This window comes from Physella acuta, unplaced genomic scaffold (assembly GCF_028476545.2).
Source record: "Physella acuta isolate Inbredline_101_S28 unplaced genomic scaffold, ASM2847654v3 ptg000590l, whole genome shotgun sequence".
In the NCBI taxonomy this organism is placed as follows: Eukaryota; Metazoa; Mollusca; class Gastropoda; family Physidae; genus Physella; species Physella acuta.
The window spans coordinates 551,279-623,367 of NW_026732109.1; the positions used below are offsets into that span (position 1 = coordinate 551,279).

A 72,089-nucleotide genomic window follows, 5' to 3' on the forward strand; every position below is an offset into this window, starting at 1 on the left:
AAATGCTTAGTACAATATGGCAAATTTATACGGCAAACATTTCTTACAATTATTATATAGGCCTATAAACAATATTAAACATAGTAAACAAAACCATATGACAGTCAATAAAAAAAAATGTTCAGATAAACTAAAATTATCCAATACACTTTTTAAATTTTGCTGTGAGATATTTTGTCTGAGATATTTTGTCTGAGATCATTTGTCCATGATATCTTTTGTCCTGATATATTTTGTCCTGGTATCTTTTGTCCGTGAGATCATTTGTCCTTGAGATCATTTGTCCTGAGATCATTTGTCCTGAGATCATTTGTCCGTGAGATATTTTGTCTGAGATATTTTGTCTGAGATCATTTGTCCTGAGATCATTTGTCCTGTCACCATATATATATATATATATATATATATATATATATATATATATATGTGTATATGTGTATATATATATATATATGTATCTATATAATATATATATATATATATATATATATATATATATATATATATATATATATATATATATATATATATATATATATATATATATATATATATATATATATATATATATATATATATATATATATATATATATATATACATGTACGTATGTATAGGATGTGACAAAAAATTCAACTAGCGCTTCAAATATTCCAGACATCAGCCTTTCAAATTTTGAATCAGTAAAATCTACTAATGTGGTCCTTTACTTTATTAAACGTGTTGATCTTGCAAGCGTCAGTTAGTTATGTGTACAGCGGTGAGTATTTTAAAAATAAATTAAAAAGTAGTTAGGTGCAAATGATCTCAGGACAATAAGATCTCAGACAAAATATCTCAGGACAAATGATTATTTTTGGTTTCGCCTTAAAGTTTGTTTTTTGGTATAAGTGACGTCTCTATAAGTCCCTCTATTTTTTCTGTAAAACTATTTTTGGTTTGGCCTTATATCAAGTGACATCAATAGGTCCGTTGAAAGTTTTCAGTTTTTTTGTGAAAATAAAGTATTTGTTCTCGATTTTTATAATGAAAGTTGTGTTTCAAAAAATAAATTTATAAGTAAAATAATTATCATTGTTAAATTCATTTTTGGTATAATATGTGGGGGGGAAAAGAACATTTTCTCTACCGTTCTACCGTTCACTACCTTTTAGTAGAAATGTGTTGTCTGCTAGAAATCTACCCATACAAATACTAGAAGGACAAATTGAGCGGGCATAATTAGCTGTTTTCTAAGGTTTTGTTTTTACCCTGCATGCTTTTTTTTTAATTAATGAAATTAGTTTAGTAGGACGTAATGTATAATTTTTCTATATTTTTTGGAACGTATTTGAGTAAAATCACAACAATAATAAATACAACAATTATATTCTGCTGATATTCGCAGCGATTAGTTTAACCCTTTCCCCGGCAACATATTGGGTACCCTGTCCCCGGCAACTGGGTGGATCACACCCAAAGACTTTCTTATAGTAAATTCTTTTCTTTGTTCATTGTGGGGTGGGTAACAATACTGACACAGTTAAGGTATTCAGGGCACAGAGGCCATGGGGAACACAAGACATGTTGTTGTCAATGGGAGAGCTGTAATATGATACTACAGGTTGATGGGATTCTCAAGCAAGAGTTAACCTGTGGGTGGACACATGTAGTGATTTATACTCTTTGCTGGAGCTCTGACTTGCAGTTACAGACAGAACTGTAGTTTAGAGTTACAATAGGTTAATGAAATGCAGGGGTAAGATTGCCTGTGGGAGGACATATATGGTGATTTTTACTCTTTTTGGGAGCTCTGGAATGTAGATAAAGTGGAGCATTTTAGAGTAACTTGACATTAACCTCATTAGGAGTACGAATGAGGACAAAAAGGCAAAATAACTTTGTAATGCTGCTTGAAAGTTGATACTGGGTAATGAATTGATCAAACTGGGAGTGGGGTGGGTGTTCTACAGGTTGTGACCCTGAGAGTAAGGTTTATAAATAGCCATAAACATTATTGAGAACACAACAGAAACAAGTCTTGAATGCTTTTGTCTAAACTCAAGGCGAATGATAAAGGAATATATTTGCCAGTTTTGGTATAGCAGGTGAGAATTACCAACAAGTTTTGAGTCTGAACTATCAGTATCAGAGGTAGAAGATGAAGAATTGCAGCCTTCAGTATCAGAGGTAGACGATAATCCTGGTTCAGTTTCAACCAGCTCTGATGACAAGGTCTACCCAATATACTGCATTTCAACTATCAATAATGTCTCAACAGTTGGCACACATAATGAAGTGAAACTGATGGTGCAAGTGAAGAAAAAGAAATATTTTCAGGAAAGACAAAGTAACAGTACACTAGACCACTGCCTGAAGTGCTAATCCCAGGAAAAATATAAACAGCCTTACTCAAAATATTTCTTCTGTACATGAATACAAAAAATAATACAACCAATATTTGACTGCATTAGCGGGGATGGAGAGAAAGCAAGAGGAGACACTGGCACTCTGCAGAATAACAATTTAGTTGTATGTCAATTCAGTTCTGCTTATGGAAGTTTTTGAAGGCAGAATTTTCAATGAAGAGATTCAGAAACCCTCTGTCATATTCACTTTCACAACAATTACAATAACAGTCCATCAGGCTCATGGTATATTTGCTTCCATTATGGTAGATATTCCATACAAATTTAGCAGGGTGTTATGTTTCTGGAGAGATCATTACTAATTGGGCAACTGGTTGATTTTAGAGGTGGGAGTAGATTTATCCAATACATACCAAGCAATTCCGATAAGTATGGAATTAAAATATTTAGGGTATGTGACTCATGTAACACCACTAAAAGGGTCCCATATTTTGTCAAAGAAAACTAAAGTTCCCTGCCGGCAAAAGGAAATGTCCAGTTATTTTAATTTTATATAACAACTGTGCTCTCTGATGTGCAAATTATTAAAACGTGTTAATGTTCTATTATTTTATTACTAAAGTTGATTACTTCAATCCTGTTTGATATTTTTGTTACTGAAATACCTTCAGATTGTTAAGTTATAGTTAAACTTTGAAAATTTAACACAATGACTTAACCCACAATGAGTAAAAACAAATATTTAGAAGCCAGTTTATAAGTTATAAATATTTTTTCCATTCAAAATTGTGTACGGGTGTGTAAAACCCAGTTGCCAGGGACCGTATAAAAAAAATTCCAAACCCTCATAAAAAAATTTTTTACGCATATTTTTTAAATTTACAACCTCCAATGTGTTCATCCCAACCACCTTATAGATGGGAATGAGGCCCAGAAAAAATTTATAAAACGAGACTCGAGATATGAGCAAAAATATAGCGACTTCGGGTCGATTACACCCAGTCGCCGGGGAAAGGGTAAAAAAAAACAAAAAGTATTGATGTATGTTTGCGTGAGACAAATATTTGTGTTACTCATCTCCAACAGATGACCGCAGATGTCCAGACAACACGCAAATTGACGTGACGTTTTTCATTGACTACGTCAATTATGCTGGCAACGGGAACTGGAACAAGGCGCTCCAGTTTGTGGTTGACGTCATCAAGCAGTACAAGATCGGACCCAATGACGCCAGATTTGCTGCCGTCGGTTACGTTAAGGGCGCTGTCACGTTGTATGACCTCAGGAGTTTGACAGACTACTCTTCATTTGACAAGGTAATATCAGTTACACGCTTTAAGGTTTCTATACACATGTCAAAGAGAGTTTTTGAGTTATTATTTTATTAATTTCATACAAATATTGAAGCTTAATAATGTGCGTATACATGGCTTAAAATAAAGCAAATAAGTTGGTAAAAAGGATTAATATCTCGTTTCTCACGAGACGAGAATATGACGCTTGAACCAAAAATAAGTTTTAAAAAATTCAAAAGAATTATTTTACTACTGAATCGAATGTATCAACTAAATAGATACGTTAGCTGAATAGTGAGGTTTTCTAGGAGGGTTTTCTTTGTCTAGGAAATATTGAAATGGCAAAAAAAGATGAAACAGACTTATTTAGTGTTGTGACTACAAGACTTATTGGTTCAGTGCTAAAACGTAAACTTGCTAGTTTAAGTTTCTCGATTTAATTTAATTAAATTATCCAATTTGTTTATGCGAATATCCGTATTGGAAACAAGCGGTCATTGCGTTTGTTAATATGAGAGTGAGAAACGGTTGAGTGTACTTTATATTTGTTACTTGTCTAGACATATAGTTTAAGTTTTTCAATGAGCAATATTTATTTAAATTGATCCTTTTTTAAGGCTCTGAAAGGACCAGGAAGCCAAAGTGCCACAGTCATGTCTGATCAAGTCTACAACACCATTTTGGGATGGAACATGTTCTCTAACAAGGAGACAGCAAGAAAATCTGCTAAGAGTGCTGCTATTTATATCACTGATGGTTCATCGGCTTATCTCAACAAATGTAAATTTTAACATGTATATATTTACTGTAAGCCTTTGTTCGGAGTCACTACATTTTACTTTTAGTTGTTTCAGTCATGAGACTAATAGTTGTTTTTCCTCTTTTTTTTTTGAATTCACTCATCAATTTAAAATAATATTTTAAAAAGTTTATAATTTTATCTCGTTTTGCTCACAATTCTAATCGTCGATATCATTAATGGATAAGTGATCACGTAAACACGTTGTAATTTTAATATACAAAGTGCACTTTACACTGTAAATATTTCAAAATGATTTCTTAGTATTTATTCCTAAAAGTTTGATAGGTAAAATAAGTTAAATTTTTTTCGATTCTTGTATTCCTTTTTTTTAAACTGATTATGGTTACAGATAATCACCTGTAAATATCGCTGTATATTTGATTGAACGTAATCGTAAAGTGACCGAGTAACGCTAATATGTATTCCCAAACCAGCGACTAACCCGTTGAAGAGCCTTAACGTAAAGATTGTCACCATTGGTATTGGCAGTAGCGTATCTGTGCCAGGCCTCAAAGCTCAGTCCTCGTCAGCTGATGACGCCCTATTGACCTCAAGTTTTGACAACCTATCCGATCTGAAAAACAAAATAATTGAAAGGACTTGTGGAGGTAGTTGTGATACAATAATCTAATGTTTACACCTAATACTTTTTTAATACAAACTTGATCAATTATTTATAACTAGCATATGCATATATATATATATATATACAAATATATACATATATATATATATATATATATATATATATATATATATATATATATATATATATATATATATATATATATATATATATATATATGTATATATATATAACCTATGCTAACAGTGGTTCTCTCACAACCGACATTACGACCAGCATCAGTGACAACAACACCACCTCCCACTACAACAACAACTAGACCAACTTCAGCAACAACAAGGCCAACTTCAGCAACAACGCGACCCGCCTCAGTAACAACCACATCAACAACAACTACCCAGAAAATCATAGACCTGATGAAGAATGAAGTAACTTACGAACCACTAGATGGACTTACAGGTACGCTATGTTAATCCCTATCAGTTCACACCTTGGTATTAAGTCAGCCTGTAGCCCAGCGTGGAAGCTGCACTAGACGCATGTAGATAGGTTAAGAGACCAAGAAAGATAGATTGAGAGAGAGTGTTATTTAGCTTGATTTATTCCTTATACACTTTCAGTTACCTTGAAAAATGCGTTCGAATAGAAATATGTATCTACCGGTAAACAACTCAATGAATCCATTATCGGAGAAAAATATACATAGGCACACACACACACACATATAGGCTATATATATATATATGTATATATATATATATATATATATATATATATATAATATATATATATATATATATAAACACGTATAAAAAATAATAATTGGTATAATAGAATAGAACAAGTATTCGCAAATTAACAGTCTTTTGTGGTCATCTCAACACTTCAATTCATTTAGTTTTTTTTTCTATACGGTGTATTTTTTCTATTTTTCATTGGATTGTAAATGAATTTTATAGCCTTCATGTGTGTGCCTTACTGTTTATTCGCAGCACCTACCGGCACGCCTGAGAAAGCCACCAATTGCCCGTCCACATCTCTCCTGGACATTGTCCTAGTGCTAGACTCCTCCTACACCATCAACCGCATCGATTGGAACAACATCCTGCAGTTCGCCATCAACCTGACGTCCCACTTCACCGTGGGACCCAACGCCGTCAGGTTTGGTGCCGTGGCATTCAGCAGTAGTGTTTCCAAACTGTTCAAACTAAATGACGTCAACACCAACGCTGAGATTGTTACGGTAAATATTACCTGACATTTTAGCAATTCTGAAGTAATTTATCCACCGTGTTGCATAGGAGAAAAAAAAAGAAGAAAAAAACCACACGTTTAATCTGAATTTCTTGTATTAATTAAAAGTGTAACTTGAATTACTTGCGGTAGTTTACTGTGAAGCTAAAGCTATTGCATTTAACAAATTGCAAACATAAAACGTATTTAGTTGTCGAAACGTGTCTACGAGTTTTAACAATCCCCAAATAAAAAAATATAAAATGTATTTACACCTAGTTAACATCAACCCAAATATTAATACAATAGAATCCGTCGCGGTAGTATTTAATGGAAACATTGCTAAATACTATGGCGTGGCTTAGGCGACAGAGCACTAGGCTGCTAACCCTAAAGTCTCGAGATTGAATCAGGAAATAAGTCATAGATTGTCCATTTGTCCACCGAGCTGTAATGGTTACCAAACTCTCATTAGAGAAAGTTAGGCGGCTTGGCAAAATGCTGACCACATCTCCAAAGTCAGGAAACATGAACTCTACTTCATGTGCCCAATGGACCGCTAGATCTAAAGAAGACTGTTTACTTCTCGGATACGGAATCTAGGGGAAGTATTGTGATCGTGCAAAAAATTGAAATTGAGATTTTCACAAATCTCGACGTTTTGGACATCCCTGAGTCGAACAACATAGTTTTGCGATTGTACATGTGCCTGTGTGTATGTGTGTGTGTGCGTGTATGTGTGTATGTATGTGTGTGTCTCTAAACACGATATAGCTCGTACAGCTAGGTTGATGAAAGTGCATATATAAGTATTATATCAAAATTGTGTTTCTGCATCAACTTTTGAGCGATTTCCGATAACCGGAATTGAAACGTATTCTACTTTCAATTTTTCTAAAGCCTGTAACTTGAGTACTGTTTCAGATAGATACATGAAATTTCACAGATAAATAAAAGATCTAATTATCTGCCTTCTGTCAGATTTTTAATAATTTCCATTTAAATGAAGTAGTAATTTAGAAATGTGGTATTTAAAATTCTGCTGTTTTACATTGCACTTTATCAGTTCATGCTAATTATATATTTTTTTTCCAACATCAAGACAAACTAATAAAAAGTATTTTTATTTACTCCGATGTAATTTTTTAAGGGAAGTATATTTTTGTAATCGATCATGGAAAGTATTAGGTACTACAGGAACAAAAGGAGTAATGTGTACACTTTTTTCAAACACAATTTAATTGAAGTGGTATTTTTTTTTTTTTATAATTTTGTTCATTCCACATTAATTAAGATAAACACTTCAAGAATATTACACTTTAATGATCAAGTTGGGGTTTTTACCAAATGCTTGTAATCCAAGGTTACGCTTCATACATACCAAACCTCAGAGCCTATTTGAGTTTTATATATTACATTTGATAAAGTTTTGGGGAGATCACTTACAGCTTTAGTTTTATGGCTAAACAAATGTTCTTAAAGAACATGAGAGAACACAACAAGCCACTTAAATCAATTTTATCCTGTACCCACCAGATGCTCACGGGTATACCAGTGATGAACGAAGCAACAATGACTAACTACGCCTTTGATTACATTTACAAGAGCAAATATTTCAGTGTACAACTGGGTGGTCGGGACCAAGCTAAGGATGTCATCCTTCTCATCACTGACGGATACGCCACTGACAGACAAGCTAGTAAATCTATGACAATATTTTTTGTGTTATACATTTTTCGTGTTTAAAAACTGTATTTTGGATTGATAGTTGAAGCAGAATTTACTTTATTCTCCCACTCTGTGCCTAATCTCGTTTACTTAAACAGAAATGATGTGTTTAAAGGAAAGAAAATAATTAGGAAACTAAACTTAAATAAAAAGATGATTTTCTTTAAAAAGTGTCATAATACAACGAAACTTTTTGTGAGATGAAATAATTATAATGCTAAAAGTGTACTAAAATATACATTTCCTCGTATATTATTAACATAACTGTCTAACTGCTTCACGTTCCATAGAGCAACTGTTTCGATAGTTTTGGCACTAATTCATGCACAATACTTTCCTAGCCAAGGATTCTGCCCAGCTGCTAAAGGCCCAGGGTGTGACCATCGCGACTGTGGGGGTAGGGCCTGACATTCTGCTGGACTCGCTCAACGAGATCGCAACCAGCAAAAATGACGTCTTCTTGGTGTGGGACTTCCCCAAGCTGGACTACATCCGCAAGAAGGTCGTGGACAGAGTCTGTAGTTGTAAGTTGTACATATCTTTGGTGGTACAGGTAGTTGTAAGTTGTACATAGCTTAGAGTGGTGGGGCAGGTAGTTGTAAGTTGTACATAGCTTAAGGGTTGGGGCAGGTAGTTGTAAGTTGTACATAGCTTAAGGGTTGGGGCAGGTAGTTGTAAGTTGTACATAGCTTAAGGGTTGGGGCAGGTAGTTGTAAGTTGTACATAGCTTAGAGTGGTGGGACAGGTAGTTGTAAGTTGTTCATATCTTAGTACAGAGTCTGTAGTTGTAAGTTGTACGTAGCTTAGAGTGGCACAGGTAGTTGTAAGTTGTACATAGCTTAGAGTGGTGGGGCAGGTAGTTGTAAGTTGTTCATAGCTTAAGGGTTGGGGCAGGTAGTTGTAAGTTGTACATAGCTTAAGGGTTGGGGCAGGTAGTTGTAAGTTGTACATAGCTTAGAGTGGTGGGACAGGTAGTTGTAAGTTGTTCATATCTTAGTACAGAGTCTGTAGTTGTAAGTTGTACATAGCTTAGAGTGGCACAGGTAGTTGTAAGTTGTACATAGCTTAGAGTGGTGGGACAGGTAGTTGTAAGTTGTACATAGCTTAGTATAGAGTCTGTAGTTGTAAGTTGTTCATAACTTAGAGTGGCGGGCCAGGTAGTTGTAAGTTGTTCATATCTTAGAGTTGCGGGGCAGGTAGTTGTAAGTTGTACATAGCTTAGAGTGGTGGGACAGGTAGTTGTAAGTTGTACATAGCTTAGTACAGAGTCTGTAGTTGTAAGTTGTACATATCTTAGAGTGGCGGGGCAGGTAGTTGTAAGTTGTTCATATCTTAGAGTGGCGGGGCAGGTAGTTGTAAGTTGTACATAACTTAGAGTGGTGGGGCAGGTAGTTGTAAGTTGTACATAGCTTAGAGTGGTGGGACAGGTAGTTGTAAGTTGTACATAGCTTAGTACAGAGTCTGTAGTTGTAAGTTGTACATAGCTTAGAGTGATGGGGCAGGTAGTTGTAAGTTGTACATAGCATAGAGTTGTGGGGCAGCTAGTTGTAAGCTGTACATAGCTTACAGTGGTGGGACAGGTAGTTGTAAGTTGTACATAGCACAGAGTTGTGGGGCAGGTAGTTGTAAGCTGTACATAGCATAGAGTTGTGGGGCAGGTAGTTGTAAGTTGTACATAGCATAGAGTTGTGGGGCAGGTAGTTGCAATTTGTACATAGCTTAGAGTTGTTGGGCAGGTAGTTGTAAGTTGTTCATAACGTTGGTGGTACAGGTAGATGTTATTTTTACATAACTTAGAGTGGTGGGGCAGGTAGTTCTAAGTTGTTCATAACTTTGGTGGTACAGGTTGTTGTTAGTTTTACATAACTTAGAGTGGTGGGGCAGGTAGTTGTAAGTTGTACATAACTTGATACAGAGTTTGTCGTTATAACTGTTACACAACTAGGAAAAGGATGTGTAGTTGAAATTTGTTTATTTGGCTAAGGTAGATATAAAAATTATTTCTATCATTTTATTTTATTTCAGATGCAACTATTAGTAAGTTTTTGTTTAATTTACACATATTTAAATTGTGAAGAAAAAGAGACATTACAGTTAACTGTACTAGAGATAATACGTTAATTCTAAACAGTAGTTTACTTTACTTTCTAATGTATGCATATGATTCGCTTTCCAGGTACAAGTGGCTGAGAATGAAACCAATTCATGCAAGAAATTGTAAATGTCAACATATGGAAATTCGACAATTATGTTAATTGTGCTTAGTGTCTAATAAAGTTTACTAGAGAAAAAAAAAACGTGTTTGGTTCTGTCGAATTAGTAGGTAAACATCATTTCTGGAAATTGTTTATTGAAATTTATGTCGTTGCTGTTTCATAATTTTCCAAAAAAATTATATTATTTATTATAAAACTAAGAAGAAAATTTGTTTCTGTCAGCCAAATGACCTTGTTTTGTTACACGAATAAGTTTTCTGTGATAGCTGCCCATTATGCCCAGTCGCCTCTGTTTACCTAACATGAAGTAGGTACCCACCAGGGCTGAGTTGACTCAGAGACGTGCTATTGATTTGAACCCTGATTCAAACTCGAGACATTAGTATTAGCATATTAAAGCTCTACGCCACTTAAGAGTCTGTTAATATTTAAAAATATCATACATTTTTCCTAGCGTATATCATTTAAATATAGTATTTACACATTGATAAAACATTTTTTATATCATTTACAATTACTTCATTCTACTTAATATTAAAACTATCATACATTTTTCTTAGCGTATATCATTTAAATATATTATTTACACATTGATAACACATTTTCTTTATCATTTACAATTACTTCCTTCTACTTTTTTAAACCAACATCACAAGATGAACATAAGCTCAATCGTTATTCTTACTGACCACGTTCACTCAGAATATTATACAATATACACACATGTCATTCAGTTTGACTTTACACTATTTACAGTTTGCATTATACTAGGTTCTCAAACCCGCAAATTACATTACCTCAGCTACACAGTACTGTAAATATGGTCAATCTTAATTCTAAGTACCAATAACCATCTGATCAACTTAAGATATCAAATTATGTTAAGACTAAACATTTGATGTTACAATAAAAATATTATTCTAGCCAAACAAATTATTTCACATAATTGAACGATAACATTTTTTTTTTATAAAGACTGTATTTATATTAAGTGCAGAAAACACTAATAATACAAAACATTACTTAATGTATATACCAGCCTGAATTAAAATAACATGATATAATAAGCGACAGTCTAGGTATTTCAACGGTAAAGATGTGTGAGATATATACAAAAAGACCTACGATTTTATTACGGCTAGAAATATTCAAATAAGTAACAATTACTAATAACATCTGAGCTTAATAGTAGTAAAATAGTGAGACAATTTAAGTAAAAAGATATGCACATGCATTTTTAATATCTTTAATTAAACTAAAAAATCTCGTTTAACATTTTGATTATTTTATTATAACAAACATTCTATTTTTCGTCTCAAATTTTATATTGTTTGAAAACATATTTTCAAGTTAAACACTGACTGTATTAGTGTTAGTACAAGAATGATGAATGATTATATGGGCGGTTTATATGTTACTTAATGAAATTTGAGAACTCTACAAAAGGTAATTTTTCCAAGATCGCCGCCGTCGCCATGGCAACCATATTTTCAGAAGAGTCCATGGTGCATTCAAATATGTTTCATAAAGTACCCTAACTTATACATACACAAATAAATAAGAAAGGCTTATAAATTAAAACGTTTTTTTCCGTTTTTTCCGGAGCCTACCCACTTTAAATAAAATCCGGTTTCCTGGTAAGGGAATATAGTTCAGTGGTACCGAGATAGATAAATACAAATGGTAGCTGCAGTGATGTTAATACAATTAGTAATAAAACAGATAGTGTTAAGTTACTTCAGAAAGTTTACTATATTACAGGTACAAAGAGCGTTTCGACCCAAGGTCTTCATCAGCACACAACTTGTGAGATAACTAACACCATATGTTTTATTACTGTTTTCACCGTCGAGCGAAATACAAAGTTATGTTACTGCTTTTTTTTGTTGTCTAGTCTTTAACGTCAATGTTGTGTTCTGACGAAGACCTTGGGTCGGAACGTCCATTTTACCAGTAATTGTCTTTAAATTGTGAGGACTGGAATCCACAGGGAAAAAGGAGGGTGGGCCGGCCAAGGAAGACATGGAGAAGAACGGTTGAAGAAGAGGCGAAAACAGCTGGGCTCACATGGGCACAGATTAGGGGAGCAGCCCAAAACCGAGTCCGCTGGAGATTTGCAGCCTTTTGCTTCCCAGGGGCCACAATGGAATGATGATGATGATGATGTGAGGTAACAAGCAATGTTTCTTACAGACTTTTTTCTCCTGGGCACCTGAATTTTTTTTTTTGGGGGGGGGGGGGGGGAGGTTGCGGACACTGTTAAACATTTATTTTCTATATACATTCCATTTCGTTCGGAGGGTGGGGCGGGGGAGGGGGGGGGGGGGGTTGGGTGGTAGACTTTCTTCGGGTGGGGGAGGGGCGAAGTGATGCCCGAAATAATTCTGGTAACTCTTTATTAATTGTTTATCTCAAGTCGCTCTGTAAGTTATGTTTATTTATCATTAAAACAATTGTTGTGACTTTCTTTGATCTATATTCCATGGCCAATCCGGTTTACTCAATGATAGGTACAGGCGTATTTTTTTTTTTAATTTTTAATAAGAAAGATGTATTTGAACATGACTAATGCTCGTTGAAAACACAATAAACAATAATGCAACGAGATAAATTGTTTTTTAATAGTTTTTAAACTCGAAAATCAGCCGACTTGAGATTCAGGAAGAAGGCCCAGTATGCTAAGCTCTTTCGGCCACTTTAATCCATTTACTCGCCACACTCTTAAACTAAAACTGCATGCCTAAACTTTACGGGAATTTAGTTTCACCGAATATAATTGAAACTAAATTTTAGTGTGTAATGTTTTAATATTTTGGCTATGTATGATGTTCTTTGAATTTTTCACTGTTTGCGATGTTTCCAACTTTTCAACGAAGGCCTTAAAATAAACTTGTCCAATGGTGTGCGTTGTTTTCCTACCTTTCAGAATGTTTTTAGCTAGCTCGATAACTCGTATGACGAGGCACTTATCTAGTTTGTTGAAGTACCCCTGTATATATAATTGTGCTTGAGAGCGACACAAAATGAATTTCTGCATATTTTTCCAATTATTTTTGCAATTATTTTTCAAGAGTTGCATCATATTTCTTTGTTCATGGATGTCCTTAGCTTATCATATTATGTAAAAATACTAGACTTCAATTCGTATTTTCAGCTGGGTCAAAGGAAATGTTAACGTGGACATTTCAAACAAATTTCTGCATATTATTTATTTTTCTAGCCCACGCAACATCTGCTATCTAGATAAACATTTTGCGATGATAGTTTAACGGGCTCAGAGTTTAACAACATATTGCAATGATAGTTTAACGGGCTCAGAGTTTAACAACATATTGCAATGATAGTTTAACGGGCTCAGAGTTTAACAACATAATGCAATGATAGTTTAACGTGGCGTGGTATATTGCTATGTAATTTTAACGGGCTCAGAGTTTAACAACATATTGCAATGATAGTTTAACGTGGCGTGGTATATTGCTATGTAATTTTAACGGGCTCAGAGTTTAACAACATATTGCAATGATAGTTTAACGTGGCGTGGTATATTGCTATGTAATTTTAACGGGCTCAGAGTTTAACAACATATTGCAATGATAGTTTAACGTGGCGTGGTATATTGCTATGTAATTTTAACGGGCTCAGAGTTTAACAACATATTGCAATGATAGTTTAACGTGGCGTGGTATATTGCTATGTAAGTTGAACGGGCTCAGAGTTTAACAACATATTGCAATGATAGTTTAACGTGACGTGGTATATTGCTGTGTAAGTTTAACAGGCTCAGAGTTTAACAACATATTGCAATGATAGTTTAACGTGACGTGGTATATTGCTGTGTAAGTTTAACAGGCTCAGAGTTTAACAACATATTGCAATGATAGTTTAACGTGGCGTGGTATATTGCTGTGTAAGTTTAACAGGCTCAGAGTTTAACAACATATTGCAATGATAGTTTAACGTGGCGTGGTATATTGCTATGTAATTTTAACGGGCTCAGAGTTTAACAACATATTGCAATGATAGTTTAACGTGGCGTGGTATATTGCTGTGTAAGTTTAACAGGCTCAGAGTTTAACAACATATTGCAATGATAGTTTAACGTGGCGTGGTATATTGCTATGTAATTTTAACGGGCTCAGAGTTTAACAACATATTGCAATGATAGTTTAACGTGGCGTGGTATATTGCTGTGTAAGTTTAACAGGCTCAGAGTTTAACAACATATTGCAATGATAGTTTAACGTGGCGTGGTATATTGCTGTGTAAGTTTAACAGGCTCAGAGTTTAACAACATATTGCAATGATAGTTTAACGTGGCGTGGTATATTGCTATGTAATTTTAACGGGCTCAGAGTTTAACAACATATTGCAATGATAGTTTAACGTGGCGTGGTATATTGCTGTGTAAGTTTAACAGGCTCAGAGTTTAACAACATATTGCAATGATAGTTTAACGTGACGTGGTATATTGCTATGTAATTTTAACGGGCTCAGAGTTTAACAACATATTGCAATGATAGTTTAACGTGGCGTGGTATATTGCTATGTAATTTTAACGGGCTCAGAGTTTAACAACATATTGCAATGATAGTTTAACGTGGCGTGGTATATTGCTATGTAATTTTAACGGGCTCAGAGTTTAACAACATATTGCAATGATAGTTTAACGTGGCGTGGTATATTGCTATGTAATTTTAACGGGCTCAGAGTTTAACAACATATTGCAATGATAGTTTAACGTGGCGTGGTATATTGCTATGTAATTTTAACGGGCTCAGAGTTTAACAACATATTGCAATGATAGTTTAACGTAGCGTGGTATATTGCTATGTAATTTTAACGGGCTCAGAGTTTAACAACATATTGCAATGATAGTTTAACGTGGCGTGGTATATTGCTATGTAAGTTGAACGGGCTCAGAGTTTAACAACATATTGCAATGATAGTTTAACGTGACGTGGTATATTGCTATGTAATTTTAACGGGCTCAGAGTTTAACAACATATTGCAATGATAGTTTAACGTGGCGTGGTATGTTGCTATGTAATTTGAACGGGCTCAGAGTTTAACAACATATTGCAATGATAGTTTAACGTGGCGTGGTATGTTGCTATGTAATTTTAACGGGCTCAGAGTTTAACAACATATTGCAATGATAGTTTAACGTGGCGTGGTATGTTGCTATGTAATTTTAACGGGCTCAGAGTTTAACAACATATTGCAATGATAGTTTAACCTGGCGTGGTAGATTGCTATGTAATTTTAACGGGCTCAGAGTTTAACAACATATTGCAATAATAGTTTAACGTGACGTGGTATATTGCTATGTAAGTTGAACGGGCTCAGAGTTTAACAACATATTGCAATAATAGTTTAACGTGACGTGGTATATTGCTATGTAAGTTGAACGGGCTCAGAGTTTAACAACATATTGCAATGATAGTTTAACGTGACGTGGTATATTGCTATGTAAGTTGAACGGGCTCAGAGTTTAACAACATATTGCAATAATAGTTTAACGTGACGTGGTATATTGCTATGAAAGTTGAACGGGCTCAGAGTTTAACAACATATTGCAATAATAGTTTAACGTGACGTGGTATATTGCTATGTAAGTTGAACGGGCTCAGAGTTTAACAACATATTGCAATGATAGTTTAACGTGACGTGGTATATTGCTATGTAAGTTGAACGGGCTCAGAGTTTAACAACATATTGCAATAATAGTTTAACGTGACGTGGTATATTGCTATGTAAGTTGAACGGGCTCAGAGTTTAACAACATATTGCAATAATAGTTTAACGTGACGTGGTATATTGCTATGTAAGTTGAACGGGCTCAGAGTTTAACAACATATTGCAATGATAGTTTAACGTGGCGTGGTATATTGTTATGTAAGTTGAACGGGCTGATAGTTTAACTGCAAACCCGAAAGCCCACGCAGCTTTGAATGGTAATTGTCTCACGTTAGGAGAAAAAACTCTAAAGTCAAATACAGCCTCCTTGTAGTTCGTTCTTCAAGGGACAAAGGCTATCGAAACAAATTCAAAAAGAAAAGCTGGCTGAAAACTGAGTTAAAGACCTATAAGACGCATAATTTTTTTTCATGTAATAATTGTGTTTGAGGAACAGTCCGGCCAACATCACAATTAAGAACAAATAAGTAAGCAGTCGTATTCAAAACTAATAATCGCTATCACAATTTTACAAAAGCCTGTTATCTAGCACTTAATGGAGTTTAACCTTCCACTAAAGACCACCTTGAGTTCAGTCCAAGTTCATCATACTCTAGCTGAATTGACAATATGACATAGCGACTATGTTATCCCTAGCTTCAGTGTTAATATCATAGTAGCTACAATGTTAACATTGTGTAGTTGCAATGTTAACATTACTTTAGCGGAAGTGTCAACAAAAGTGTAGTAACTATTGTAACATAACATGAATGGTATTCTAAATACTCCCATGTTAACAATGTTAACAACTAAACTACCGCAATGTTAACATTACTTTAGCAGTAAGGTTACGTTTGAACATAACACGCAACATGCAGATTACTTCGGATGTATAATATATTATTCTGCTGTCGCGTTCAACAGCACACAAGTGCAGCAAGGCGGCAAATGATCAATGTTTATAAATAATTTATAAAGGAAAACATTTTTTTTTGTATTGAACTGCAACACATTGTAAAAGATAACTGAACACTAACAGACACATCATCATTTACACCTGTCTTTTCTTTGCGGTTCTCTTTACAAATATCATGTCAACATCACACCATTTACAACTCACATTTACAGTCAACAAACCAAGTATTTACACTAACATCGTCATCAAAATTACCATAAATTTACATAGAATTTCTCCATTTGAGGTAAGTGGAAATTATATGTATATGCAACACAAAACGGTTCATTTACATATTCAAAATATTGTCTATTTGTGTATGCTTCAGACAAGTCCTATGAGGGCGCAACTGATGTTGGTATAACAATGCGCTAGGGATGATATTGGTGTAACAATGGGATGATGATGGTATTGGTGTAGCAATGCGATGATGATGGTATTGGTGTAACAATGCGATGATGATGGTATTGGTGTAGCAATGCGATGATAATGGTATTGGTGTAGCAATGCGATGATGATGGGATTGGTCTAACAATGTGATGGTAGAGCTGATGGTGCTGGTGTAACAATATTTTTGGTGCTGGGGTAGGTATTGGTCTAATAATGCGATGTTTGTGCTGATAATGTTGTTCTGACAATATTGAAGTTGATGGTATAAATCTAGAAATGTGATGGTGATATAATTATGTCATCTAGAAGTTACTGGTGTTTAGTACTTTGCCTACCAGCCTTTAGTTTGCCCGACTAGTGCCTGGATCATCACCTACTGTGGTGAGGTGAACTGTGAAGATGTGAAAGTAAGCTCTAAAAATAGCTTGTACTGTCCATATTGTGTTGTGAGATTGTGGGATGGTGTAAAACTGAACGAGTTGAGAAAGAGAAGCGACTGAGCTGATGTTCATGTTAGCTAACAACTAAATATACGGAAGTAAAACATCTCAGTGACCGTACTTGTATGAGACATGGCACGCGAAAAAGTGAGGGAGGACAGGCTAAATTGTTAAAAAGTGGTCTGATTTTTCAGATTTTTTATGAGGGCATCGAGACCCCGAGTATCAATGGTTGTTGTTAAGTACACACAAGCAACGATCTCCCAACCCCTTCTTTAAATTTAGTATATGATAAAATGTATTTTTACTGATTCAATGATTTATTCCGGTCTAAAAATGTGTTATCTGAATCGGCTGCTTAACGAGATAGGACTTTCTATTTTTATACTGCCAATATAATGTTTATAAGAGAAGTAAACGATTTATTCAGTGTACTAGTGTTTTAAATATGAATGAACTAAAACTTATAATTTTGAATTGCTATTGTTTATTAATTCCAATCAGTCATACCTATTAATTCATATCAATATTTTTACTCCGATTTTCACTTGTAACTGCCTTTGTTTTTCGTCTCGATCGCCACAATTTTAAATTGGATCAAACATGTTTTTATTTGGATCAATCTCGTTATAATTTGGAACAACTATGTTTAATGTGCTACCACCATGTTTTATGTGTCATGTTTTATGTGCCACCACCATGTTTTATGTGCCACCACCGTGTTTTATGTGCAATGTTTTATGTGCGATCATCATGTTTTATGTGCCACCACCGTGTTTTATGTGCCACCACCATGTTTTATGTGCCACCATCATGTTTCATGTGCCACCACAATGTTTTATGTGCGATCATCATGTTTTATGTGTCACCACCATGTTTTATGTGCCACCACCATGTTTTATGTGCCACTACCATGTTTTATGTGCCACCACCGTGTTTTATGTGCCATGTTTTATGTGCGATCGTCATGTTTTATGTGCCACCACCGTGTTTTATGTGCCACCACCATGTTTTATGTGCCACCACCATGTTTTATGTGCCACCACCGTGTTTTATGTGCCATGTTTTATGTGCGATCGTCATGTTTTATGTGCCACCACCGTGTTTTATGTGCCACCACCATGTTTTATGTGCCACCATCATGTTTTATGTGCCACCACCGTGTTTTATGTGCCATGTTTTGTGTGCGATCATCATTTTTTATGTGCCACCACCGTGTTTTATGCGCCACCACCATGTTTTATGCGCCACCACCTTGTTTTATGTGACACCATCATGTTTTATGTGCCATGTTTTATGTGCCACCACCATGTTTTATGTGCCACCACCGTGTTTTATGTGCTACCACTGTTTTAAGTTATATCCATAAATGTGTTTAATTTCGCATCCACAACGCTATAATACTTATGTACCATCTTTTAACGCGAATCCACCATGTTATAACTTGGATCCACCAACACCTATACTACCTATTGACCAAGGTTCTAGAGTCTAGGATCTGGATGTAACATGCAGTCGACCCACCTGTGTACATCATCTCCTCAATCAACAAAATACATTTCCAAATGCATACAATATTTTACAGCTTATCTTTATTCATTCATCTTTGTAATTAGATATCTGATCTCGTTGATACATTATGCCTTTCTTCAAGGCTATCTGTAGCAAATTAACTATTTAGCATCCATACTTTCAAAGTGATTAGTTATGCAAATTATGTTAATAAAGAGATGAAAGGCACTTGATTAGAATGTATTACCCTTGTCATGTGCCGACATAGACATGGCATTACATTCATGTTTGTATTGTAAATGTTGATGTTAATATTCCAGAAATGTTCATGTATTTAATGAATAATCAGTTGCGTTAATTGGTCATAACATGCAACTATATAAACCAGTTGAGAAGAATTGAGGAAATATTAAGCTGTGTTGTAGGAAATATCTTCAAATCAGGTCATAAATAAAGGTAAATGTAAGACAATTAATTAATTAGCTCTAATGGTTGGTATGATCAACTAACTTTTTTTCCTTTAACTTTAACGAATTTTAATTTTTTTAGTCAAGTTCTCGTTTAAATTTACAGTCTAGACACAAGTAATTCTTTTATTTGCATGCATTTAACAATTGTAGAACAACTCTATAAATGTAAAGAAAATAAAGGTCTAAGATGTATACCTAATACCTGATGGTTTATTTATATATAATTATATTTATATAAAGATGTATATAGAGACAGCGGGTCGTAGCATTGTTGTATCAAGATATTACAATATAACGTTTTAGTCATGGAGTCACCCTTCCTTGTCAATATACACATAAATGGGTTTTTAGCTCAACATTAATTAAACTGGATAAAGCATTGTTTTTCCTGTATACATATCCTTGGTTAGACATTTAAATGGTGTCGTCTCTCTCGCAATCCGCCTTCCTCCTCTTTTGACGCCTCTGATAGTTGCTTTATGTTATAGAGTATCTGTCTTCCCTTAGGATGCGCCTAATCACGTCAATGAGTCTATACGGCTTGACGATACTACTGGCATACAGTGTTACCATCGCCTGGACTGGTCAGTTTAAATTTATTTATAACTACTCAGCTGTCTTTACTGTAACGTTAAATTGGTTTTAGCTTTATGAGATTTATTAACAATGGGTTTTGACAAGGTTTCGAAAAAACTATCATCTCTATTAAATGTGTATTTATACACAAACTAGTTTTAGGAAGCTGATCATAATTATTAATGAAATATGTTCCATGGTGCCTCAGCTGATCCCCCACCTGCAGCAATCAAATGTCCAGAGAACACCCAGCTTGATGTTATCTTTGTCCTGGACTCCTCTGTCAGCATGGGCAAGTCCAACTGGACACGAGAGCTGCAGTTTGCTGTGGATGTGGTCAAGCAGTTCAAGCTCGGGCCCAACGATGCCAGGTTTGGGGCCGTCTCCTTTAGCTACACACCCTTTAAGCTGTTTGATCTCAAGACCTACTCAGATTACTCCTCAATCCAAAAGGTCAAAACATCAACTTAGTGTTTATGTTTTAGTATTTTATATTTAGTTTTCTTTGTATTTATCGTTTGTATAACTTCGTTGCCTATATAACACAGTTTTTTTTTAAATTTCCTGAAACTGTCAACTACAGTTTAATTTTTGATTCATAGATTGAGACGTTCGTACACTAAATTACATAATATAGAATAATTTAATAATACACTAAATTTAATGTCTGATTTCAAACTTTGAAGGCGTTGAAAGGAGCAAAGTATTTGAACGCCCACACATTCACTAACAAAGCCCTCCAGTCTGTGATGGACTGGAAGATGTTCGACGAGGCGAACGGTGGACGGGCATCAGCACAGGACGTTGTTGTTTTAATCACTGACGGAGGCTCCAACTGGCCAGAGAAAAGTAGGTGAAGCAGAAGAGAACAGTTTCTTAGTGTCCGTTGCTCATGCTACTTTTCTTTATATATTAAGTATTAAATACCATCTATGAGTTGTAATCTAGATCACATTTAAAACACTATTTGAAAACTAAATGTATCTGAATACAATAATTGGGCATACGAACTCGTTTGAGAGTGATAAAGGGAAAATTAGTAGAATGGTTATTAATATTGCCTATTTATCTCGGTGTTTATTAATTTTAATCAAACGATATTTTTGATGTTTTAAGTTAAGTAAAGGTAAGAACATTGAGTATGTGATCATGTTGCCTTAAATTGCAGTATAACAATAAAATCTTTAATTCACCGAATTGCGGTAAATTTAATCACGTTACAAAGATGTTATGCAACCCAAATTGCCCTTATTCGTAATCCGCCTACTTTATTTGATTTTAAGTTGCAACAACAAATAATCATAGAGCAAGCACCAACTATTTATAAATATCACGATACAAGCTTAACTACGTTCTAGGTTTGGAGCTATGCCGGTCATTGTGGCTGTTTATGTAAAGATGAATGTGTTTTTAATGGGGATACTTAATCCGGGTGTTTATGTCATTGGGTATTATCAAGGTTTTTTTTTACCGCAAGCCCTAAATTTTGCACGTAAAGGACAAGGCTAGAAATAAAGAAATTAAAACAAACATACTTATATTATTAAAAAATGAATACAAACAGCCAAAGCAACAGCTGATTTGCTAAAGAGTCAGAATGTCAGGATTATAGCTGTGGGTATTGGCAGCGAGGTCGTCAAACAGGAGCTCTTGGACGTCGCCTCATCTCCCGGAGAAGTTATCCTGGCTGACAGTTTTGATGCTTTGGCGTACATCAAGAATCAACTGGTCAGCCGAACGTGTGAAGGTAACATTTTCTTTAACACAAAGTCACTTGCTAATTTAGGTGTTTTTTTAGTTTCCAATGTGTAAAGTTATCGTAGTTGAAAACGTAAGAACCATGTTATAAATAACTGCTGTATATTAAAACATTAGCAAAAGATTTAATTAGCTTTTTAACAAACTCTTTACTCACTTTACTCACTTTTAAATGTTATCATCAACTATAAACAATTTTTTGAGGCTTCAATTTGTTTTAGAACTTTTTTTTTATGAATTACATGATTTGTAGGCTCATCTTGTTAGTAGCCTACTAGATAAAAAATTGCCTCAATAAGTTATGTCATTTTATTTTTAACATTAAGAAAAAGTCATGTTTTCTAAAGCATTTTTTTAAAGTACTGGTTTGTTTTTCCCTGGACAGCATCAAATGATGAGCCTTGTGATCCAGTCGATAACACAGTAACAGTTCCAAGTGGGTATATCAGACATAGTATAGCTAATAGTGCATTAACAGACGCCGTTGTTTAAGAAAAGTTTTATTTTATCTCGATGGTAAGTGCATAACGTCAGGGTACTGACCGAAATGATTTCCCCAAAGAACCCACAGGTCCCCCTGAAGAACCCCTCAAGTGCCCAAGTAACACGCTCGCTGACATCATCTTCGTCATGGACTCTTCAAAAAGTCTAGGGCTGGAGAACTGGAAGAAACTGCTGCACTTTGTAGAGAACATCACCAGGCTGTTCACCATTGGCCCCACTGACGTGCGATTTGGTGCCGTGTCCTACAGCTATAGCACCAGATGGCTGTTTGACTTAAACACGTACAGTGACCAGGAGTCTCTGGCCAAAGTAAGTGGTTTCTATCACGCAGATGGTATGTGTAATATATGCGCAGTCAGGTACTAGGGTGGTGAGTTTGCAGGGCAAGCATATGGAAAAACAAATTAAAAAGTTAACCAGTTAGCCATTAACCAATAAAACCTACACATTTTACATATATTTAGATTTCTTATTATAATTACGAACGAATTATTATGAAAATAATGCCAAAACGCAATAAGGAACATATATATATATATAAATAAAGACACAATCACTGTGAGCAGAGTCTCCAAAAAGCTGTGTATCTAAACGCCCACACCGCCACTGCAGAAGCTTTGGACTACGTGAGGAACAACGGGATGTTCAGCGAGGCTAAAGGGGGGAGAAAGGACGCCAAAGACTTTGTGATTCTCATCACAGACGGCATCTCAAGGAGCCCAAATAAAAGTTAGTTATGCTATACACGTTTTAATCACACTAGGGGACTGTAGTGTGATTCACACATAGTGCACATCGTTTAGCTGCACACCTTTTTGTGTGCCTCGGGTTGGGTTTTACGCAGAGTAGGTTTGGGGTGAATTTTAAAATATTTTTAGTTGACTGAGGGCACGCTATACTCCGGAATAGATCAATAGTAAAGTACACTTTAAGTCTGATCGTCCATGTGGGAGGTGAAGTAGAGTTCGCCTGTTTGTGTATTCTCTGCATATATAGGGATAAGTCGGTCAGCATTTGCCCAACACCTTTATTTTCCCTAACGTGGGTCAGGTATCTGATAAAGCTGGGTGGACTCATGATGTTCCGACCTCGAGACTTTCAGGTCAACATTCGCACGCTCTACCATTCGACCATGCTACCCCACTGATCTTGAACAGATAAACATGTCAGTTTATAAAACTGGTGTAGGGGTCGGCGTGCTCTGGTCGGTTAAGCTTATGGTTGCTGAACCGAAAATACCAGAGTTCAAACCCTCGGGCAGAGGAGGGTCGATAGCTTGGAAAGCAGATCATATAGGAGCAAGACTCAAAATTTAATACCATTTTGTCTTGTACTTTCTTATTGGTTGGACAAAGGCTATGGAAGAAACTGCAAAAAGAAAATCAAACTGAAATCGGAGTCTACGGCCTATATGGCGCATAACAAGTTGACACGTAATATTGTTGGAGTGAATCCCTTCCAACATGATAAATAATATAGAAAAAGTTGAAGAAAGCTACTGTCTCACGCACGTCTAAAAGTTAATCTAAATTTCATAGGTCGATCTCTCTAGTTGGTCCCTACTTGATTGTGTTTTTAATGAGGGTCTCTACATCTCACCAAACTATTCACCACAATACCTTCGGCAACCAGAATTACACTTAGTAATATTCCTCTAAATTTGAATTTACCATCATCTTATTACATTCAGTGTCGTCTTCTCTACCCTCCCCATCCCTCCCCCTTCAGCTGTGGCAGCGGCTAACGAACTAAAGAAACTTGGCGTAGAGCTCATCGCCGTGGGTATTGTGGGCAAGGAGAACGAGATCTCGTACCAGGAGCTCCGAGACGTGGCCAGCAGTTATGACGGGATTATCCTGGCGTTTGATTTTGACACGCTCGGCTACATAGAGCAGAAGATTGTTGAAAACACCTGCAGTATGTAAACCTAGCGCATACACACACATATATGTATATATATATATATATATATATATATATATATATATATATATATATATATATATATATATATATATAGGGCCTATATATTTATAGATATAGGTATAGATATAAGTATACATGCATATATTTACATTAGCGTTTAACCATGTGTGTGTGTGTGTGTGTGTGCAATGACACTCTACAAACCAAATAGAAATGCCCTGCTAACATTTTTTTTTTACAAAAAACAGGTACAACGTACAAATAAACCAAAGAAAATAACCACTTTCGGAGAGACTTGTTAGATTAATTTCTTTGATTTCATTACTAATTAAAGAGCAATAATAAACGTCACAAAAACAATTTCTGTTGACAACTGATTTCTGTAATTTATTTGAATTTAAAAGCATCTACGCTATTTGTTTACTCAATGGATTTAATCATACAGTTTTAGTAGAGCTTGCAAGTCGTTCATCATCAGATAAAGGAAAGGCTGAAAAAATGTATTGACGTTATAGAAAGATTTGTTAAATATGTATCACCAATACTTCAGTCACAATGTAGTTCCTGCATACTTTGGTATTTCAATCCTTGGCAGATGTTCAGCCTGCAATAGTAATGACATATTTATTTTAATGATTTTTCTTCTTCTTCTGCGTTCTTAAATTAGTTTATGGTGGAGGATTTAAGGGGGTAGGCTTCTGTAAAAAAACAAAAACCTTTTTAATACTCGTTAGGAAACAATTGTTTCTCTTTGGTTTTTTAAGTGCATCTGCGTGTGTTTCCACTAAAAAAAATTGGTAACTATGACAACGGCGGCCATCTTGAAAAACTAACCCCTTCGTTGATTTTCCACCATTTATAAAATATTATATATACCTCAAGGCTCAAGAACATTTAATAGTGAGCAATATGCATTTCTAGTCTAGATGCGTCTGGTTACCGACCAAAACATAACATGTTCTTACTTGATTCATTGGGATCTACTGTAAAGGCAAATCCAGTAGGGGTTTCCGTTGTGCCTTCTATTTCAGCTTGCGTTGTTGTCTCGTCATCTTAATGTTCAAATAATAATTGAAAATGTCATTCGAAGCTAAAATGTTTATTAATTTTCAAACAACAATTGAAAATGTCATTCGAAACTAAAATGTTTATTAATTTTCAAACAATAATTGAAAATGTCATTCGGAGCTAAAATGTTCCTCTTATTTTTAAACAGTGTTTAAAATGATTGCAAAGTTTTCGATTGAGAGGTGTAAAATCAATGTAAACAAATACGAAATAGCTGCAGTCAATGTAGTTATAAAGACACTTAAAGTATATTTGTCAGCACATTTGCTTCTGGCATACACGTATGTTCGTCATACACAGCTTTTAAGCTACTATATAGAAAACAAGCGAAATATATTAGGAGGTTTTTATCAATTTGTTACTAATTCTATATTCTTAGACGTGTGCCCTTGTTATCTGAAACTGAGTTATTTAAGTGTAAACAATGCCTGCGCTTGGATATTTATCAGGGCACTGGTTTGCCTACACTACCGTCCTGCACGCCCTTGGCGTGCTTTAGGAAAGACTTGAGTATAAGTTAATCACTCTCCGTAATAGTGAGAAAGAACATACATCATCGACCGCCTATGTGTCCGGGATGTAGTGAGGCGCTCTTGGGAACCTCCAATTTACGCTACCGCAGGGACGCCGCGTACGGTCCATGATTCAGTTTAATCATCGAATGCCGTGTGCCATCGTGTCAATTTTGTAAGGTGCTCCTTAAAACTAACGTATGACCCATAGTTCTCACAGGGTAGAGCAGGCAGCCAAATCACACCCCGCCGGTATGCCGGCTGACGCGCCTGATTTTGTTTAGTGAACTACTCTAATACCCCATCTTATGCATAGTCTATCGCACTGTTTGAAACGAACGTAGTTGCAATAATGCTTACGGGATAGCCCGAGGCGACACATCGCAACCTGACGGGGTGCCGGCGGACGCGTCAGTTTCAATTTAGTTAACGACACTAATTTCACATTTTATCCTTAGTTTATTGCAATGTTTAAAACTAACGTTGGCGCCCTTGTGCTCACTGGAATACTCGAGGTGCCACATTGCATCAAGTCGGGTCGACGGCGGACGCTCCTGTTTATGTTTAGTAAATGCCTCTAATACCCATTGCATGCAGTATATCTCACTGTTTAAGACGAACGCAGGCGCCATAGTGCTCACGGGATAGCTCGGAGCGCCAAATTGCACCCTGCCGATATTGAAATATATTTTTGACACTAAATCCCCCCTAGTGGTATTTTCAACTTCCAAAGTTTCATGGCGTTTGGATTAAAAGTGGAATAATGCACAAAAGACGAACACTCACACACACACTCTTTAACACACTTATGTATATGTATGTAACACACACATACATACACACATATATATATATATATATATATATATATATATATATATATATATATATATATATATATATATATATAAATTAGCTAATATGACAACTTTTTACCACATGGAATTTCAGTTGTAGCAGTCTCCAAAACAAATCCAGTAGGTTTTTCCGTTGTGCCTTCTATTTCACTTTGCGTTGTTGTCTCGTTATCTTAATGTTCAGTTAATAATTGAAAATGTCATTTGGAGCTAAAATGTTCCACCTATTTTGATAGTGTTTAAACTGATTGCTAAGTTTTCGATTGAGAGTTATTAAGTTAATGTAAAAGAAATACAAAATAGCTGCAAGCAATGTAGTCATAAAGACGCACTTAAAGTATATTTTCAGCACATTTTCTTCTGAATATAATTCTATTCGTCATACACAGCATTAAATGTACTATATAAAAAAATTAAGCTGAAATAAAAACGTATTTACCGCATGGAATTTCAGTTGTAGTCTCCAAGCTTAATGTGAAGACTATTCCAGCAGGGTTTTCACTCGGTGGTTTTGTCGGGTTAGCTTAGGGTTCAAACATTAGTAGAGATTGTTATTTGATATATAGATATGCAACGTATTTTATAATTTATAATTTCCTCAAAATTGAACTGAAAAACATTATTTAATGTGATTTAAAAAGTCATTATTAAAATTGTAGAACTTTCAAAGAGTTATTCACAGACGTGAACACCAACATATAAAAAGATATTTTAAAAAGCTGCCTTTAAGTAGATTTAAAAAACATTGTATTTTTATTTCAAGTGCATAGTAAGCACATTTACTTGTAACCCATTTACATATAGTCTCCATACAACATCTAGGCTCTATTCAACATCTAGGCTACATACAACATCTAGACTACATACAACATCTAGGCTACATTCAACATCTAGATTACTTACAAATTTAACATCTAGGCTACATACAACTTCTTGGCTCTTTTTAGCATCTAGGCTACATACACCATGTAGGCTCTATTCAACATCTAGACTACAAACAATATCTAGGCTACATACAACATCTAGGCTCTGTCCAACATCTAGACTACATACAATATCTAGGCTACATTCAACATCCAGACTACATACAACATCTAGATTCTATTCAACATCTAGATTCTATTCAACATCTAGGCTACATTAGAAAACATTTTCTTACTGGGTGGGGTTGGGGTTGTGCTTGGATTGATGCCTGCTGTGAAAATAACTTCAGTAGGGATTGCCTGTGTGCCTTGTACACCAGCCTGAGTCGTTTCGTTGTCTATGGGTTCAACATGTTATAGAAAAAAAGGTATTTTAAATTTCAGCTCGTAAGTTGTTTTTAGTACAAAATTATATCTAAAATATTTGCGGGAAAAAAATGAATGTTTAGCTTAAACTGATACAAAGAAATTATTAAAATTTTATTGCCGGTTTTCAAGACAACAAAATATTTAATTCTAAATATAGAAGATGGAACTGCGTGGGTTTGTGATAGAGTGATCCTCTGTAAGCCAGAAAGTCTCCAGTTTGGGTCACATGTCCTTGTCTGTAGATAATATCCGAGTCTCTACCGAGCTCTGCTGGGTACTTGACTCACGATAAGTTATGACGTCTGGCCGTAGAACTGACCATCTGCTAGGTACTTGACTCACGATAAGTTATGACGTCTGGCCGTAGAGCTGACCATCTGCTAGGTACTTGACTCACGATAAGTTATGACGTCTGGCCGTAGAACTGACCATCTGCTGGGTACTTGACTCACGATAAGTTATGACGTCTGGCCGTAGAACTGACCATCTGCTAGGTACTTGACTCACGATAAGTTATGACCTCTGGCCGTAGAACTGACCATCTGCTGGGTACTTGACTCACGATAAGTTATGACGTCTGGCCGTAGAACTGACCATCTGCTAGGTACTTGACTCACGATAAGTTATGACGTCTGGCCGTAGAACTGACCATCTGCTGGGTACTTGACTCACGATAAGTTATGACGTCTGGCCGTAGAACTGACCATCTGCTAGGTACTTGACTCACGATAAGTTATGACGTCTGGCCGTAGAACTGACCATCTGCTAGGTACTTGACTCACGATAAGTTATGACGTCTGGCCGTAGAACTGACCATCTGCTGGGTACTTGACTCACGATAAGTTATGACGTCTGGCCGTAGAACTGACCATCTGCTAGGTACTTGACTCACGATAAGTTATGACGTCTGGCCGTAGAACTGACCATCTGCTGGGTACTTGACTCACGATATTTAATTACGTTTGACCGTAGAACTGACCAAACTATCCACACATGCAGATAAACCAACATGTATCTGCCTTTTGGACTGTTAGGCCTCATAAGGCAACTCATACACTTAACATGTATAAAAGGATATAAAAATGTACCTTCAAGTTAGCTGAAACTTTTATATTTAATATAGATTTTAATTACATTCACTTTTGACATACGATTCTATTAATTATACACAACAACTAGACTAGTTCAAAAAACATTTATTACCGCATGGAGCCTCCGTTGTCTCTGTATTCAAGCCTACTGTGAAGACCACTCCAGTACGTTTTTCTGTCGTTACTTCTAGGGTAGCTTGGGTTGTTTCGTTATCTTAAGATTAAAATATTAATTATAATTTATATTAGCCACGTATGTTCATTCAATGTAAAGGAATTATTTTAATAGCACGACTTTTAAAAATTAAACATGAAAGTTATAATCTAAATCCAAAACAATACAAGAAAACTGCCTTAAAATTAGACGAAAGAAGTTTTAATTCAAGTTTATTTTAGCTATAATTTAAAAAATTAAGCTGAAATATAAACTTATTTACCACATGGAATTTCAGTTGTAGTCTCCAAGCCTACTGTGAAGACTATTCCAGCAGGGTTTTCATTCGGTGGTTTTGTCGCGTTAGCTTAGGGTTCAAACATTAGTAGAGATTGTTATTTGATATTACTACTTGTAACTTGTTTTATTTTAAAAATCATATCATTTGTTTAAGGAAGCCCACAAGTTTATTAGAATACACTTCCAATGTTTGAATAGATTAGCATTATCAACGTTTCTCGTTCGTGCCGAAAAAAACAAGGGGCAGATGAGGTAGAATTCATCTAATTCAGTGAGCTTGGCATAAGAAGGGGTTTTATGTTCAGGAGTATGTCAAGCTGAATTTATTTGTCAGTGAGTCAGGTGGATTTAGAAACCTGCTACAGACTCAAGTCCAGGATTCAAACTTAAGAAATTTTAGTTAGCGGTCGTAAGCTTCAACAAACGAGATGAGTTAAATCTAAAATGTGTGGTAAACAATATTTGCAATTAAAAAAGTTTGTTAAAAAAGAACAATTTTAAAATTATAAATTATTACAACCACTTTTACATGTAAGTAAAACACATTTTTAGTAGCAATGCATAAGATTTAGAATACCGTTAAAAGAAAACATTATCTTACTGAGTAAACTAGGAGTTGTTTCGGTAACGGGGATATTTGTTGGATTTTCTGTTGTGCCTTCTATTTCAATGGAAGTTGTGTTTTCATTATCTTGGGAATAAAATATCAATTATTTTTTTTTTGGAATTGCTACTTGCAAGTTTTTTATGGTTAAACAGTTAAAAAATATGCCTACAAGTTGTTTTGTTTTTTGTTTGTTTCTTTTTTTTTTCAAAAATCATTTACTGTTTTGACCGATATAAAAAAAAACACTATAGAAATATTTTTTCCAGTTTTTTTTTTTACATTTTATACGGTTGCGGTTTTCATGGCATCCATATGATAAGAAGAGCCCTAATGCATGCAAAAATATTTTCCCTTGGGTACCCTAACTTAGATACACACAAATAAATTAAAAAATGCTTAATGATTAAAAACATTTTTCTCAGTTGTTTTCGGATCCTAATATTATTAATCGATTGTGAAATAAAAGTTTTAGACAGAATAAAGATTATTGTTATTAATTGATCAATAAAATGGTGCTGAATTACGGAAGAAATGTGTAAAGCCATACATTTTGTAATAAAAAGTATTTTAACAGCTTAATTAATTTAGTAAAAAAAAATGCTTTATACAAAATTAATTTTTAAAGTCTTACCAAACGGTGTTTTTGTGGATGTTCCATCAACTTGTGGCTGTGGAGTTGGATTAAAATCTCCATTTTCATAAGTTTCGGGAGTTGAGTTGGGAAGATTATCATTGTTTTCAATAGGTTGGGGGGTTGTGTTGGGGAAGTAGTCCCAATTATCATTAGGTTGTGGGGTTGTGTTGGGAATATTATCATTGTTTTCAATAGGTTGTGGGGTTGCATTGGGAAGATTGTCATTGTTTTCAATAGGTTGGGGGGTTGTGTTGGGGAAGTAGTCTCCATTATCATACTGTTGTGGGGTTGAGTTGGGAATATTATCATTGTTTTCAATAGGTTGTGGGGTTGCATTGGGAAGATTGTCATTGTTTTCAATAGGTTGGGGGGTTGTGTTGGGGAAGTAGTCTCCATTATCATACTGTTGTGGGGTTGAGTTGGGAATATTATCATTGTTTTCAATAGGTTGTGGGGTTGCATTGGGAAGATTGTCATTGTTTTCAATAGGTTGTGGAGTTGCATTAGGAAGATTATCATTGTTTTCAATAGGTTGTGGAGTTGCATTGGGAAGATTATCATTGTTTTCAATAGGTTGTGGATTTGCATTGGGAAGATTGTCATTGTTTTCAATAGGTTGTGGAGTTGCATTGGGAAGATTATCATTGTTTTCAATAGGTTGTGGAGTTGCATTGGGATTTTCATTGTTTTCAATAGGTTGTGGAGTTGCATTGGGATTTTCATTGTTTTCAATAGGTTGTGGAGTTGTATTGGGAAGATTGTCATTGTTTTCAATAGGTTGTGGAGTTGCATTAGGAAGATTATCATTGTTTTCAATAGGTTGTGGAGTTGCATTGGGAATATTATCATTGTTTTCAATAGGTTGTGGGGTTGCATTGGGAAGATTATCATTGTTTTCAATAGGTTGTGGAGTTGCATTGGGAAGATTATCATTGTCTTCAATAAGTTGTGGAGGTGAGTTGGGAATGTTATCATTGTTTTCAATAGGTTGTGGAGGTAAGTTGGGAATATTATCATTGTTTTCAATAGGTTGTGGAGGTAGGTAGGGGATGTAGTTTTTATTTGGAATAGGTTTAGGGGCTGCGTTGGTTGGGTACTTTACTCTGTGTTTGGGGACAGAGTAAGGGAGATACTGTCCGTTCTGTTTATGCTTGTAAATTGTGTTGTCATCCAGTTCTGTACCGCCGTACTTGTATGAGATCCTGGCAGGGTTGTAGCCTACGTTGTGGAATTGTACGGGGGATAACTTGGGATAAAAGACTTTATGTTTAAAGTTGTTCACAGTAGTTTTCCTTGAAGCCATGTGTGGGATGAGCTCAACCACTGAATCCCTTTGTGGCAACACATCAGCTGTTTGAGAAATAAAGAAAAATCTATTATTATTATTCTCATACAAGTTCCTAATCCGATTTTTAAAAGTGAGGTAAAATTAGATGTTTTTTTTTAAATTAGATGATTGGATTCGAATTTAGCATTATGAACTTATGAGTAAAAGAATTAACTTTTCATGCTATTTTAAAAGTTATCGGTCTCTTATAATATTAATGAAAATAGGAAATGTTTTTGCTTAATTTTAAATTTCCCAATTTAAATTAAAGTAGCGTCTGTAGGTTTTGTAACAGTGAACAAATTGTAATGCCATTTTTTCCCCATTTTGTCAGGCAGTAAATACTGAAGTTTCACAGCGAGGAAGAAACGAGCTACTTGAGTAAATAGTTAAAATGGGCGACGAAGATAAATATTTTAAAACGTGCATATTGGATGTCATCGTATGTTGTTTGATACAACTGTTACAAAATGCTTTGTTAAATAAACACGTAATACACAATTTATTATATAATTATATTAATATTTACGAATACATAAAAAAATATTGGTGTGTGGTTGTGCTGTGTGTGTGTATGGTTTAAGTATGTAAGAATTGGAGAGCGGCAGATTCATTATTTTTAAAAAGTAAAAACAAGGACTATGGACAAGGCATTACTGGGACTCTACAGATGCCGTATCAACTAGTCCAGAAAGCAATTTACTGCCATTTAAATTGCCTTTTGTTTGTTTTACCGCGCGCTGGAGAATGGACAGTACGATACTAGCTACTCCATATCAGTCCCAGCTTTCAAGAGGGAAAATGTTTTTTTAATTTATTTTTAAAATTTATTTTTGGGAAACATGTTCCTTAAAACTTGATAATTTTTTCAAAACCTCGTATTTTAAGTAAATGATCTAATTTTGAACAAAAATTATAATTTTCAGCAGTTCAAATAATTAAGTTTATTTTATTTTCGATTGCTCATTGTTGGGTTTACTTTTGTGTAATAATAGATGGAAGGCTGAACCCTTCAATTCAGATTCTACTGTCTCTACCATAGCTACGCCCTGAATCTAAATACTTCCTTGCTTATAGACGATGCCCTTGTGTGTTCACCTCTACGCTACATACTCCCCCTTCACACATATCAACAATGTGTACAAAAAAACGTATTGCTCGTATCTCACCTGAGTCCGTCCACTGATAATGTTTGCGGCCTGATGAAATTCTGTCGTCAGTGTCATCAAATCTCCAGAAAATTCTCGGCTGTTGACTTCTGGGATTTTGCCTCTGCTTGTAAATATTTTTATATAATTTGATGATACCAGGAGAGTAACGTACATTTTCTCGTACATCATAGTCCCCAATGAAACGGTTATTAGATCTAAATTTTCTTCCACCCTTATTACCAAAAAGAAGTTTGAAAAAATCGAAACCAGAATTTTCGCTCGACTTTAGCTTTGTTTCTAAGTTTATGAGCCCTCGTAGGTACCGATCAGCGTCAAAGTCTTCATTATAACCACTGTTATAGCTTGATCTTTGGTTTTCACTTAGCCTTAAAGCTAGTCGTTCAAGGAGCTTAATTATTTCTTTTTTTCTTTCTTCACATGTTGGTCTTCTTGCATTGTAGAGAACGTCTCCGCCAACCAGCACTTCCTCTGGCTCACTGCTCAGGACATACGCGGTGCCGTCCGCCCGCTCCAGGTTATACTCTTCGACTAACCCTATGGCTTCCCCACTATCGGTCTCATCAAAGTTTAGACCGGATACAGGTTCTGTCAAGGAGTAGCCTTCTGGGAAATTTCTGGCTTCTACATCATACCTTTGATTTTGACCTGTTGATTTTATATTATTATGTGTATTCGACACTGAGTAGTTGTCATAATGGGAATAGAATCACTGCTTTTGTAATGCTACAACTCTATTATTTATTGAATAAAATACATTGCTTGTCTGAAGTAATGAAAATTTTAAAAAATATTCAAACGTTTTAAATTTTAAAATATTTAAAGGGGGTAGGCTCCAGATAAAAACAAATACTCATTTAAAACGTTTTATTGATTTAATTGTATATTTTTAAGTTAAGGTACTTAAAGGATTTTTTTTTTCAAAATTCTGTATGGCGAAATTCTATTGAAATTAATGCTAGATTTAATGGTATTTCCCCATATTAAAAAATAAAAAATTGAAAACAATATTTCTAGCGTTTGGTCTGTTACAAAAACTATCCAGCTGATTCTATTAGTGTTAGTACAAGAAGTATCACTGATTATATAGCCGATATATATGTTACTTTATGAAATTTTAGATCTTCATTAAAGGTAGTTTTTCAAAGATGGCCGCCGTTGCCATGGCAACCATATTTTCGGAAGAGTCCCTGGTACATGCAAATATTTTCGATTAAGTACCCTAACTTATACATACACAAATAAATAAAAAAGGTTTATTAATTAAAAAATGTGTTGTTGTTTTTTTCGGAGACTACCTTAAAAACATTTATTGAAGCTCTAAATGTAGTTTTAAAAGATAACTAAGTAATACGAAAAAAAATAAACTAACATATTCTCTAAAGTCTAGAAGCTCCATGTTATACATATTTTAAATTACAAATCTAAAGTATTATAATTAGTTTTTGTTTTTGCAAATGAAATTATTTATCAAATCTAATATATCTAATCAGTATAACTACAAAGAATCATCAATTACAAATCACAATTCTAAAAAGTAAGCCTCAATCAAACGACGGCTTTGACTTACCTAAAAAGTAGCCGAGAATACTCTCAGCACATAACACAACCAAAAACACCAAATACACCGATCTCATCCTGAGCTGTCCGAGAAATGTTGGGGAAATTATTTATCGGGTACATATTACATGTATGCGAATATAGAATCAAACTTCAACAAAAGAGTTAGTAGTTTTAAAAACATTTCAACATGTAAAAATTATAATTCCTCTTTGAACCCTTTATAAAATGTGATTAATGCTTATTTAATGTATTAACGAATTCTTAAATATTATATACTATATGTTGTAATGTGGTAGAAAAATTATGTTGCTTACCCAATGCAAAATTTCCAAATGAAATATTGGTGTATAGTTAGCAAACACATATTTAAAACGTCAACACTCTTTTTATTGCAAATAATGTTCAAATTAACTTTAGCCATCTGTTGTTGCATTTTTGTTTTGTTTTATTAACATGTTCATTATACCATAACTATTGTTTCTGAATTCTCTTTGTCTAATGTTATGGACAAACACTCCATTAATATACACGTTTTGTCACGTACGAATTATTTGGCCACGTGGACGATTTCATAAAATGTAAAAATATTTCTTTTCATGGCGGGTTTTCTACGCTGGGGAAACAACTACTGGAATATATCGGTGTGTCCATATCGTAAAGAAAACACCTCGTTTGATTTTAGGAAAATCTAAAAGTATAAAACTTAATTTTCTTTTTAAGGTTTAGAGTAATTAAGTTTTAGTTTTACCAAGTATAAAATATTATTAATTATATAATTCAAGAGAACAAAATTAAAGATAAAATCGAAAATAAAATGTAACTCATCTTCATTACATTTCAGGGCAAAAAGAATATATCCCGTGTATTTTTTTTTTTGTATTCGGTAAATTCTGAATTGACAACCCACATGTTGTCCCCAGAAATATCGTATATTGTAAATCAATAAACTTAAAATAATCAAGTAATTAGTAATAGGAAAAGGTAAAGATTTTTTTTGTATAAATCATAAAGTTAAAATATCTATTGGATTTGGTTTCTTGTATATACTTAAATATTTCTATATTTACATGTCTCAAGGGGTCGGCGTATTCGAGTCGGTAAAGCTCGTGGTTTCAAGACCAAAAAGTATCTAGTTCAAACCCATGGGCTGAACAAAGGCTATGGAATAAAAAAACCAAAAGAAAAATCACTTGATAGTGTTGGAGGCATCCCCCTCCCAACAATACAATTAAGAACTAAAAAGACGAAGACATTTTCAATGCACTGATCGTAGAATGATAAGCAGCATAATGAATAATTATCTTTAGATGTTTATTCACACCAAGACTACGTGTCATTCTTTAATTTGCTTAGTTCATCACTAAACATTTCTGTTGCAAACATGACTCATGCTGAAAAGTTGTTTGGCACATTTCCAAATTGCGAAATAAAATTAACGACTAATTAATATAAACAGAATTTTAAGAGATTTCACTCACCCACACAGCACACTTCATAACAAATGTTACTCAATTAAAGTGAATATTTCGTTTTAAAATGTAAAAATGAATAATATCTTTCTTAATGATATGGTGGTAGTTAATAGGCATGCAGTTTCATATAATGATGTGTTATCTATGTTTATGTGTTTGTCTGCATGTATGTATTTCGTTCAGTACGCAAATCAATAGATATTAATTTTATATTTTCAGTTTTAAAAACATGATATTGACTAGTTAAATCTTTGTGCAATTGTTAAAAAAGACTTTTGGGCAACTGCACATAATATTTAATTAAATATTTCATATAATTTTTTGAGTATCGGGTATAAATAAAAAATTAAATAGAAAGCACTAATATACAAATGCATAAGTAATATATACCTAAACATTGTATACATTTATTAGTATTTAAATTTGATTAGGTTATTTATTTGATACTGTATTTAGTGATATCTGTCTCGAGTTTGCATCAGACATCCAGTAAAGCCTACATACTTTGTTTGAATGATTTTGTCCTAGGCTAGAACAAAGTGTTTAACGTCCTTGGCTATTTTAATTCAGCACTCAAATGTACTGATTTTTATTTGAGAAAAAATATATCATGGTGAAAATTGTTTGGATATTGAGTACAATTGCGATGTAATTAGTTCGGATAGTGGGTACACTGGCATGTAAAAAGTTAAGATACTGAGTACACTAAGTTGTAAATAGTTTGAATACTGATGTATTTGAATTGAAATCTACATTTTAATAATCAAATCCGTATTTTTTCATCGTTTTCTTTCCTGCTAACAACTCCATGATTTCATTTGATCAATGAGGTCGGTTAAGCTCATAATTGTTGAACCGAAAAGGCCCGATTTCGAACCCCCGGGCACATGAAGCTCGGTAGCTGGAGACAGCTACTCATCTAGGAGAGACAACTCCTAATTCAAAGAGCTGCTTCCTTATAGAATATAGTTTGTTCTTAGTTGGACAAAGGCTATGGAAGCAGGCTGAAATCGGAGTAAACGCCTGTATGGCGCATAAGAAGTTAACACGTTATACTTCATTGTGTTGGAGGGGTATCACTTTCACCACTAGAATTAAGAACGTTATGGTTTGTAAAACTTGTGTCTGTGTAGATCGACCCATCAAGATTTGCAGCAGATTTGTAAAATAACACAAATGTATATCGGAACTGCGTTTCATTAGTTTTAAAAAAAAAGTTTTGTAAAGTACCACGCGATAAAATAAAGCAATAATTTAACGAAACACAAGTAGTCAATAATACAATAAACTCTAAATCAAATAATTTTTAACTTTTTTAATTGGCATATTTTGCTCTCAATACTTGAAGCACTGAGCAATCGACAATATACTGTTTGGTCATGGTCGACTGGACACACCTTTAACCTGCAAATTAATGAACAATCAATAAATTATTCTTTAGTCCAGTCAGGAGTTAGTTCATTATAGACAACCATTAAATTAAACGGGGGAGGGGGAGATTGTTTTAAATTGTGTGAATACTAATCAAAAACTTGATCATTTGGTAGATTTCAAGACGTCATCCTATAAGGAAATCCAAAACTTTTTTTAACGAAAAACAATATTCTTGATAAATAAACATATTATTTAGATACTTATGTAGAGCAAGATGTCAGAAGCTCCTATCCACATAAATTTTTATAAAACGTAATTGAAATATAGTACAAGATTACCTTCAGTTGCATCTGAAATTTAAAAAAAAAGAATTCGTTTAATAAATACTACATTAAACAAAGTAAAATTACATCTGGAAAACAGAACACAGTAGCTTTAGTTGTATTAATATCACTACATTCGTTTACTAAATATGTGTATGTTAAATGTATTAAATATTCATATCTACCCATTTTATAAACAGCCATAAAGTCGCCGTGAAAATTTACTACTACCATTATATAAGAAATATAGCCTTTAAAATCCGCGATTAAATTGCGGTACTGCCCCCTAAGGAAGGAATATAGGCATTTAAAGTTTGTTCTTAGTTGGGGAAACGCTATGAAATGAAATCGCAAATACCCCCCCCCCCCCCCACCACCACCCCACGAAATTAAGGATATTATTATAACAATGCCATGAAACGTTCAACGGGTTCTATGTAAGGCATATCAATAAAGACAAAATGACACTGAATGATTCAGTGTAAGCTTACAATTACACAGCCACTGGACGAGGTATTTCTTCATACTGTCCAGTGTGTTGTAGTCGTCTACAAGCAACACAGCGCTGGCCTCGCTAGCCAGAACCTTCAGCTCATCTCTGTTGATCTTGGCACCAATACCGATGGGGATTATAGTCACGTCTTGAGATTTCAGCAGAGAAGCCGAAATTCGTGCTAGATAAATTAGAGAATAAAAGTGTTTAGATTTCAGCATATATGCCAAACTACGTGCTAGAGAGATAAATTAGAGAATACTAGTCTTTCGATTTCAGCAGTGTGAATCTAATTATTGAAATACTACATGTGTTCACCAGATACATTTCTGTGCGTGTGAATCTGATTATTGAAATACTATGTGTGTTCAACAGATACTATCTGTGCGTATGACCTAGATTAGCGAGACACTAGTGTGTTCAACAGATACTTATCTGTGCGTGTTACCTAGATTAGCGAGACACTAGTGTGTTCAACAGATACCTATCTGTGCATGTGACCTAGATTAGCGAGACACAAGTGTGTTCAACAGATACCTTTCTGAGCGTCTCTAGCGTGCCCGTCAGAGATGAGTACCAAAATGTCTTTAGCGTCTTCTCGGCCTCCAGCTTTAGTGTCGAACATCCCTCTAGTTCTCACTAGATCCAGGGCCTTTGCTGTGAAAGTATGAGGGTTCAGGAACTTGGCCTTCATCAGCGCCTACAAGTTGAGTAAGATTCAGTGATCTATTTTAACTTTATCTATATACAAGTATATATATATATGTATATATATATATATATATATATATATATATATATATATATATATATATATATATATATATTCGTTCATTATTATTTACTTTTTTTTATACTTAGAAAAAAATACGAAAGATAAAGTTCATTTATTTTTGCGTGGTGGTGGGCGTCTTGTAGAATTCAAACAGTTAATTAATATTATAGGATGTAAGTTCAAATGAATACCTTGCGTAAATCCTTACTGTTGCTGAAGTCCTTGAGGTCGAACAGTTTTACAGAGCTGTAGCTGTAGGAGACAAAGCCGAACCTGAAGGCGTCAGGGCCGAAGGGAAACAACTCAGCCACGTCCCCGATAAATCTCAGTAGTCCGTCCCAGCTGGTGCTGCCTATTGTCTGCGATGAGTCCAGGACAAATATGACGTCAGCTGTAGAGTGGGCTGAGCAGTTCTTGGGTGGCGTTGGTGCTGGGGATATTCACATATTAAACTATCGATCGGTCTCAGTTTTACAAAAAAAAAACAGATTTGTTTTGTTTTTTGTAGAGAGTGAACAATTTAAAAAAAAAAAGGAAATTGCTAGTTTTTTTTAAATATTAAAAGAAAACGTGTCTATCAATGTGGACATTTTAAAGGGAGTTTAAAATCAAAATTACTATTTGTAGGAACCGCGGTTGTCGTTGCTGCGTTTGCTACAGTCAGTGTTGGATTCTGTATGTCAGTTGTATCAGGTGGTACAGCGACCGTGGCTGTGTCAGTTGTATCTGTTGGTACAGCGACCGTTGTTGTTGTCGTGGTTGTATCAGGTGGTACAGCGACCGTTGTTGTTGTCCTGGTTGTATCTGTTGGTACAGCGACCGTTGTTGTTGTCGTGGTTGTATCAGGTGGTACAGCGACCGTTGTTGTTGTCGTGATTGTATCTGTTGGTACAGCGACCGTTGTTGTTGTCGTGATTGTATCAGGTGGTACAGCGACCGTTGTTGTTGTCGTGGTTGTATCTGTTGGTACAGCGACCGTTGTTGTTGTCGTGATTGTATCAGGTGGTACAGCGACCGTTGTTGTTGTCGTGATTTTATCAGGTGGTACAGCGACCGTTGTTGTTGTCGTGGTTGTATCTGTTGGTACAGCGACCGTTGTTGTTGTCGTGGTTGTATCAGGTTGTAGAGTAACTGTTATTTCTGTAAACAATTCTATGGTCTTGCCTGTGTACAAAAATAGATATATCACACATATAGTTCGGTTTATAAGTACTTTAAAGCTTAATACGTAATGTACGTAAAATTGAACATATTATATGACTGTTAACATCATTTAAATAATGTTAAGTCATAATTGTAAATGTAGATTTCGAAAATTAACTCCTAATGTAATTGTACCACTAAGAATTAAAATGTCATTGAGACGTTCAAATAAGTAGCAAACTACAAAAAGTATACAATTACATTAGGAGTTAATTAATATAATTAAAGGCTGTGAAAAGTGGCATGCGGTGTGTTTGACTTTTTCGGCATAATTAAATTTGAAATGTTTAACAAATTAATATTTAAAACAAAAATATTACCCTCTCCTTCTGGCATTGTCACATAGGTGGTTAAATCTTCCACGAACGGAGGAGTTGAGTTTTGTTCGTCTTCGATGGTAGAGGGTGGGGCAATCGTGGTGGTAGGCGTGTTTGCACTCTCACTATTCTTGGCAGTCGAGTAACTTTGGTTGTCTACATCAGATGTGTGCTTTACAGTGGTGTCATTGAAGTTGTCTTCATTGGAAGTAGTTTGTGCTGTTGAGTTTTGGTTTTTTTCTTCATCTATTGAATCAGGTGAATTTTTGTCTTCTTTATGTTTTGAATCAGTTGAGTTTTGGTAATCTTTTTCATTTCTAGATTCAGGTGCTATTTGGTCATCTTCTTCATCACTTGAATCAGGTGACTTTTGGTAATAATCTTCATCACTTGAATAAGATGTTATTTCGTCATCTTCTTCATCACTTAATTCAGGTGCTATTTGGTCATCTTCTTCAACACTTGAATCAGGTGAGTTTCGGTCGTCTTCTTCATCACATGATTTTGATGAGTGTGTGTCTTCTTCATAACTTGAATCAGGTGAGATATTTTCTTCTTCGTCACTTGAATCTACTGAGTTTTTATTTTCTTTTTCATTGAATGAATCAGATGAGTTGTCATCTTCATCACTTGATTCTGTTGAGATTTGGTCTTCTCTATCATCATTCAAAACAGGTGAGTCTTGATCATCTTCTTCATCACTTGAATCTGTTGAGTTTTGGTCATCTTCTTCATCACTTGAATCTGTTGAGGTTTGGTCATCTTCTTCATCACTTGACTCTGTTGAGTTTTGGTCATCTTCTTCATCACTTGAATCTAGTGAGTTTTGGTCATCTTCTTCATCACTTGAATCTGTTGAGGTTTGGTCATCTTCTTCATCACTTGAATCTGTTGAGTTTTGGTCATCTTCTTCATCACTTGAATCTAGTGAGTTTTGGTCATCTTCTTCATCACTTGAATCTGTTGAGGTTTGGTCATCTTCTTCATCACTTGAATCTGTTGAGTTTTGGTCATCTTCTTCATCACTTGAATCTGTTGAGGTTTGGTCATCTTCTTCAACACTTGAATCTGTTGAGGTTTGGTCATCTTTTTCAACACTTGAATCTGTTGAGTTTTGGTCATCTTTTTCATCACTTGAATCTGTTAAGTTTTGGTCATCTTCTTCATCACTTGAATCTGTTGAGTTTTGGTCTTCTTCTTCAACACTTGAATCTGTTGAGTTTTCGTCATCTTCTTCATCCCCTGAATCAGGTGTTTTTTTGTCAACCTCTTCATCACATGATTTTGATGAGTTTGTGTCTTCTTCATTACTTGAATCAGGTGAGTTATTGTCTTCTTCTTCATCACTTGAACCTGTTGAGTTTTGGTCTTCTTCTTCAACACTTGAATCTGTTGAGTTTTGGTCATCTTCTTCATCCCCTGAATCAGGTGTTTTTTCGTCAACCTCTTCATCACATGATTTTGATGATTTTGTGTCTTCTTCATTACTTGAATCAGGTGAGTTATTGTCTTCTTCTTCATCACTTGAACCTGTTGAGTTTTGGTCTTCTTCTTCAACACTTGAATCTGTTGAGTTTTGGTCATCTTCTTCATCCCCTGAATCAGGTGTTTTTTCGTCAACCTCTTCCTCACATGATTTTGATGAGATTGTGTCTTCTTCATTACTTGAATCAGATGAGTTTTGGTCATCTTCTTCATCACTAGATTCAGGTATTTTTTCGTCAACCTCTTCATCGCATGAACTGGGTGAGTTATTTTCATCTTCTTCATCACTTGAATCTAGTGAATTTCGGTCGTCTTCTTCATCTTTTGAATCTGGTGAGTTTTGGTCAACATCTTCATCACATGAATCAGATACATTTTTTTCATGTTCTTCATTACTCGAATCAGAAGAGTTTTTGTCATCTTCTTCGCCTCTTGAGTCTGTTTTATGTTGTTTTGGAATATTTAAATTCATAAAATTAAACATTTGATAATCTTAAATTTACAAATACGTTTTTACTTTCTAATATATAGACAATAGAGGATGTGTTATAATCGTGTGAAAAAGTAAATGAAACATTTAGTCTTCGACATTTAGCTTTTGTAATCACAGTTTCAAAAATAAAGAGTTTTGTCACCCTTTCCATCATTTCAGTTATGTTTACCACTTTTCGTACATAATCTATCTATATACTACTAAAACTCAAGTTTGTTTACATGTTTGAATATTTATTTATTTGTTTGTCTGATTGACTACTGTAGAGGATCTAAGCTATTTGCAGAACTGCAAAATAGTAAGTAGGTAGAGAATAATTTTTGTTTTCAGACAGACTGTTAATCAAAAATTTATTTAAAGACTTTAATTAATTTATTGATTTATTCATATGTAGATTAACCCCATTAATTTTAAAGTTTTAGAACAATGGCTTAACTTTTATTGAATAGTGACGTCACATGAAATGTTTACTTTTTAGTACAATAAGAAGATGGCGGCTTCCATCATCAAAAGTTTAACGCGTTAAAGCTAATTTCCTGCTGGCTATAACTTTAACAATACATCCGTTTGCTGTATTTATTACGTTTCAACACTATTATCAAAGTTTTAACACTTCTTTTTATTTTATTATACAATAAATTTCTCTAGATCTACAGATCAGCTGTCGAAGGATGAAAAATTTATGAAAGAATCTAGAATTCTAGATTTAGATCTAAATCTAGGTCACAAGACGTAAATTCTAGATTTAGAATCTATTTCAGGCCTTAATTATTTATACAAATCTTTGTTTAGCTTCAATGAACATCTAATTCGAGAATACATGGGATTTATCGATCTAGGTTCTAGATCTAGATATAGTAGGATTACTCGCTAACTTGGAGGCGTGGTCGGTTGCTAACAACAATGGCGTCCGGACCGGGTGCATGACTGCCGACCATATTTAGGCCATGTTTACTACGAGCAAAATGGCAGGTTTTCACGTTATATAAACATGCTATAGGTGGCCAGGGCTAGATATGCCAGAAAAGCATTTTAAAATTTGCTTTGGAGAGTGAAGGCTAAATATTGAAGTCGGTGTCATTAAAATTAATAGAAATTTTAAAGGGTCACCTGTGACGTCAGTATATGAAGGAAAGTGTGGTCAGACACGCATTATACACGCATTGTTTTGCAAGATTCTTTTTTATTTTAAAACGTTTAAGAATGAAAAAAATAGATTAAAAATCACGTCTATACCCCGAGTTGCCATCCCTCGTACTGTTATATAAAAATATTCTAGAAAGTTCATGGGAGATCAATCCCGCTTTATTTGTGAATGCTTTGCTTCGGTGTTTATATGGACAAAATTCATCAATTTTTCTGTGCCATTCGAATTGTTTGTTCAACAAAAAAAACTATTTTCCTCTTAGCATGTTTTTGTTGATCTAGACGTTTTGAAAAAGAAATATTTTGTAATATTACGTATAGAAATAAAAGTAATAACTAGTGTTAACTAACATATTGAGAATATTGGCTCTTAACTCTTTTGGAGGTAAAGAACCCCACTTTCACTGACCAAATGCTATCGTGAATCCAATAAATGGGAAGTGTCATGACCTAAGCAAAACATTAAGACGAATCTTCAACCTTCAACGAATCCCTAGGGTTCGATCGAACGAATGCTGAGGACAACTACTTTAAATGACTTTACAGTATTCCCTGTTATATTTTAAAATTAAGTAGAAATAGAGGCTTACGTGTACATTCTGACGAATCATTGTCGGTTACTGCATGTGCTTTGGTTTCTGGCTTGACGTCCTCATCAAATGATGTTGGTTCTGGTGTTGCATGTGTTGTGTGGTCATCAAATAATGTTGTTTGTAATGTGTCCCAATCAAATGGTGTCGTTTGTGATGTGTCCTCAGTAGTTGATAAACTTAATGATGTAGTTTCATTAATTGGAGGTTGTTTTGTTGTGTTACCATCAAATGTTGTTGTTTTTGTTGTGACAAAATCAAATGGTGTTGGTTGTGGTGTAAAACCATCATATATAGTTGGTTGTAATGTGTCCAAATCACTTGGTGTTGGTTGTGATATGTCATCAGTAGTTGATAACGTTAATGTTGTAGTTTCATTTATTGGAGGTGGTTGTGTTGTGTTACCATCAAATGGAGTTGTTGATTGTGTGTTATTATTAAATGGTGTTGATTGTGATGTGATATCAAGTAATTGTAATTTTGGTGGGTAAACATCAAATGATGTTGTTTGTGGTGTATCAGTTTCAAATGGAGTTTGTTGTGACGGATACACATTAAATGATGTTGGATGTGGTATGCCCCAATAAAATGGTGTTGGTTGTGTTGTGTAATCCTCAAATGGTGTTGTTTGTAGTGTGTCAAGATCAAATGGTGTTGGTTGTGGTGTGGTAAAATCAAATGATGTTGTTTGTAATGTGTCCCAATCATACGGTGTTGGTTGTGATATGTCCTCTGTGGGTGATAAACGTAATGAAGTAGTTTCATTATTTGGAGTTGGTTTTGTTGTGTTACCATCAAACGGTGTTTTTTGTGGAGTTTCAAAATCAAATGGTGTTGGTTGTGTTGTGTAATCATCAAATGGTGTTGGTTGTGTTTTGTAATCAACAAATGGTGTTGTTTGTGGTGTGTCGAAATCAAATGGTGTTGGTTGATATGTGTCAAAATCAAATGGTGTTGGTTGTGTTGTGTAATCAACAAATGGTGTTGTTTGTGGTGTGTCGAAATCAAATGGTGTTGGTTGTGGTGTGGTAACATCAAACGATGTTGGCTGTAATGTGTCCCAATCAAATGGTGTTGGTTGTGATGTGTCCCCTTTAAATGGTGTTGTTTGTGGTGTAGAAACATCAAATGATGTTGGTTGTAATGTGTCCAAATCATATGGTGTAGGTTGTGATGTGTCCTCAGTAGTTAATAAAAACAATGTTGTAGTTTCATTTTTTGGTGTACCTTGTGTTGTACTACCATTAAATGGGGTTGTTGATTGTGTGTTATTATTAAATAGTGTTGATTGTGATGTGTTCCTATCAAATATTTGTAGATGTGGTGGGTAAACATCAAATGATGTTGTTTCTGGTTCATCAGTAACAAATGGGGTTTCTTGTGACGGGTACACATTAAATGATGTTGGTTGTGGTATGCCCCAATTAAATAGTGTTGGTGGTGTTGCGTAACCATCAAATGGTGTTGGCTGTGGTGTGTATTCAACAAATGGTGTAGGTTGCGGTGTGTCAAGATCAAATGGTGTTGGTTGTGGTGTGGTAAAATCAAATGATGTTGTTTGTAATGTGTCCCAATCATGCGGTGTTGGTTGTGATGTGTCCTCTGTAGTTGATAAACTTAATGTTGTAGTTTCATTAATTGGAGGATGTTGTGTTAAGTTACCATCAAACGGTGTTGTTTGTGGAGTTTCAAAATCAAATAGTGTTGGTTGTGTTGTGTAATCATCAAATGGTTTTGGTTGTGTTGTGTAATCAACAAATGGTGTTGGTTGAGGTGTGGTAAAATCAAATGATGTTGTTTGTAATGTGTCCCAATCATACGGTGTTGGTTGTGATGTGTCGTCTGTAGTTGTTAAACGTAATGTAGTAGTTTCATTATTTGGAGTTGGTTTTGTTGTGTTACCATCAAATGGTATTGGTTGTGTTGTGTAATCATCAAATGGTGTTGGTTGTGTTGTGTAATCATCAAATGGTGTTGGTTGTGTTGTGTAAGCAACAAATGGTGTTGGTTGACGTGTGTCAAGATCAAATGGTGTTGGTTGTGGTGTGGTAAAATCAAATGATGTTGTTTGTAATGTGTCCCAATCATACGGTGTTGGTTGTGATGTGTTCTCTGTGGTTGATAAACGTAATGAAGTAGTTTCATTATTTGAAGTTGGTTTTGTTGTGTTACCATCAAACGGTGTTGTTTGTGGAGTTTCAAAATCAAATGGTGTTGGTTGTGTTGTGTAATTATCAAATGGTGTTGGTTGTGTTGTGTAATCAACAAATGGTGTTGGTTGACGTGTGTCAAGATCAAATGGTGTTGGTTGTGGTGTGGTAAAATCAAATGATGTTGTTTGTAATGTGTCCCAATCATACGGAGTTGGTTGTGATGTGTTCTCTGTGGTTGATAAACGTAATGAAGTAATTTCATTATTTGGAGTTGGGTTTGTTGTGTTACCATCAAACAGAGTTGTTTGTGGAGTTTCAAAATCAAATGGTGTTGGTTGTGTTGTGTAATCATCAAATGGTGTTGGTTGTGTTGTGTAATCAACAAATGGTGTTGGTTGAGGTGTGTCAAGATCAAATGGTGTTGGTTGTGGTGTGGTAAAATCAAATGATGTTGTTTGTAATGTGTCCCAATCATACGGTGTTGGTTGTGATGTGTTCTCTGTGGTTGATAAACGTAATGAAGTAGTTTCATTATTTGAAGTTGGTTTTGTTGTGTTACCATCAAACGGTGTTGTTTGTGGAGTTTCAAAATCAAATGGTGTTGGTTGTGTTGTGTAATCATCAAATGGTGTTGGTTGTGTTGTGTAATCAACAAATGGTGTTGGTTGAGGTGTGTCAAGATCAAATGGTGTTGGTTGTGGTGTGGTAAATTCAAATGATGTTGTTTGTAATGTGTCCCAATCATACGGTGTTGGTTGTGATGTGTCCTCTGTGGTTGATAAACGTAATGTAGTAGTTTCATTATTTAGAGTTGGTTTTGTTGTGTTACCATCAAATGGTATTGGTTGTGTTGTGTAATCATCAAACGGTGTTGGTTGTGTTGTGTAATCATCAAATGGTGTTGGTTGTGTTGTGTAATCAACAAATGGTGTTGGTTGAGGTGTGTCCAGATCAAATGGTGTTGGTTGTGGTGTGGTAAAATCAAATGATGTTGTTTGTAATGTGTCCCAATCATACGGTGTTGGTTGTGATGTGTCCTCTGTGGTTGATAAACGTAATGAAGTAGTTTCATTATTTGGAGATGGTTTTGTTGTGTTACCATCAAATGGTGTTGGTTGTGTTGTGTAATCATCAAATGGTGTTAGTTGTGTTGTGTAATCATCAAATGGTGTTGGTTGTGTTGTGTAATCAACAAATGGTGTTGGTTGTGGTGTGTCAAGATCGAATGGTGTTGGTTGTGTTGTGGTAAAATCAAATGATGTTGTTTGTAATGTGTCCCAATCATACGGTGTTGGTTGTGATGTGTCCTCTGTGGTTGATAAACGTAATGAAGTAGTTTCATTATTTGGAGTTGGTTTTGTTGTGTTACCATCAAATGGTGTTGGTTGTGTTGTGTAATCATCAAATGGTGTTGGTTGTGTTGTGTAATCAACAAATGGTGTTGGTTGAGGTGTGTCAAGATCAAATGTTGTTGGTTGTGGTGTGGTAAAATCAAATGATGTTGTTTGTAATGTGTCCCAATCATACGGTGTTGGATGTGATGTGTCCTCTGTAGTTGATAAACTTAATGTTGTAGTTTCATTAATTGGAGGATGTTGTGTTGTGTTACCATCAAACGGTGTTGTATGTGGAGTTTCAAAATCAAATAGTGTTGGTTGTGTTGTGTAATCATCAAATGGTATTGGTTGTATTGTGTAATCAACAAATGGTGTTGGTTGTGTTGTGTAATTAACAAATGGTGTTGGTTGAGGTGTGTCCAGATCAAATGGTGTTGGTTGTGGTGTGGTAAAATCAAATGATGTTGTTTGTAATGTGTCCCAATCATACGGTGTTGGTTGTGATGTGTCCTCTGTGGTTGATAAACGTAATGAAGTAGTTTCATTATTTGGAGTTGGTTTTGTTGTGTTACCATCAAATGGTGTTGGTTGTGTTGTGTAATCATCAAATGGTGTTAGTTGTGTTGTGTAATCATCAAATGGTGTTGGTTGTGTTGTGTAATCAACAAATGGTGTTGGTTGTGGTGTGTCAAGATCAAATGGTGTTGGTTGTGTTGTGGTAAAATCAAATGATGTTGTTTGTAATGTGTCCCAATCATACGGTGTTGGTTGTGATGTGTCCTCTGTGGTTGATAAACGTAATGAAGTAGTTTCATTATTTGGAGTTGGTTTGGTTGTGTTACCATCAAATGGTGTTGGTTGTGTTGTGTAATCATCAAATGGTGTTGGTTGTGTTGTGTAATCATCAAATGGTGTTGGTTGTGTTGTGTAATCAACAAATGGTGTTGGTTGTGGTGTGTCAAGATCAAATGGTGTTGGTTGTGTTGTGTAATCATCAAATGGTGTTGGTTGTGTTGTGTAATCAACAAATGGTGTTGGTTGAGGTGTGTCAAGATCAAATGTTGTTGGTTGTGGTGTGGTAAAATCAAATGATGTTGTTTGTAATGTGTCCCAATCATACGGTGTTGGATGTGATGTGTCCTCTGTAGTTGATAAACTTAATGTTGTAGTTTCATTAATTGGAGGATGTTGTGTTGTGTTACCATCAAACGGTGTTGTATGTGGAGTTTCAAAATCAAATAGTGTTGGTTGTGTTGTGTAATCATCAAATGGTATTGGTTGTGTTGTGTAATCAACAAATGGTGTTGGTTGTGTTGTGTAATTAACAAATGGTGTTGGTTGAGGTGTGTCCAGATCAAATGGTGTTGGTTGTGGTGTGGTAAAATCAAATGATGTTGTTTGTAATGTGTCCCAATCATACGGTGTTGGTTGTGATGTGTCCTCTGTGGTTGATAAACGTAATGAAGTAGTTTCATTATTTGGAGTTGGTTTTGTTGTGTTACCATCAAATGGTGTTGGTTGTGTTGTGTAATCATCAAATGGTGTTAGTTGTGTTGTGTAATCATCAAACGGTGTTGGTTGTGTTGTGTAATCAACAAATGGTGTTGGTTGTGGTGTGTCAAGATCAAATGGTGTTGGTTGTGTTGTGGTAAAATCAAATGATGTTGTTTGTAATGTGTCCCAATCATACGGTGTTGGTTGTGATGTGTCCTCTGTGGTTGATAAACGTAATGAAGTAGTTTCATTATTTGGAGTTGGTTTGGTTGTGTTACCATCAAATGGTGTTGGTTGTGTTGTGTAATCATCAAATGGTGTTGGTTGTGTTGTGTAATCATCAAATGGTGTTGGTTGTGTTGTGTAATCAACAAATGGTGTTGGTTGAGGTGTGTCAAGATCAAATGTTGTTGGTTGTGGTGTGGTAAAATCAAATGATGTTGTTTGTAATGTGTCCCAATCATACGGTGTTGGTTGTGATGTGTCCTCTGTAGTTGATAAACTTAATGTTGTAGTTTCATTAATTGGAGGGTGTTGTGTTGTGTTACCATCAAACGGTGTTGTTTGTGGAGTTTCAAAATCAAATAGTGTTGGTTGTGTTGTGTAATCATCAAATGGTATTGGTTGTGTTGTGTAATCAACAAATGGTGTTGGTTGAGGTGTGTCAAGATCAAATGGTGTTGGTTGTGGTGTGGTAAAATCAAATGATGTTGTTTGTAATGTGTCCCAATCGTACGGTGTTGGTTGTGATGTGTCCTCTGTGGTTGATAAACGTAATGAAGTAGTTTTATTATTTGGAGTTGGTTTTGTTGTGTTACCATCAAATGGTGTTGGTTGTGTTGTGTAATCATCAAATGGTGTTGGTTGTGTTGTGTAATCAACAAATGGTGTTGGTTGTGTTGTGTCAAGATCAAATGGTGTTGGTTGTGGTGTGGTAAAATCAAATGATGTTGTTTGTAATGTGTCCCAATCATACGGAGTTGGTTGTGATGTGTCCTCTGTAATTGTTAAACGTAATGAAGTAGTTTCATTATTTGGAGTTGGTTTTGTTGTGTTACCATCAAATGTTGTTGGTTGTGTTGTGTTATCATCAAATGGTGTTGGTTGTGTTGTGTAATCATCAAATGGTGTTGGTTGTGTTGTGTAATCAACAAATGGTGTTGTTTGTGGTGTGTCAAGATCAAATGGTGTTGGTTGTGTTGTGGTAAAATCAAATGATGTTGTTTGTAATGTGTCCCAATCATACGGTGTTGTTTGTGATGTGTCCTCTGTGGTTGATAAACGTAATGAAGTAGTTTCATTATTTGGAGTTGGTTTGGTTGTGTTACCATCAAATGGTGTTGGTTGTGTTGTGTAATCATCAAATGGTGTTGGTTGTGTTGTGTAATCATCAAATGGTGTTGGTTGTGTTGTGTAATCAAAAAATGGTGTTGGTTGTGGTGTGTCAAGATCAAATGGTGTTGGTTGTGGTGTGGTAAATTCAAATGATGTTGTTTGTAATGTTTCCAAATCATACGGCGTTGGTTGTGATGTGTCCTCTGTGGTTGATAAACGTAATGAAGTAGTTTCATTTTTTGGAGTTGGTTTTGTTGTGTTACCATCAAATGGTGTTGGTTGTGTTGTGTAATCATCAAATGGTGTTGGTTGTGTTGTGTAATCAACAAATGGTGTTAGTTGAGGTGAGTCAAGATCAAATGGTGTTGGTTGTGGTGTGGTAAAATCAAATGATGTTGTTTGTAATGTGTCCCAATCATACGGTATTGGTTGTGATGTGTCCTCTGTAGTTGTTAAACGTAATGAAGTAGTTTCATTATTTGGAGTTGGTTTTGTTGTGTTACCATCAAATGGTGTTGGTTGTGTTGTGTAATCATCAAATGGTGTTGGTTGTGTTGTGTAATCAACAAATGGTGTTGGTTGAGGTGTGTCAAGATCGAATGGTGTTGGTTGTGGTGTGGTAAAATCAAATGATGTTGTTTGTAATGTGTCCCAATCATACGGTGTTGGTTGTGATGTGTCCTCTGTGGTTGATAAACGTAATGAAGTAGTTTCATTATTTGGAGTTGGTTTTGTTGTGTTACCATCAAATGGTGTTGGTTGTGTTGTGTAATCATCAAATGGTGTTGGTTGTGTTGTGTAATCATCAAATGGTGTTGGTTGTGTTGTGTAATCAACAAATGATGTTGGTTGAGGTGTGTCAAGATCAAATGGTGTTGGTTGTGGTGTGGTAAAATCAAATGATGTTGTTTGTAATGTGTCCCAATCATACGGTGTTGGTTGTGATGTGTCCTCTGTGGTTGATAAACGTAATGAAGTAGTTTCATTATTTGGAGATGGTTTTGTTGTGTTACCATCAAATGGTGTTGTTTGTGGAGTTTCAAAATCAAATGGTGTTGGTTGTGTTGTGTAATCATCAAATGGTGTTGGTTGTGTTGTGTAATCAACAAATGGTGTTGGTTGAGGTGTGTCAATATCAAATGGTGTTGGTTGTGGTGTGGTAAAATCAAATGATGTTGTTTGTAATGTGTCCCAATCATACGGCGTAGGTTGTGATGTGTCCTCTGTAGTTGATAAACGTAATGAAGTAGTTTCATTATTTGGAGTTGGTTTTGTTGTGTTACCATCAAACGGTGTCGTTTGTGGAGTTTCAAAATCAAATGGTGTTGGTTGTGTTGTGTAATCATCAAATGGTGTTGGTGTTGTTGTGTAATCATCAAATGGTGTTGGTTGAGGTGTGTCAAGATCAAATGGTGTTGGTTGTGGTGTGGTAAAATCAAATGATGTTGTTTGTAATGTGTCCCAATCGTACGGTGTTGGTTGTGATGTGTCCTCTGTGGTTGATAAACGTAATGAAGTAGTTTCATTATTTGGAGTTGGTTTTGTTGTGTTACCATCAAATGGTGTTGGTTGTTTTGTGTAATCATCAAATGGTGTTGGTTGTGTTGTGTAATCATCAAATGGTGTTAGTTGTGTTGTGTAATCAACAAATGGTGTTGGTTGAGGTGTGTCAAGATCAAATGGTGTTGGTTGTGGTGTGGTAAAATCAAATGATGTTGATTGTAATGTGTCCCAATCATACGGTGTTGGTTGTGATGTGTCCTCTGTGGTTGATAAACGTAATGAAGTAGTTTCATTATTTGGAGATGGTTTTTTTGTGTTACCATCAAATGGTGTTGTTTGTGGAGTTTCAAAATCAAATGGTGTTGGTTGTGTTGTGTAATTATCAAATGGTGTTGGTTGTGTTGTGTAATCAACAAATGGTGTTGGTTGACGTGTATCAATATCAAATGGTGTTGGTTGTGGTGTGGTAAAATCAAATGATGTTGTTTGTAATGTGTCCCAATCATACGGCGTTGGTTGTGATGTGTCCTCTGTAGTTGATAAACGTAATGAAGTAGTTTCATTATTTGGAGTTGGTTTTGTTTTGTTACCATCAAATGGTGTTGGTTGTGTTGTGTAATCATCAAATGGTGTTGGTTGTGTTGTGTAATCAACAAATGGTGTTGATTGAGGTGTGTCAAGATCAAATGGTGTTGGTTGTGGTGTGGTAAAATCAAATGATGTTGTTTGTAATGTGTCCCAATCATACGGTGTTGGTTGTGATGTGTCCTCTGTGGTTGATAAACGTAATGAAGTAGTTTCATTATTTGGAGTTGGTTTTGTTGTGTTACCATCAAATGGTGTTGGTTGTGTTGTGTAATCATCAAATGGTGTTGGTTGTGTTGTGTAATCAACAAATGGTGTTGGTTGAGGTGTGTCAAGATCAAATGGTGTTGGTTGTGGTGTGGTAAAATTAAATGATGTTGTTTGTAATGTGTCCCAATCATACGGTGTTGGTTGTGATGTGTCCTCTGTGGTTGATAAACGTAATGAAGTAGTTTCATTATTTGGAGTTGGTTTTGTTGTGTTACCATCAAATGGTGTTGGTTGTGTTGTGTAATCATCAAATGGTGTTTTTTGTGTTGTGTAATCAACAAATGGTGTTGGTTGAGGTGTGGTAAAATCAAATGATGTTGTTTGTAATGTGTCCCAATCATACGGCGTTGGTTGTGATCTGTCCTCTGTAGTTGATAAAGGTAATGATGTAGTTTCATTAATTATAGGATGTAGTGTTGTGTTAGAATCAAACGGTGTTGGTTGTGGAGTTTCAAAATCAAAAGGTGTTGGTTGTGTTGTGTAATCAACAAATGGTGTTGGTTGTGTTGTGTAATCAACAAATGGTGTTGGTTGTGTTGTGTAATCAACAAATGGTGTTGTTTGTGGTGTGGTTACATCAAATGATGTTGTTTGTAATGTGTCCCAATCATATTGCGTTGGTTGTGTTATGTCCTCTGTAGTTGATACATGTAATGATGTAGTTTCATTAATTGGAGGCGGTTTTGTAGTGTTACCATCAAATGGTGTTGGTTGTGGAGTTTCAAAATCAAATGGTGTTGGTTGTGTTGTGTAATCAAAAAATTGTGTTTGTTGTGTTGTGTAATCATCAAATGGTATTGTTTGTGGTGTTGTAACATCAAACGATGTTGTTTGTAATGCGTCCTCAGTAGTTGATATAGTTAACGTTGTCGTTTCATTAATTGGAGGTGGTTGTGTTGTGTTCAGATTAATTGGTGTTGTTTGTGTTGTGTAGTCAACAGATGGTGTTGGTTGTGTTGTCTCTTCATCAAATGATGTTGTTTTTATTGTAGTGCTAACATCAAATGGTGTTTGTTTTGGTGTGGTAACATCAAATGATGTTGTTTCTAATGTGACCCAATCGTATGGTGTTGGATGTGATCTGTCCTCATTAGTTGGTAAAGTTAATGATGTTGTTTCATTAATTAAAGTTGGTGTTGTTTTACCATCAAATGGTGTTGTTTGTGATGTATAAACTTCAAATGATGTTGTTTGTGATGTACCACTATCAAATGGTGTTTGTTGTGATGGGTCCATATCAAATGGTGTTATTTTTTGTAATCCCCAATAAATAGGTGTTGATTCTGATGTAACCCCATCAATTGTTGTTGCTTGTGGTGTGACGTCATCAAATGGTGTTGGTTGTGATGTGTTCCAATCAAATTGTGTTGGTTGTGGTGTGTCCCCAATTGTAGGTGATGTAAATGTTGTAGTTTCATCACCTAATGTAAATGAGGTTGTTTGTGCTGTGGTTTCATTCCCTGCTGTTGTTAATGGTGTGCCTTCATCACCTGGCGTATTGTATGATGTTTCTACAACAATTATTGATGGTTTTGTCGTCTCCGTATCAGCTGTTTGTGTTGTGATACTATTAACGGGTGTAGTTTGTAGTGTGTCCCCATCAATTGAAGTTGGTTCTGTTGTGTCTTCATTAACTGGTGTTGTTTTTGTCGTGTCATCATTCACGGGGGTAGGTTGTGTCGTCTCGTCATTAGCTGTTGATGTTTTTGTCGTCTCTTCATTAAAGGGGGTTGGTTGTGTCGAGTCTTCTGTTGTTGTTTTTGTCGTGAATTCTTTAAAGGGAGTTGGTTGTGTCGTGTCTTTATTAACGGGGGTTGGTTGTGTCGTGTATTCTGTTGACGTTTTTGTCGTGTCTTCATTAGCTGTTGACGTTTTTGTCGTGAATTCATTAAAGGGGGTTGGTTGTGTCGTGTCTTCATTTACTGGTGATGTTTTTGTCGTGTCTTCATTAACTGTGGATGTTTTTGTCGTCTCTTCATTAACTGGTGATGTTTTTGTCGTGTCTTCATGCACGGGGGTTGATTGTGTCGTGTCTTCATTAACTGGTGATGTTTTTGTCGTGTCTTCATTAGCTGTTGATGTTTTTGTCGTGTCTTCATTAATGGGGGTTGATTGTGTCGTGTCTTCTGTTGATGTTTTTGTCGTGTCTTCATTAAGTGGTGTTGTTTGTGTCGTGTCTTCACTATCTGTTGAAGGTAGGGTTGTTGACCAGTGAACTCCTGCATCGACTTCAGCTGTTACCACATCGGGAATATCAGTCCCAACTACGTAACATGAAACAAAATAAATGTTTATTACTTTATTGCATCCGTTAAACGTAAGGATGAAAGTAGTTTATTTAATACTGACATAAAGCAGATTTCAATCGAAAATCAAATGTTAATTGTTATCTAAATTTTAATCATAAATACGTTTGGAAATCCAAACGCATATAGCTTTCCGCGTTTTAAACTGATATTTTGTTGGTAAATTTTGAGTATTTTGAAAACGAAAAAAAGACGCACTTTTCTACGAAATCATATAGCAACGAAACTATGTTAACTAACAATGTTACCAATGAGTTGTAAACAGTGGATTTCATACGACCTCTGTTTCAAATGTTGTTTACACATTTTCAATACTCTTGTCAAAAACGTTGACTCGTAATTTTACACTTCGTTATTGGCATGACACAATTGTTTTTTTTTTAATTCCTTTAATGAAGATGGCCGTCGTATTTATGGACATTATTCCTGTGTTAACTGATATCTTTATTCCGCTAGACAAGCGATAAGACTCTTTAAATAATTGTAAACCGTTACATGTCATTGAAACACACAAATGCATAACATTGTTTTCATATCATTTATATTATAAAATATTTAATGTATTTAGTCCGTATGTTGCGAGGCAATGCCTTAAAATATCAAAGTAGATAATTAATTTGAACGTTTGATGAAAAACTGGGGATTTGAAATTTTCTTGACATCTGCAAATTACAACTGAAACGTTTCATTAGCTATAAACTCACAATTTTCTCTCGCCTACAGTGTTTAGGAAAATATTTCTAGTTTACGTCATGAATAATTTATAATTTATAACCTAATTCATTGTTTACCATGGCAAAACAAACCAACTGAGAAAACAAAACGCAATATGTCAACTTCAGCATTTTATAAAACTGAACAGTCGTCGAAATTGTATTCTATCTTTCATCATTTACATTTACATTCAGATTGTTGTGGTCTCGATGTAATCAAGAATACATTAATCATTGTTATAAATGTTTGTGCAAATTTTATCAGAAAACAACACGTTGTTTATTTCTTATCAACCCTCTACCATCTCATTTATACTTGTCAATGTATTAATTTAGAATATTTCTGTGTATAAAATTTACTGGCACGAACAAATAATGTAGATATCCAGGCTACTTGTGTCAATTGAAACATTTGCCCCAAACGCTACTTCTAAAATAGAAAAGATCAGCTGATAAAATGTTGACGCATCGGTCACTCACGTGCGGGGGCAAAAGTTCTGGCAGTTCAAGACTACCAGGACGTCCTGTTTCTTGCGTTTATTGCAATTGTTCAAAATATTATGTGTCAGCAAATATATATATATATATATACGAGCCGACCCGCGGCGTATCACACGCCGCTATTTAGTTTTATTTTCTACTTTTCAGTAATTCATAATTCGTGACTTCGACAGTACCAATGCTGTCACTGAAAATATTTGCTTTAAAACACTAAAACCCTCTTTCCCCCCCCCCCCCTGAAAGCAGCCTCCTCTTAGTTACCTCCCCTAAGTTTAAAATAGTTTCAAACTAAATTATCTGCCCCTAATAGGCGTCACTAAACCCGGCACTGCGATTGTAAACATTTAACGTGAACCACAGCTCACCATACCAGGTGGGAGTAGGGATAGTTGCGATATACCTAGAGAGGAAGAGAGGGTACTGCTAGGCGCGCTTACAGATTGGTGTTTTCTAACGTCTCCAAGAAGAGAATTATATATATATATATATATATATATATATATATATATATATATATATATATATATATATATATATATATATATATATATATATATATATATATATATATATACATATATATATATATATATATATATATATATATATATATATATATATATATATATATATATATAATTTATATTGTTGTCAGTGGCGTAGCGAGGTCGGGTGTTACCCGTGCGGCACTTAATGGTGTCACCCCCCCCCCAGAGGCGTAGCGACCCTTCCCGGGGACAAACTTTCAATTTTTCCATTTGCACCCCCACCCCCCCCCCCTCCCAAACTTTCGATTTCCGACCCCACCCCCCCCCCCCCCTCCGACTTTCAATTTGCACCTCTTAAAACAATATTCTACACTCGAATTAAGTGGAATTATCATTTTCTCTATATATTTTGCTATTTTTTACCTTGATGTCACTCCCCTAAATGGTGTCACCCAGTGCGGTCCGCACCCCCCTCCCCTCGCTACGCCTCTGATTGTTGTTTATCCTTACCTGGAGGGTCGCAGTCGAATCCATCACCGCTTCCCCCGTCATCTTCCACTTCAACATAATTTAATAAATCAGAAAGCGTTAATTCATCCACTGGTTCAGTCCTATCACGACCCCGTACCTTGCCAAACACTACTTCAAAACGGCCGTTCTCTATTTTAGATCGAAATTCTTCTTCATCTTCGCAGTCTGATAATTGTTGAATATAATCCAACCCTGAATTAATGTCAACCATTAGCTCTTCTGCTAAGTTCAGGAGTATCTGCATATACACATCGATGTTATCGTTCTCAGAGACATCCGTTTTCAAGCTGGATCTGTTTATATCTGCGAGCTCTGTCAATAGGATTTCAATGAGTTCTAGAATCTCATTCGTTTTCTTCTCACATTCCTCCAGATTTTCATTGTCTTTCTCTCCTGTTTCAGTATCTGGTATGTTTTCATTGACAATCTCGAGATTTGGCCGAGTGTTCAATGTTTCTTCACTCTCCGGCTCCCCAACATCAAACAATCCCAGTTCATTATCGCTCACTACGTTGGTTTCAACATAATTTCTATCGGCTGTCTGTCCTACACTTAGGTGTCCCTGTAATCTGCTTGCAGCTACATTCGGCAATGGATTATGACCTATGGATAAAAGTTGATATGTTCAGAAATAAGTTCGGTAATTTTTTTTATCTGGAGAAGGGGGTAAAATATTGAGTTAAATGGTCATCTTAGCATACATGTTTGAGACACATGAATATTTTGTATCAGATATAAATGGTTGGACGTAATCGAGACTTTAATAATAATAAACTGTTTTAACTTAATAGTGTGCAATTATTGTTTACATTTCAAATGCTTTTAGAACCAACAAATACAGTTACAATTTATTCAACTTCGACAGACATCTTCAGTTATAAATTACTATAAAATTAACTAGACCTGGTTTATACATACCTAAATTTAAGCCTAGTATACCCTCTGTATACAAAACAACCATTAAAACCAGCCACATGGTTACCTTTTGAAAATAAAACATGTACATTATAGAGAAATAGAAATGTAAATGTAAATGCATATATATTGCCTATAAATATATATACATATATAGGCCTGTATATAAAATGTATTTATTCATTTATTTATATATATGTATATATATATATATATATATATATATATATATATATATATATATATATATATTTATATATATATATATATATATATATATATATATATATATATATATATATATATATATATATAATATCGTGGTGGTGTGCAGTGTAAAAAAATATTTTATTATTGGACTTAGCAAAATCTACATTGTTTTACCCCAATTTACAACAAAGTTATTTTGAAATGTATACAAGAATCATATGTCTGCGGCGGGTGGACTGAATTTGTCTTTAATGGAAATCTAAATACCTAAACGGATCGGGTTAAGTTTTTTCCACACTGGTGCACTATAACACTAGAAAGGCTGGAGCGCACTTTTCGGCTAAATTCAGTGCACTTTCAATTTTCAGTTTTTGAAATATTTGTATATGTCATATAGGCAACCTCATTTTTTCGGTCTCCATGCTTTAAAGTTTTGCACTGCTGTCAACGCTGGTGACATTTAGTTTTTATTTGTAGACTTATGTATTTGTCTATTAAGAAATTAATTAACTTTCTAAATAAAAACGGGACTGAATGTATAATAAATTTAGATAATTTATTATTTAAAATAGTACAATTGTAATAATTTCAGTTATACATATTTCTATAATTTAAAAAAAAATGCATAAAAAACGGTTTAATTACAAACATTAATAATAGTTGTTTTTTTTAAATAGTAGAGTATTCTCATATATTTATTTTCTCTCTGATAACCTGCGTATAATAATGCAGAATAGTTGGATAAATCTGCCTACTAATGTCAGAAAATATTCATTAATTCATTAAAAAATTAGGCATCCAATTAAGCCAAATTTGATGTCAGACTACATAGTCTTCAAATCTTCAACCTCGTGCCAAATTAAAATCGAATCTGTCAGTTAGAAGTAGGGCCTACCCGAAATTTCGCTCGCACGTTACGATCTATGGAGACAGACAGACGATAGACATAGGAAGCAAGATAAATAAAAATTTGTAAAAAGCTGCATCTTTTACTATATCTAATTATACATCGTTTTATCACAACTTTAGGTCACTAGCAATATAATTTTAAAAGATTGTGTATGATAGATTAATTCATTAATTTGGTGCTACTATACGTCACACTAGATCTTTTATTGTTATCGTAGAGTTCAGGTCAGTTTATATGAGTTTGATACTAAGTTTAGGTTGATATTTTGCAAGTGTTATTACATTTCCAAATCTTTCAAAATATACTTGTTTAGAATTTGAGTTTAAAAAATTAAGAAATGTAATTGGTGCCAATTGTATCGATGTGTATATTTGTCCATATGGGTGTTTGTCGCATTCGGGTGCATTCGTGCGTTTGTCGCATTCGGGTAAGTGTCCATTCTCGAAAACAACCTACGGGCAAACGGCATTCGGACAAAAGTCTTTCGGGCATTGGTCGTAGACCCATTAGGAATAGGTTAGGTATAGGTTTAGATTTAGAAATAAATACATGTATATGAATAGGAATATGTGTAGGCTATTCATGTGAATGTACGTAGTAGTTACGGGCAGATTGAAATTTGTGTTGGATTATGTTTTATTGTTTGTCAAAACATTTGTAAAATGTTTTATATTGTGAATACGCATTTAGCTTATATTAAATTAGAAGTTAAGGGGTCTGTGAATTTGAATGGGAGTTAAAGTTAATAGGGTGGTCGTTTATTGGCAGCATATTCTTCGAAGTTCTAAGGTCAATTATCTGGCGATGTGTGAGCAGCACAAAAGGAATAAGAACAAGTCAGAAGGTTGACACTAACAACCTGTTAATTATTGCCGATCATACCCCACCCCCATCCAATTAATAACCCTCCTGTAATCAAACAGTTGCTTTAGCAAATCAGCCACCATTTTGAGAGAGAGAGAGGGAGAGGGATACCGGTGGGGATAGCTTAACCATATGTTAGGAATAGGTTAAGGAAAGGTTTAGACAGTGGCGTAGCTAGGTCAGGTGTCACCCGGTGTGGCACCTAATGGTGTCAGCCAATATATATATATATATATATATATATATATATATATATATATATATATATATATATATATATATATACGCTATTAGTGGTAGGCCCTCCCAATTTGTTCCCATTTTTGCACACATTATATTTATCCACCTATTAATTCAAGTTGAATCAAGAAACGTTTTCATGTTAAATTATTAGATATGGTGTCATCCCCACCCTTGTCGTTATTTGAATTATCAGTTATTGAACATTTTTCCATTGCAAACTATGCAGTTGCTTTCACAGTTGGGGAGGGGGTGGTGGGTAGCTGTAAATTGTGCACAGAGAATAGTAACTGTAGCCGATTATTAATACAGCTGGATGTAGTATTGTTTGCTCCATATTTAGAAAAGTTATATCATTCTCCCTCAGTCGGAATCTCCTTTGTACTTAAAACACTTTAACTCTAGTTAATCATTAATTAAACAGACAAAATGAATTTATCTTGGATATATTTTGCATTTGTTTTTCTTTTTGCCCCCCCCCCCTTTTAAATGGTGTCACCTGGTGCGGTCCACACCTTAGCCCCCACCTAGCTACGTCTCTGGGTTTAGATATAGGTATACGTAGAGGAATACGGGTAGGTTATATGTGTGGGTTATAGATGTAGTTTGTAGTGGTAGTTATCATGTAAGCGCTATTGTGCATTCGATCGATGTAAATAGTGCGATAGGCTTTGGATACAATGGGTTACTATAGTTCACTAAATCATAACAGGCGCGTCCTCTGGCGCCCCGGCACGGTGCTATTAGGCATCCCGGGCTTTCCATTGAGCGCCATGGCGCATACGCTCGTATTAAACAGTGCGATAGACTATGGATAAGAAGGGGTATAATAGTCGTTCGCAAAAGTGAATCAAGCGATTTGTCGCCCCGGGCTTCCTCATGAGCATTATGCTGCATAAGTTACTTTTATAGAATACCCTACAATATTGACACGGTGGCACACGACATTCTATGATTATACAAAGCCAGGGGCAACACACAGCGCCCTGCGGAAGTGTAACAGGGGGCTTCGGAGAGCGCCCTTCTACGTCACTAACACCTGGTGTTCGTCGAACTGTTTTCTACCTCATTATTATGGAGAGTGACTAACGTACACGTAAGGTTTTCATACAATACGCCCTCCTGGGGCGGTCGTGTGCACAAACCCGTGCCCCGAGAAATATGATCAAATAAATATAGCCCAGGCGTTGTTTTTTATTTACATTTAAATAATTCAGTTTTAGAAAACAAGGTCACACATCTAAGAATATAGGATTAGTAACACATTGATGAAATACTTTGAAAATATTGCGTCAACTTTCTTCTGAGACCGCGGCAACGCGCATGGACGGGCACGCTAGCTTTTAATACTTAATTTTCCTTTCTTAGGCGTATCAAAAACTACCAAATATACTACCTACTCTACAAAATTTAAATTTTCTCGAGAATTGAGAGGACTTTTTAATTTTAAAAAAAATGCCTTTTACTATTGATTTTATTTACAACAGTCCTTAATAAAAAGAAAAAGTAAAATTAAACAAACATCAAAATAGCATTGCCATAATCACTCTTTGTATAACGTAAGATGCACTTTAAAATCTGATACAAATCGTGTTCTTGCTTACCTAATACATTATTCCCTAGTAACACATTTGTCCAAAGAAAGATAACACAGATGACATACGGCGGCCATGTCTTTTTATCATAGTTTGCTACTAAAACCCACCAGACAGCTGTGAATGTTTACATTAACATTTCCATTGTGACATAACTTTTGTTTTACCAGTGTGCTTTATGTAATAATATGTTATCTCATTTAAACTGTATGTATACTTCACTATACATGTCGTATGTGAGAAATATTTTAGGCATATTTCTTTTAGAATAAAATGGATTTGATGATCTGGAAACGAAAAATCTTGCTTGGCTTCATAAAAAATGACGTTGGTTTTTATTGAAATAAACATTGCACACAGGAGGTCCTTGAATGGAATCTTCAGCCTAGAACACACACGTAGAACAAGACTTCCTTGGAAGCTTGGGATATATATATATATATATATATATATATATATATATATATATATATATATATATATATATATATATATATATATATATATATATGATAAATTACAAGTAAAAATGTAGCGCCGTTATAGCCTCTTGCTCCAACTAAAGGATATTAAATAATAATACTGAAATTTCTTTGTGATAATACATGTTGATACAGTAGTATTTGTGAAAAATAGTCATGTAATAGTTTTGTATTCATTTCTGTTCATTAAGTATTAATGAATACGCCAATCTCTGTAATGATCACTAACCCAAGCCAACCAAATGAGCCTGTTGTATCACCTGTTATATCATAACAACAACCAAATCCTTGCTGGTTGATTTGTGATATTGATAATGTGTAAATTACTTCAATGATAAAATTGTGTTTTATTGGTCTTAGCACGACTGACACAATATTTTATTGTAAACACTATAACATTTCCCTTATTTAGTAAAAACAAAAACAAAAAAAAACCAGCTTCTCAGTTTGTGCTTGCTTGTACAATGGGGTTCTTAAAGTATTATTAGATTTTAAAATGTGTTAAAAATTATAGGATTGATTTTACAATAATCAGAAACAGTCCTAAATATTACGTTTTAACTAACCTAAATCACAGAATATATTTACCGCTACATCAGCATTAATTTATTTACTCAGTTTATGGAGTATCCGTTTTAATTTTCGATATTTTTTAAGTCACGTTCCTTAGTTTAAGATTCACAAATCATTTATTACCGCGATTCCACATTAAAAGCTATATAAAGAATTTAAATACTTTGCCGTTTATCAGATAAATATGTAAAGGTGTAAATGCTTTTTACGATGTCAAAAAGCCATTTGCGATACAACAAGCCTCAAAGCCAGTCCATGCATCACTACTATATATTTAATATGCAGTCATATATAATGCAGCAAGCTCCAAATAAACTAAAAGATTTTTATAACAAGATTTTTTTTTAAATATGTAAAAAAAAAAAAAAGTTTCCTTTTTAAATTTAACTGTCCAATGAGGCAAATTAGAGTTAACCTGTTTTTGTGACCTCGGCATATGAAGGGATAGAGTGGTCAGCGCTATGCCAAGCCGCCTTAACTTTACCTAAAATGAGTTGTGTACCCATCAGAGCTGGATGGACTCAGGGACGTTATACTGAATTGAACCCGGATTCCAGCTCGAATCTCGCAATCTAGCGCTCTAACGCTAGGCCACACCGTCTCATGAAAATACGTTTTGCATGTATAATCGTCAATGTATCATCCCTGGTCAACATTTCATTTTCATCAACGCTGACTTGGGATCATTCACCTACGCCAACGCCTACGACTTCAACGTCACCTTACACCTTACACCTTACACCTTACACCTTACACCTTACACCTTACACCTTACACCTTACACCTTACACCTTACACCTTACACCTTACACCTTACACCTTACACCTTACACCTTACACCTTACACCTTACACCTTACACCTTACGCCTTACGCCTTACGCCTTACGCCTTACACCTTACGCCTTACACCTTACACCTTACACCTTACACCTTACACCTTACACCTTACACCTTACACCTTACACCTTACACCTTACACCTTACACCTTACACCTTACACCTTACACCTTACACCTTACACCTTACACCTTACACCTTACACCTTACACCTTAAACCTTACACCTTACACCTTACACCTTACACCTTACACCTTACACCTTACATCTTACACATTACACCTTACACCTTACACCTTACACCTTACACCTTACACCTTACACCTTACACCTTACACCTTACACCTTACACCTTACACCTTACACCTTACACCTTACACCTTACACCTTACACCTTACACCTTACACCTTACGCCTTACGCCTTACGCCTTACGCCTTACGCCTTACGCCTTACGCCTTACGCCTTACGCCTTACGCCTTACGCCTTACGCCTTACGCCTTACGCCTTACGCCTTACGCCTTACGCCTTACGCCTTACGCCTTACGCCTTACGCCTTACGCCTTACGCCTTACACCTTACACCTTACACCTTACACCTTACACCTTACACCTTACACCTTACACCTTACACCTTACACCTTACACCTTACACCTTACACCTTACACCTTACACCTTACACCTTACACCTTACACCTTACACCTTACACCTTACACCTTACACCTTACACCTTACACCTTACACCTTACACCTTACACCTTACACCTTACACCTTACACCTTACACCTTACACCTTACACCTTACACCTTACACCTTACACCTTACACCTTACACCTTACACCTTACACCTTACACCTTACACCTTACACCTTACACCTTACACCTTACACCTTACACCTTACACCTTACACCTTACACCTTACACCTTACACCTTACACCTTACACCTTACACCTTACACCTTACACCTTACACCTTACACCTTACACCTTACACCTTACACCTTACACCTTACACCTTACACCTTACACCTTACACCTTACACCTTACACCTTACACCTTACACCTTACACCTTACACCTTACACCTTACACCTTACACCTTACACCTTACACCTTACACCTTACACCTTACACCTTACACCTTACACCTTACACCTTACACCTTACACCTTACACCTTACACCTTACACCTTACACCTTACACCTTACGCCTTACGCCTTACGCCTTACGCCTTACGCCTTACGCCTTACGCCTTACGCCTTACGCCTTACACCTTACACCTTACACCTTACACCTTACACCTTACACCTTACACCTTACACCTTACACCTTACACCTTACACCTTACACCTTACACCTTACACCTTACACCTTACACCTTACACCTTACACCTTACACCTTACACCTTACACCTTACACCTTACACCTTACACCTTACACCTTACACCTTACACCTTACACCTTACACCTTAAACCTTACACCTTACACCTTACACCTTACACCTTACACCTTACACCTTACATCTTACACCTTACACCTTACACCTTACACCTTACACCTTACACCTTACACCTTACACCTTACACCTTACACCTTACACCTTACACCTTACACCTTACACCTTACACCTTACACCTTACACCTTACGCCTTACACCTTACACCTTACACCTTACACCTTACACCTTACACCTTACGCCTTACACCTTACGCCTTACGCCTTACGCCTTACGCCTTACGCCTTACGCCTTACGCCTTACGCCTTACGCCTTACGCCTTACGCCTTACGCCTTACGCCTTACGCCTTACGCCTTACGCCTTACGCCTTACGCCTTACGCCTTACGCCTTACGCCTTACGCCTTACGCCTTACGCCTTACGCCTTACGCCTTACGCCTTACGCCTTACGCCTTACGCCTTACGCCTTACACCTTACACCTTACACCTTACACCTTACACCTTACACCTTACACCTTACACCTTACACCTTACACCTTACACCTTACACCTTACACCTTACACCTTACACCTTACACCTTACACCTTACACCTTACACCTTACACCTTACACCTTACACCTTACACCTTACACCTTACACCTTACACCTTACACCTTACACCTTACACCTTACACCTTACACCTTACACCTTACACCTTACACCTTACACCTTACACCTTACACCTTACACCTTACACCTTACACCTTACACCTTACACCTTACACCTTACACCTTACACCTTACACCTTACACCTTACACCTTACACCTTACACCTTACACCTTACACCTTACACCTTACACCTTACACCTTACACCTTACACCTTACACCTTACACCTTACACCTTACACCTTACACCTTACACCTTACACCTTACACCTTACACCTTACACCTTACACCTTACACCTTACACCTTACACCTTACACCTTACACCTCACACCTCACACCTCACACCTCACACCTTACACCTTACACCTTACACCTTACACCTTACACCTTACACCTTACACCTTACACCTCACACCTCACATATCACACCTCACACCTCACACCTCACACCTCACACCTCACACCTCACACCTCACACCTCACACCTCACACCTCACACCTCACACCTCACACCTCACACCTCACACCTCACGCCTCACACCTCACGCCTCACACCACACACCTCACACCTCACACCTCACACCTTACACCTACACTTATAGCTACACTAATATCTACACTTACGACTATAAACCTACACCTACATGTGGCTAATGCGAGTTGTCTTCACAAGATTCACAAGTTAGATGAGTTCAATAGTGTGAGTCAAAGTATCCCAATAGGGTGTTCCTATCTGAAAGCGATACTTTTTTAAACTAAACTTTTTATCTATAGTAAATTATAATAGACACGATAGAAAACCTCGGAAATATTCTGGCAAATACAAAAGTTGGTTTCCATTGTTCATAATTTTAAATAATTCATATTATAAGCTAGACTGAACGACATTTTTAATCATCCCAACGACGATTTGTAAACATCAATTCGTAAAATAATAGATAAATATGCAGATTGTAGTGAAAAAAAGGGCCTTTCAAACAACTTTCGGAAAATGATGACTCCATTGTTCTTTTTGTATTCAGCTTTATTTTAGTGCTTCTAAATGTGTAACATAAGTTTTAACTACTATGTACTTTTTGAAGTCTAAAAAATAGGATAATCTGTACTATATGATGGCTGAGCAGTTAAATCAGTAGGATAATCTGTACTATCTAATGGTTGGGCAGTTATGTCAGCAGGATAATCAGTATAATCTGATGGTTCAGCAGTTAAATCAGTAGGATAATCTGTACTATCTGATGGTTGGGCAGTTATGTCAGCAGGATAATCTGTATAATCTGATGGTTCAGCAGTTAAATCAGTAGGATAATCTGTAACATCATATGGTTGGGCAGTTATGTCAGCAGGATAATCAGTATAATCTGATGGTTCAGCAGTTAAATCAGTAGGATAATCTGTAACATCAGATGGCTGGGGAGTTAGATCAGTAGGATAATCTGTAACATCAGATGGTTGGGCAGTTATGTCAGCAGGATAATCAGTATAATCTGATGGTTCAGTAGTTAAATCAATAGGATAATCTGTAATATCAGATGACGGGGTTGGTGTAGGATCTATGATTAAAGTAGATTCTTGTGAAAAGAAATCGTCTTCTAAAAAACTCAGTTTCTGTGATATCGTTTCAGCAGCTGTGAAAATTCAGATTTTTAAATTATATAAGTATAGAAACATTTAACATGATACATAAATAATTGACCAAAACATTCTAATAACAACCACGACCACGTCTAATTTGATACGTGATATTTGGCACAAAAATAGGACCCCATCGCACACATTCTTTTAGCCCGGGAGCAGGACATAACCCCCCGCCGTGTCAATTACCCCCGGACATTACCCCCATCAGGACATTAACCCCCCCCCCCCCCCCCCAGTACTAATTATATCCCCTCCCTATCAATTACCTCCCACCCGGTACGACGTTACCCCATCCGGTCATAGCTTAAGGTACAGGCCAGGTGGGGGTAGGGCTAGGGCTAGGGCTAGGGCTAGGGCTAGGGCTAGGGCTAGGGCTAGGGCTAGGGCTAGGGCTAGGGCTAGGGCTAGGGCTAGGGCTAGGGCTAGGGTTGCGATAACGGTAGCGGTATGGGTTCAGTTAGAGTAAGGGTAGGGGGATGGGTAGGGTAAGGGTTAGGCTTAGGCTTTAGTGAGGCTTAGACTTATGTCTAGGGATGGGGTTGGATTTGGGTTTAGTTTTGAGGCTGATGTGAATGTTTTGCTTTAGGCTTTTGCTCAAGGTTAGGATTATGGTAAGATATAGGTCTAGAGTTGGGGTTAGGTATGGGGTTTGATTTAGGGTTATCTTTAATTAAAGGGTTGGAGTTTGGGAGACGCTTAGGGTCAGGATTCTTGACCATAGGAGAGGGGTTTTTGTCGGGGTGAAATGTCAGGTGATTAATTGACGAGGGGGGGGGGTAATGCAAATTCCGACTAACTGGATGGGTAACGGTTTGACTACGATGTGTCGGTCGCTTCTGTCCATCAGTTCTCACCAGGCTTATCTCCTACAACAATACATGCAGGGTAAACTCGTACCCCATCGTCCAGTACCCGGCAAACAGAAAGGTACCGAAAAGGGCCGACAGAAATGTTTCCTTGGACCCAAAACAAAACAGCTGCTGTCCCTACGCAAACACTCATGGATAAATAGTTTACACACACAAACCGTCTCGTTTAGCTTTTGACCAAATGATCACAGGAAAATATCTAACACAGGAAAACACCTAGCATAATAACTAAAAACATATAAATCTGCGATCAAAGTTTACGTAAATACAGCAGGCGATTTCCGTGCACAAGAGTGATGTGTACCTTTTAGGGAATAGTGGGTTTGAATTCAGGGTAAAAGTTCAATAACTATAGTTATAAATGGGCGGAGGGCAAAACTTAGGGTCGGAATGGGTCGCTACTCCTCTAATTGTCTATTGATCAGAGAGTGCCCAGTGAGCTTAATGAATGGTTAAGCTTGTATTTCAATGAGAGCTGAGGTTTAATATATTATATAAGCCTTAATTAAGTAAGGAAATTATTTAAAGTTAGTGCTTATGTCCTGATTTGGTTAGATACTTTTTTTTTCTCAAACCGTTTTGACTGAATCTTCATGTTGCAGGTTAATTTGATAAAGTTGTCGAAAGCATAGTTTTCATCGCGACATAAGTGATATAATAAAACTAAAAAGACTAAACGGTTGCAGATCATTTTTGTAATGTAAAAACTTACGTAAATGAAAACCAGCAGCGTATTGAAAGCACAGAACGATCATCAAAATAGTCCACATCTTGTCCAACTGAAGATAGACGCCAGCATTACATGAATTATAGTAACGTTAACACAAAACTAATATAAAGTCAAGTTACTATTCAAAACTTTTTTTCCACAGGGCAAGTAGAGTTCCCCCGAAATTTTTGCGACCCTCGCACATACAGGGATAGTGTGGTCAGTACTATGACAAGCCACCTGTACGTTCTTTAACGTGAGTTAGGCGCTAACAGGGCTTGGTGGTCTAAAGATGATCCACAAACTTGAAACCTGATTCGAACTCGATGCTTTCGGGTTAGTGGTCGTATACTCTATCATTTGGCTACGCCGTCATAAAAAGTCAAGTAAAAATAAAGGCATATTTTTCAAGTCAGTTTTTAAACACTTAAAGCCAAATCAACAGTAGAACTAAGGTTAATACAGTCTGATAAACAACAACATAAACTATATTAGCATCAATCCGAGCGGTGTTCACGAATGTGTACAGTACCTGAAGGTAAAACTTACATAAACTTTGTCTTCCTTAGCTTCAAGAATATGTTTGAGCCGAGCGCTGATGTGTCACGTAGAATACATTCACACAGCTTTTATTTTGGTACAGCTCTATACAATCTGACTAATTAAATTCCTGAACAAAATCATTTAATTATCTCTACCTCCCGTTGGTCTCTCCGTGTTTTGTCATGTTGTGTTATGTTGTATGGGGTGTTTTGTTGTATTGTGTGTTGTGTTGCATTGTGATTGTGTTTTGTTGAGTTGTGTATGTGTTTTTTGTATTGTATTTGTATTTTATTGAATTGTGTTTGTGTTTTGTTTTATTGGGTTTTTATTTTGTTGAAATATGTTTGTGTTCTGTTGTATTGTGTTTATATTTTGTTGTATTATATTTTGTATTTTTACTTTCTCGTATATACGAAGTATAGAGAAAGTCTTGTAATCGTGCAAAAAAAATAGAGATTTTTACAAATCTCGACGTTTTACACCTCACTGATACGGAAAAACATAATTTTGCAATCTTGTCCGTATGTCTGTGTGTCTGTGTGTGTGTGTCTGTCTACAAGATTATCAGGACTCTAACAGGAGGAATAGCAAATAGATCATCTACTATCAAGGACAAAAACGGGAAAGTTCTCACAACGGAGAAACATCAATTGAAAAGATGGGCTGAATACTTCGAAGAGACCCTAAACAGACCAGACCCAGAAGAAACTGCTGACTTCACTGACATGAACATACATTTTGAAATGTATAGAGGACCCATCCCAGAACAAGAAATAATAGAAGCTATCCAAAAAACAAAAAGCAATAAGGCTCCAGGAGAGGACAGAATCACTGCGGAGATGCTAAAGGCAGACCCAAAAATAGGTGCAGAAACTCTATTAGGGATCTTCAATATAGTATGGAATGAAGAAAAAGTCCCAGATTCTTGGAAACGGGGAATCATTATCAAATTACCCAAAAAGGGCGACCTTAATGTTTGTGAGAACTGGAGAGGCATTAATCTTCTGTCTGTACCAGGAAAAGTCTTCTGCAGAGTCCTATTACAAAGAATGAGGAAAGGAATTGATGGGATCCTTCGTGAAGAACAAGCTGGCTTCAGGGCCAACAGGTCATGTAACGACCAAATATTTGTCTTGCGCACTATCGTGGAACAGTCCCTGGAGTGGAATTCGTCTCTCTACATCAACTACATAGATTTCGAGAAAGCATTTGATAGCATCCACCATCCATCATTATGGAAGATATTAGAGCTATATGGCTTTCCAGGAAAAGTCATAAACATACTTAAGGACATGTACTATGATAACCAATGCTGTGTGCGACACGAAAATCAGCAAAGTGAATGGTTCAAGGTAAAAACAGGAGTCAGATAGGGCTGTGTCATCTCACCTGTCATCTTTTTGGCGGTAATAGACTGGATTATGAGAAGAGCCACTGAGGATAAGCCAAGAGGAATTGTTTGGGAACTTACCAACCACCTAGAGGACTGTGACTTTGCTGATGACTTGGCTTTACTTTCACATGCCCAAAAAGACATCCAAGCGAAAACCACAAGAATAGAGCAAATTGCCAAAAGCGTTGGGCTAAAGATAAACTCCGGAAAAACCAAGCTAATGAAAATAAAAACCAAAAGTGCTCTCAAGACCTTTGCGAATGGAGTAGAGCTAGAAGAGGTCGAAGACTTTAAGTACCTATATATCAGCAAATGGCAGC

The 72,089-nt window shown here is 35.7% G+C and overlaps 3 protein-coding genes across 4 annotated transcripts; all 3 read right to left on the reverse strand.

The window, feature by feature from the left end:
- Positions 1-24,803: 24,803 nt before the first annotated feature.
- On the reverse strand, positions 24,804-35,345 carry LOC131947242 (mucin-2-like). The gene is made up of 12 exons (XM_059308389.1): positions 35,304-35,345; positions 34,997-35,069; positions 33,427-34,074; positions 30,928-32,280; positions 30,291-30,380; positions 29,673-29,756; positions 29,348-29,449; positions 28,012-28,113; positions 27,292-27,375; positions 26,932-27,024; positions 25,381-25,467; positions 24,804-25,019 (listed from the first exon to the last, which is right to left on the reverse strand). Exons 2-12 carry the CDS (start codon positions 35,061-35,063, stop codon positions 25,015-25,017), a joined length of 2,715 nt encoding a protein of 904 aa, XP_059164372.1. The 5' UTR covers positions 35,064-35,069; positions 35,304-35,345; the 3' UTR covers positions 24,804-25,014.
- A 2,515-nt stretch (positions 35,346-37,860) lies between these two features.
- On the reverse strand, positions 37,861-58,852 carry LOC131947243 (mucin-2-like). The gene is made up of 13 exons (XM_059308390.1): positions 58,795-58,852; positions 57,856-58,479; positions 54,483-55,601; positions 53,553-53,702; positions 45,547-46,502; positions 44,661-44,823; positions 40,950-42,869; positions 40,045-40,590; positions 39,618-39,856; positions 39,189-39,351; positions 38,650-38,832; positions 38,174-38,185; positions 37,861-37,865 (listed from the first exon to the last, which is right to left on the reverse strand). The coding sequence occupies exons 1-13, from the start codon at positions 58,850-58,852 to the stop codon at positions 37,861-37,863; spliced, it is 6,138 nt and encodes a 2,045-aa protein (XP_059164373.1).
- Positions 58,853-67,631: 8,779 nt separating this feature from the next.
- LOC131947258 (uncharacterized) lies at positions 67,632-70,471 on the reverse strand. 2 transcript variants are annotated; one of them, XM_059308405.1, is made up of 4 exons: positions 70,383-70,471; positions 69,837-69,903; positions 68,145-68,245; positions 67,632-68,060 (listed from the first exon to the last, which is right to left on the reverse strand). In XM_059308405.1, the coding sequence occupies exons 2-4, from the start codon at positions 69,892-69,894 to the stop codon at positions 67,701-67,703; spliced, it is 519 nt and encodes a 172-aa protein (XP_059164388.1). In that variant the 5' UTR covers positions 69,895-69,903; positions 70,383-70,471; the 3' UTR covers positions 67,632-67,700. The 2 variants fall into 2 exon arrangements, with proteins under 2 accessions (XP_059164388.1, XP_059164387.1); XM_059308404.1 differs by having other exon boundaries at positions 67,632-68,245.
- Between the last annotated feature and the right edge of the window lie 1,618 nt (positions 70,472-72,089).

Excerpts from the sequence above, each read along its gene's own strand:
- LOC131947242 (XM_059308389.1), bottom strand. The coding sequence starts at position 35,063 with ATGAGATCGGTGTATTTGGTGTTTTTGGTTGTGTTATGTGCTGAGAGT. Across the intron at positions 34,075-34,996 it reads TATTCTCGGCTACTTTTTAG|GTCAAAATCAAAGGTATGAT; the intron begins GTAAGTCAAAGC and ends TAAAATCAACAG. Across the intron at positions 25,468-26,931 it reads TACAACTGAAATTCCATGTG|ATGACGAGACAACAACGCAA; the intron begins GTAAAAAGTTGT and ends TTGAACATTAAG.
- LOC131947243 (XM_059308390.1), bottom strand. The coding sequence starts at position 58,852 with ATGTGGCTGGTTTTAATGGTTGTTTTGTATACAGAGGGTATACTAGGC. Across the intron at positions 39,352-39,617 it reads ACAGTAAGGATTTACGCAAG|GCGCTGATGAAGGCCAAGTT; the intron begins GTATTCATTTGA and ends CTCAACTTGTAG. Across the intron at positions 38,833-39,188 it reads CGCTAGAGACGCTCAGAAAG|CACGAATTTCGGCTTCTCTG; the intron begins GTATCTGTTGAA and ends TAATTTATCTAG.
- LOC131947258 (XM_059308404.1), bottom strand. The coding sequence starts at position 69,894 with ATGTGGACTATTTTGATGATCGTTCTGTGCTTTCAATACGCTGCTGGT. Across the intron at positions 68,246-69,836 it reads CGCTGCTGGTTTTCATTTAC|CTGCTGAAACGATATCACAG; the intron begins GTAAGTTTTTAC and ends GAATTTTCACAG.